The sequence below is a fragment of the Malurus melanocephalus genome, unplaced genomic scaffold (assembly GCF_030028575.1).
Source record: "Malurus melanocephalus ecotype Western Australia unplaced genomic scaffold, MMel_1.1 scaffold_225, whole genome shotgun sequence".
Classification (NCBI taxonomy): Eukaryota; Metazoa; Chordata; class Aves; order Passeriformes; family Maluridae; genus Malurus; species Malurus melanocephalus.
This window is the reverse complement of record NW_026623457.1, coordinates 844,746-916,834: the sequence shown is the minus strand read 5'-3', so window position 1 is coordinate 916,834 and position 72,089 is coordinate 844,746. Positions and strand designations below refer to the sequence as shown.

The 72,089-nt window shown below is 38.6% G+C and overlaps 1 long non-coding RNA gene across 1 annotated transcript; it reads right to left on the bottom strand.

Annotated features, from left to right (window-relative positions):
- Window positions 1-42,523: 42,523 nt before the first annotated feature.
- Window positions 42,524-69,485, bottom strand: LOC130578397 (uncharacterized). The gene is made up of 3 exons (XR_008965882.1): window positions 69,389-69,485; window positions 46,945-47,027; window positions 42,524-43,218 (listed from the first exon to the last, which is right to left on the bottom strand). It is a non-coding gene; the product is annotated as an uncharacterized LOC130578397 (long non-coding RNA).
- Window positions 69,486-72,089: the final 2,604 nt, after the last annotated feature.

The following is a 72,089-nucleotide window of genomic DNA, read 5'->3' as shown; positions in this document are numbered from 1 at the left end:
AATAAACAAAGCCAGAAAGAAATCTGAAACAGGATTTACATTGACACCCATGAGCTTTGGCAGAGAAAGAGGTCCTTTGGCCTTCCTAGAGCTGAAATCCAGAGCACTGAGGCAAACTCCTCAGCTTCTTACACAGTTTTCAAGAGAAATAAGGTACATCTGAGAAGTCTTCAAAATAATCTGCCCTTTCTCCAAGGGAAATTCCCAAGGCTGAACAGGGAATTGCCTGTAACACTTTACCAGGAACACTTCATGAGCAGAGTAATCTCCTAAATAAAGCCCATTTCAGATGCCTACACCTCTCTCGAATTCATTAAAGCAAAGAGCCTGTGACCTTTCCTAAAAGAAGCTGAATAGAAATGGCTTCTTTTTTTTTTTTTTTTTTTTTTTTTTTTTTTCTCTCTCAGGGCAGCCCAGTGCTGATGCACAAGAAAGGCAGTGATATCAAGATAACACAGATTGACCTCGTCTCCCATCATGCAACACAGAACATGGCTATTTCCAATCCCTCTTTCACCTGAAGTTATGCCTCTATGTTCCTCTAGCATTTTAAACTAATCCTCTGAGCAGGGAACCTTCCTAAAGCTGGCCTGGCTCAACCTTCTGGGCTGCTACTGCAGATGATATGCAGTATGCTCAGCTAGTTAGAAGCATGGTGGGTGTTTTCTAAGGGAGGATGGAGGGCCCAGCGACGCTGTTGTCTGAGCCAAAATCTACCTCTTGAACCTATTGAGAGCACTCAGAAGGTGCATAGCCTAGGTTTTGTCTCCATGTCCTCTGCCTCCCTAAATATCAGCTTAAAACATTCTCTAAGAGAGAAACGCTTCTGAATTTTTTTGCACAAGCGCGAAGAGAAATATTTAAAACTTGGTTTAAATATTTGGTGTATTTTCAGTCTAATCCAATTTGGTATGTCTATAGCCAGGCTTCAATGGAGAAATTGATAAATCTGCTGTCTGAACTATGATGAATTTAAATGTGATCAATATGCCTTGTCTCAAACCTGAGGTACATCTGGGCATGGGCTCAAGAGAGTTATGGATGCCCAGCCAAAGGCAAGTGGGTGTCCATGATTTCCAGTCTCTTTTAGGAATTTGTAGCAACTGAAGAGGGGACTCAAGATCAATGTTTTAGATGCTTGTGTTAGACCTACACATGATTTTATGCACCCCAGCCTTTACTGAGTTTGCTCTTAGTTGCTCCTTTTTAATTCTCTTTATTTGTCAGAATCAAGGCAAATGTRGGTGAGCAACTTCCCCAAACCAAAYTATTCAGACTRCMAACTCCATGAGTCAGTTGAAAACAAGCAAGAATCATTGGATTTAAGTTTTTTATTTAAGGATTTAGGTCTAAGGAACTTGAYCAACAAATCTAAAATTCAGAAGAAGCTCCCTATCCCTGTCGCAATATCCCGCTATCCTGCCAATGCCACTGCTCACATTGGCACAAGGGAGAAAGATGATCATTCCAGTGAACCATTTGTGGGAACTTGAGCTATTAGGGCAGTTTTACTACTTAATTTCCAAGACCAGACACTGAAATTAAAGCAGAAACAGAAAACCCCCTATCCTTTCTCATGTGATTCCCAYGAGAAAGGAATTGGTCCCCCATGGTCATCCTTGCATGTATTGCACATGACAATAGCAATGCACACAAATTAAGTAGATGCTTGGTATTTCCTCTTTCAGGAAATTAATTTTTCATAAGTTATTATAAAGTATTTTATGGAATGCAATCTCAAATATCTTCCTCGTAGTGCCCCAGCCCTTGCCACTTTCTTTCGCCTGAGCACTTTGCTCTTAGCCCATGAATAATGAAACTGAGCAATTACGTACAAGCAATGCCTCCTGCTGCAAAGCCCAGACACTAATCCAGTGGGGCTTTTCTCTCTTACTTTTGAAAGTCTGGGCACCCCTGAAGGGAAGAAGGTGATATTTGCCCTTAGTAATCTGGGTAAAAGGCACAGTGGACATTTCACAGCGCTCCAGTTGCTCACTTCGTTTAACCTTGTAAAAATTTTATAGTATTCTAACCCCCTGAATTTCAATTGTTTTTACCCACTGCTATTTTAGTTACTAGTGAGGAAATGTCAGCATTTATTTATGGTACCRCAACACTATATGGTTCCTTCATGAGCTGTATAATTCTGGTACTTTTCACCTCATTTAAAAACTTGTTTCAAAGAGACCTTGGATAAATTTTGCAGCGCTGCAGTTGTGAACACAGAGGTGAATCTGACACAGCTTCAGCAGATGCTTTTACTACTGTTCATTAACTTTAACTCTGCTGCCATCAGAATTATATAAGGAACATAAAGGAAATTAAAAAAAATGACTCATGCAATTTGATTTCTGCTGTGTCATTTGCCACTGTTTTGCTCTTGGTACCTCAACAGGCTGGCAATCAGACTATTGAGGTCACAGAACAGAAATGAATGGCAAGGGTTCAAAGTTGAAAATGCAATTATCTCTTCCATTTCAAAAAAGAATTGCAAAAGCAGCGTCACTGAGGCTGTAACAGAAAGTTCATTTCATCTTTTATTTTGCTTTAACTAGACAAAGATGTTCTGCCTCACTTTTCCCTGTTTCTTCCCCCTTCCCACCCTCTTTCTTTTCTCATATTCTTTTCAACTTTGTGGTGAGGATTAGAAACATTTATTTTAGGAGAAGGATATATTTCATGTGTTCAGTTTGAAAATAATTAGTTAAAAACATTTTGTGTTCATGCCAAAGAGGGTACTTGATTTTTCGAATGTTATCTTCCTTTGGTTTTCTGGATACTTCCTTAATCTAAAGCCATAGTCAAACTTTCTGTTTTTCTATATATATGAGCTCAAACATGGGAAAATCAACAATTAAGAAAAAGCTTTCTTTTTCCCCCCCTTACTGCTGCAATTTATGAGCTTGGGATTTCCCACCTGCATTTTCCTCACATCTATTGAGTGACAAACTGAAGCTTGTAGTTGCTTTTCTAAGGGATCTTTCAGTGGAAGAAGCCTACAATAGTTCAGGATGATCCAAATAAGCAAATAATACAAGACATAAGAGGAAGGAGGTTTTTTTTGCATGTTTACAAAAAATACAATTCAGAAAAAAACCCATTTTTAACATTTAAATATACTTCATTATTGTCTTTACATTGATTTTTTTTCCTCCCCTAAGTCATTTTTGCCCGTTTGTTTTCGAGTGAATCTATTTCTAATGCATTTACATTTCTACCACATCTCTCTCCAACATTCATTAGTTATTAAATTGCTTTTCCCAGATCAAGCAGGTGCTAATTGCACTTGTTATGAAAGACCTAATCCAACTCWATTAAAAAAACTATCATGCCACCATAAATTCACTGAACTTAGTGAGATACTTTCTTATTTACTCCAGTGAAATTGCAAGAGCAAAAAGCCATATGGCCTCTTCGGGACCAGGTTCACTAAGGAATGTGAGTGCTACAGGTCAAATGTTACAAAACATAAATCTTAGGCAAAATATTCAGTTGGAATCCATGTGTAAGGGCATAAACTGTCTATATGAGCACACTGCTTGAGAAGAGTGATTGGGAAAAGAAAAAGTTACTGGATTGGAAGCTGTTTCAATAGCAAACACGAAGCACAAAAGTATCTATCTGAAACCTCAGCTTTTATTTGAAGCTCAAACTCCTCAATTAAATTAGGATGCGGGACCTCATGGCCTCTCTTGGAAAAAAAATCACTTYGAAATAATCTCAAACGTCTTTAAATGCAGGCATTAGAGGAGAATTCTTTGCATAATAGACCTTTTTGCAACAGCCCAGTAGTTAGGGTATGAGTCTCATGAAGATTTTGCTCAGTTCCTTCCTCCACTAGAAAATTAAAATAAAAATTCACMTACCAGAAAAATGAGGGAACCACAGATCAATAGCTGATTTTTCAATAAAGAATATTAAGCACATTATTGAAATTGTAAACACATATTTCAGCATATACTGTAAAGAGTTCACATTTAGAACAATTATCTTTAGCAATCTTATTGACAGCAAGAAAATTTGTTGCGAATTTTGAACATCAAATGATGTGCCTCACCTCTCAGGATATAATTAACATCTATGGAATTAACATTATTTACAGAATTGCACAATTTTATCAGTTGGAAAAGACCCACAATGATCGAGTCATAGTGCTTATGTAAAAATTTGCACCTTTCCAATTACTGTTATCTCCTGCAAACTCAGTGCCATTGAATTTCAAAATTTTATGTTCATTTAAACCATCAGCCATCACCTTGGTTTTAACTGTACTGCTGTCTGTGTGGCAGAATAGAGACATATCAAATAAATCACCTATCTTTCCTTTCAATCATTGCTCTCTGGTTCTTAGGGGACACACAGATGGAAAATGAACAAGTAAAAGGAAAGAAGGAGAAATAAAAAATTCAGGTCTGTTAACACTCATAAATCCCCAGGCTTTTCTACAGATTAAAGGCTCAAGCTAAGGGGATAAAGTTAATCTTAAATTTAAGACAAGTCACTTTTCTTTTTCACATCACAGTATTTTTTATACCAAGAAATAAACATTCTCTCATTTGTTCTAAAAATTTTCTAAGTTGAGTGATTTTTGCAGAGCATTTATCTAAAAACTCTTAAAGCTATGCTTGTAGTCAAACTCCTAGCAGAAATTTTATAATAGGTAGAGATAGATACACAGGTAAATAAATTAAAAGAAACAAGCATTTAACAGTGTTGCCCAAACTTCAGCAAAGGCAGATGTGAAGTAATTGCAATGTAGATTGCACGGTCCATCAAGATTCTGATAGCTGAAGAAAAGTTAATAAACAGAGAAAGCTAGTTATAACCTTGAAATCATTTGATAWAAAAATCTTAAATGAATCAAAATATTAATAACTGAGTTAATTTGGGACATGAAAAATGTTTCGAAGAGCATTTAATTTATTGATACAGGTTTCCTTTGTTTCATTKGTGTGGCTTTTAAAGTTATCTTACCCATAATGCAATGCATTTTACTCATATTTAAATTTACCTCATCTAAAATGGTTTTAAATTGGATATTAGTTTAAACTATATCAAAGTTTTGCACCACCATACAGATCTAATTTTACGTTAAAATTGCATTTCCCAAAAGCCTGAGAGTGTTAAATTCTGAGATATTAGTGTGAGCGTGTCTGCAGCCTTTTCACACGAGGGAATTTCAGGAAAAATTCCCAGCTGTGTTAGCATTGGTTCAGCTGTGTCAGCAGGARTTTGATGATTTGATCATCTTTCTACTTTTGATACAGAACTAAACTATGTGAATCCAGTTTCATTATTTTTTTTTCCAGTTCAAAAACTAAATACCTTTATTAACAAATATTCATATGCCCTCTTAAAATTACCTGAAACTCTTGAATATGTTCTCAGATAACTCAGATATCTTCCTAAGGAAATTTTGTCATTTTCTTCACAATACTTGAATGAAGCAATTTTTATGACTTCACATTTTGTCAYTAAGTTCCATCTTCCCCTATGATGTCTTATGATTTCTTTTTCAAATAAGTGTTTCATCATAGAAGCTCTTGGCAAGAGAGAATTATCGCACATAATGAAATTGCAGAAATATGTACAATTTCCCAAGAACACTAGACTGTATTCAGGGGTTGGAACCAGGTGATCTTTATGGTCCCTTTCAATCCAAATCATTTTATGATTCTATGATATTTGAAGTGCAAGTATTTAGAAGAGGAGATTTATGACTTTCTGAAACTCTTTTCTCCATAAAAGAATAAAAATGTGGAAATCACTTTACTGAAACCAGTTTTGATGGCTAATTTTTAGCTTCTCTGAAAGTCCCTACTCTGTATCCTAGCACAAGTTAAATGGTGATATATGAACTGGACATTTTCATAATTTTCTCRTATGTCCAAGGCCAGTGACAAAAACTGCTCTGAAAAAAACTTTACAGTAKTAAATAATAGAGTTTAACAGCTGCTTTCTCTTTTTAACCAAGCCTTAMTGTATAGCTTTACAGAAAGAAAACAAGAAAGAGCTACACTCTGAAATAATATTTCCCAAATTACTGAATGGACCAAGTGAAAGAGTCAAGAAATGTGGTCAAGGAGTTCAGGCACTGGAAGTGGAAAGGCTCTGTTCTGCTGTTGCTCTGCCATCACTTGAAGCCAAGAAATCTTGACATGGGTCCATTTTATTCATTGATGGAAATATCTTCATTCAGCATTGCGTGATGTGAATTTCAGCAAAACAACTGCTGCTGGTGGGAGCATTCTGAAGATCCTGCTCTGTGCAATGAGAAGACAGGAGCCTGGGAGCAGCCAGAAGCCTCTGCCTGTGTGCCCCGTTTCACTCAGTCTGGTGTTTGTCCCCTGRCTGTGAATGCACACAGGGGCCTTGATTGACAGCATAGAACAAATCTAAATTAAAGAACAAGTAAGCAAGCTGTGTCACAGTTCAAGGAAATTTTCAGAAGAGGTCTTTAATTCCCAGGCTGTGCTGGTTGTCATTGACTGCAATGGAACACTGCAGAAAGGACAGACAATCCTAAATGGTGTGGATGCAGTTTCATCAAATTATGACAACTCCATGCTGAGAGTCCCTGGTTATTTTCTTGCACCGAGGATCGCTGTAAAAGATGTCTGAGGATTAATCTTTTTCTCTCTTTTCTTCCATGTTTCTTTTCGTGTAGAGCATCATGTATCCAGACCAAACCCCATCAGTTAGAGGAGACAACTAGATGAAAGAACAGCATGTTAACAGGATATTCAAAGCAAAAATGGTGCCTGTTGCTTTTTCTGGTAGCATTCTCTGCAGCTTTGAGTAAATTGCTTCTTATGCAAYTCATTCCTTTCTGTCTTTTCCAAACATTTGCTCAAATAAATGTTTTTTCTAAGTGTGAGTAGTTCCCTGAATTGCAACCAAACCACCGGAAGTTAAACATGTTTGCTGGAATGGGGGCGGTTTTGGATTTTCACCTGATTGTGAAATGCATGTATTACTGTTTATTTCTATGTGCAGTCARTAGACTTTGCTATATTCTGAAAAAAGAAAAGTTAATAAACCAATAAAGAAAACCATGTCTAAGACTGTTCAACAAAGTTGCAAGTTTTTATGACCACCCCACTCCATGCCAGCAGAGTGACTTTGGTAGGGTTTTTTTATCTCTAATGGCATATCCAGGCTCCTGCCAAAGATATTACATGCCAGATGAGTTGCTGCCAGCTTATAAACTTTAAAGGGCTTGTTATTCAGAGGAATAAAAGAGTTTGCTCCCAGGCTATGTTTTGTGATTTTATTAACAGATTCATTGCTACCTTACAGAGCAGCTTCATCAGTCAAAGAGCACYTTCAGCGCCATCCAAGCATCAGAGATGGATCCAAATGTCCCTGATTACGTAAGGCTCCCATTTTAACCTCAGATGGCATTGGACAACCTTAGCATTCTCTTTTGGGTCCAACAAAAAATGCTAGGGTTTCACTTGAAGATGACACCGTTGTGAGCACAATGCAATTTTCTGTGACTATGTGAATTAGAATTTAATCAGAGATACAATATAATGCAGAAAGACAATATGTTGYTTGGACTCAGATCAGCTCAGGAAAYCTTYTCAAAACAGGCACCCTACTTGAAACACATGTTTATATTCTCTCCTTACTAGAGATATCTTTATGAACCAAGACAGTAAAACACTCAGAAAAGCATTAACATTCATTGAATGTGAGACATARAAAGTCTGCTTCAAAATGGGTAGAGCAGTTCTGCAAAGAGTATCCTATAAAATACATGAGGTCAAAATGCAGTGCATTTAGTGTCAGCAACAAATTATTTTCAGGAAAGCAAAAATTTTGGAAAAAAAAAGTAAATTTTTTTTTTAGTTCTGCATTTTAGTTAACTTACAGGAAAAAAAAAAAGTCATGACCATTTTAAGTTTATATAAATCATTCTTAAGAACAGTTCTGAAAGGAAAAATGAGAAGTTTGATCTACAAATTGACCTGGTCAAGTATGTTTATTGTTTTCTAATGCATTTTTCGGCATGTGTCTTTTGGCAAAACACACATGAATTTATATAGTCATTTGGTTTCATGTTATCTTCATTTCTAAGTGAAAAAAGTTTCAACTACTTCATTYAGAAATATCAGTACATATAATCAATAAAAAATTATTTCATCAGGTTTTCATGAAGCAGTCTTTAAAGAAGTATATTTAGAGGGTATTAATTGAAGTCTTATTAATGTATCTGCTTTAAGTGATGTTTTTACCTATATWTTTTTTTGGACAACTTTTCTCTAACCCTTCTTCTTAGGGCTATTGTAAATATTCTTTCAGAAAGTAAACACTATTCTTTGGTGTATTCTTTATTTATGTGTGTAAAGGTTCCATCAACGGTGTTATTTTAGCAGTCRAAAAAATAGATGGGAGATGCTGCTYTGATACYACTCCCCTGTGGGATCTGGAGCAAATCACTCTGCAATGCTGCTTTTCTGCTTACAATGTTAAATCTTTGAAAAGAAATTGTCTTTCACGTTGCATTTGTATACTGCCTCTTGGCTGAGACCTCCAGATGCTCCTGTAATACAAAGATTAAATAGCAGCACTATCTGTTAAACAAGGAATACTGCAAGCATGCTGATGAGGCATCCATTTGGGGTGGGATATTAAATAAGTTTCCCTGGGTCATGTGATTTGTTATTTCCAGGGAAATCATGGGCAGTGCAAGAGCCTCGTGTCTGGCAGAGGGGTGCTCTTGCAGGGTCTCTGCTGGGGCAATTCACTCTTGCTGTGTCTGACCAGGCATTAAACAAAGCAGCCCSAAAGATCATGGCACTGCTCAGTCAAGGAGGAAATTGTCAGGATTTAACAGCCATCTGAGAAGGACACAGGAGGGCTTGGGACTCCACCGCTCTACAGATGAAAACCTGGATGAGAAATACAGAGAAAACATCATCATGGTGATGCCTTTTCTCTGCTCCTAGAATTATGAGCCAGATATCATTAAGGGGATAAAAAAGGGTTTACCTCTTTTARTAAGGATCCTTAGGTTCACAATTCATCAAGGTGGAAAATGCCAAAGATGCACACACTGCATGTGACACGTATACAATTTTTATAGACTTTGCAAATCAGCATATCTAACAAAGATTCCYTAATAAGAAGCTTAATAGATGAAGTAATGTCCCTCAATTCTGSCAGCTTCTAGAGTCTCCCCCCTCAGATGAGGCTTGAGCCCTGTTTACCTCTTGAAGAGCTGGTTTCAACCTTGGTTTCTATGGAGAACCAAGATAGCTTAGGGGCTTCAGGCCCTCAGCTGGGAGGCTTTCAGAATGTTTAGTCTTTCTGCCTAGAAAAACACTGGAACTAAGTTACAATAATAGGCTACAAAAGCTACAGATATGTGTGCTAAGAATATAGAGAATATGTAAAACATATATAAAAAAAATGCAAAAAATCACCACAGTGTCAATGGGCTGCCCCTGTGCTAACAAATCAGTCTCAGGAAGCATTCCTGGGCACTAGAAAACACTCACATGTACCAACTGAGCAGCCCTGGCTGTGCACCTGTCCAGGGCCAGCAGTCTCCCAAATGATCCCCAACAACGATTCATTAGACCAGGAGCCATTCMTGGCTCAGGAGCCATTCCCAGTTAACCATTTGCCTCCTGGAAAACACCCAGTTCTAGAGGGCTAGGGAGGTACGTATACAGACATATGGCACRTCCTGCCAGCCATGCTCTGAGGCARTGATTTGCCCTGGGTATGTTAAATTTCTCATACCTCCACTAACACTTGCCAAGCCTCTGAGCTCCGTCTTGCATTTAGGGCACTTTGAAGGTCACACCATGTTTGACTGCAAGATTTCCTTTTTCCACCATGCTGGTCAGAGGGTTGGTACTCTGTTTGTCTCCAGTTTRCCTTCCCTGGCTGTCAGRGACATATCATRACCAGAAAGGAGCTATGTGATCYCCAGGACAYAGCCAGCCACCCTGTGAATCGCACRCCCTGGCACACAATGGTCAGTGGAGCTGGCCTTCACTGTAAAATGCTCCTCTAACAGAGTCCTTGTGTGTGCTCTGACCGCTGCCATCCTCAGGCAGTTGCTTGGCAACAACAGCATCTTTGATATTCACTTTCCAGGCGTTAGGTAATAAACTCACCAATGAGGACAAAGCTGCCTAATTTGCTCTGCTGTTTGCAGCAGAGGGTAAAGTGAATCTGTGGTATCTTAGTTTTATGTCTAAACAACTGCCTGAAGACATTCTTCTGTTACAAATTTAATTCTTCTGTTTCAACTGACAGGTCCTTTACCCCTTGTTGTCTCCCTCATGTTTGGGAATAGAGAGACAGAACACCTGAGGAGCTGCTGTTTCTCTCTGTGCATCAGCATAGCAAACAGTGCATTATCTGGAATCAGAGCCTGCATGCCTGGCTGTCCTGCAGGATGCAAACTGCAGCCATCACGGGCTGGACACAGATGAGCAGTACAAACCAAACTGTGCGAGACAATCAGAAACTGTCACATCTCCTGACTGGGGTGATGATACTGGGGRAAAAGGTGAAATGCTGAGATTTGACAGGTATCTCCATCTAATGAGCAAAACAAGGGTCCAGGCTGGCATACCCTCCCTTCCTCCTTTCTCATGGAAAACTGTGTTTTTGCAGTGAGAGTGGAGGAAATTAATGTAACCTATTATTAGCTCATCAGAAATAAGTCATTTAGCCCGAATTACACTCTGGGCTCCCTAATGAGTCACTGGATAAGATGGATGGTTGTCCCTTAGAGAGGAGGAGTCTGCCTATCCTTCTGACTGCATAGAGGGTCTAAATGAGGACTTGAGACTGGACACCTAACCTTAAATAATTAATGTCACTTGAGTTGAATCATACTCAGATATCTATAGATAATATACCATCTTTGGCTGGGCCAAGCAAACCTTTCCYGAGAAAATTCAGAGGAGAAAAAATATTAGTTAGATAGCTGTAACATTCACAGCTTTCACACAGATGAGCAATCTGTTCCCTGTTTCTGATTTTATAATTCCTCTATAAACAGACATCTGGAATTCTGGGGAAGAATGCATTTGAATGGGGTAAAATGGATCAATGTTAACTAACAGAAGAGCTGTTCTACCAGATCAAATTAAACGTTTATCCCTGTTTTCTCCTTCAACAGGGTTCAAGAGCTGAAGCCTAGGAAAAAGATGTAGCAGTAGGATTCAGTTTTAATACTTGGCAGACAGAAATTTGAGGACTTGTTTGGTTAGAGGCTGTATCARCATGTTTTTGCTTAGTAATCCCATAGGACCTTTTCTTCCAGGGTAAATTTTCTTCATAAGAAAACCAAGTAGGTTTTGTCAAAAAAGCCAGTAGGGATTTCCCCATTTTGAATGCAAYGCAAAGGAATGAGAGAATGAGTGGCCATGGAATCTTATAAAAAAGGTGGTGAACTCCTACCAGGAATTGTGTCCAAACTGAAGGGTGGAGCTAAGGTGAGTGACACTCTGCTGGGTCTCCATGCCTTAGTGTAACAGGGTTTCATTTCATAGTCTGAGTTCGTTAAGAGAAAACTATTCCTCCCTGTTACACAATTCTAAGAAAATATTTAAGGTTGCAGGTTGCTCTGTAAATGTCAGATATTGCTTTTGCTAACATCAACATATCATTGAGACAGCTGTTTGATATTCAAACTAATCACAAGGAAAACATACTGCCTGGGATTTCACTCAGTGTGCTTAGCAGGGATTCCCCATCGCATAAATGAGAGTATGAACGCGGGCATGAAAAGCTGAGGTGATGAAAAGAAAGATATCACCTTCAAATTCTGATGCTGGGGCACGTGTTGCTAGCACAGCATTTCTCTCCTGACATTGAAGGAGTACATTTCAAGTCCTGAGAGGTGCTAAGCAAGAAAGTTGCAGTTATTTCTGACTGAAGAGTACTTCAGAGTTCTGAGATTGTTGATGCTCTCTCCTCACAACTCAGAGCAGAAAGAAAATTTGCCCCGCCCAATGCAGTGCTTATCCAGACTGACTTGAAAAAGAACCAAGTTTCACAAATAGCCCCAAAAGGGAAGGACTGAGCATCATCCTTGTACCAGATGAAGGGAAATGTCAAACCCTGTCAGTGCTCTGCTTTTGAGGATGGACAGCAACCTCTGTCTGTGCAGTCCAACAGAAATTAGGTGTCCTTTAAATCTGTTATGCATAGAAATGAACAACGTTGTCAGCAGCTACATCCTACCTTTCAAGTATTCTACCACTTTTGGAAACCAAGAACCAGATTTGACAGTGGATTTCACACCATAGTTTATAATTACTTGCCAAACACTCACAGTTGCACTCAAATTTGTCTACCCCAAAACCTGCCCTGGTGAAGCTATGGGTTCATATGGGTGCAATGAGACCCACTGAGATGGCCAGACCCACAAGATTTGAGGCCAGGCTGGAAATGAAGACAAGAACAGAATCATTCAAGATCTCAGAGGGAGGGACAGAAATACCAAACTAGATGAAAGGCAGTGACAGAAATTTTGTGCCTTAATCGATGAGGAAGAGACACCATTGTAAGGTTTGCTGTTTGAATGGAGGGGAGTGGCTAAATTTACTCACGGCAGAGTTGTTTTCTATTGCTGTGTCTACAATTGCCATGCTTGCCTTTTATTTCAAATTTTCTCTCCACTTTTTTTGCAATAACACCATGAATGACATTTTTTCCACAATGAGATCARTAACAGATGATACTAGGTGACACAAGCCATAACCACCCTTAGAAAGCCACAAACAAGTGAAAATCTAGTTTAATTTACATTATACCCTTTGATAACTTATGGACTTTGTTATTTTATTGATAAAAGGACAAAACACAACATAATATAGCATGTGACAGAAGAAAGAGAAGCCCATACTGTAAAGCCAGTTTTTGAAGGCAGCGGTGCAATCTGCATTCTAAATGCAATACTGTGGCTCTTTATGTTGGGTTTGAGAGGAGACCAGGGCTGCAAAGATGATTGTATGGTCCCCCTTTCACTGGTGCTTCCATGTGGCACAAGTTGCTGTCCAGTTTTCACTATAATAAGAAAAATTTTTTTCTTAACAAGTTCTCCAGCTCTGCCACCTTCTCTCATGGGAAGGTGAGTCACTTTAAGGGCTGGCAAAGGTGTTTGACTTTTAGAAGTTGCTGGGCATGTCTCCTTGAAGTCACACTCTCCTGACATTCTCCCCTCGGCCAACCAAACCCATACACCACTTACACCTGTTGGTGTCCTTTCAAMTTTTGGTTTCATACAAGGAGCCAAGTGTCACAGTTGCTCTGTAGTCCCTCCATCACCCTCGGTTCTTCCTGAGTTAATAAACAGGGGGCGGAGTGCATTGCTGAACTGTCCATTGCAGTAGGACTGTGGGGTCAAAGTGTGGGCATTTGCTGTGCTGCTCTTTTGGGGTAYTGTCATTTTTTTTCCCATTCTGTTTCCATACTCCAGGAAGTGCTATTTTCCATTCCCACACACTGTGCCTTGCTGTTTGATATCATGAATTGAAATTATTATTTGAGGCTGGATACCATCAAGGATTTCATACTCACACTGTCCCAGGATTTCTGTAGCCATCAGAATGTGCCATAGACCTCATATGCTCTCTCAAATATATCTAAAAATGCACTTATCATGCAGAAAATCATTAWTACATGAGTTCAAGCAGAGTGTGAAACATGGAACGATGATGATTAGATAATGACTCCATTATCTGTACAAATGCAATGCTGCTACAGTAGTTCATCATAAAATAACAAATCTGACACCCGCAGCTGAGATTTTCAAAACTGTCTAGGGGCCTGAGATWCATAGTCACCATTAATGTTAATGAGTCTGTGTCCCTCCATCACTTAAAAAATTTCAACCTATTYTTTGAGAGAAAATAATACTCTAAGTACAAGATAATTTCAAGTCTGAAGGTCACAGGAATCACAAGGGATTTGTGTTGGCCTTTACCACAGTAAAATATCAAGCACAGATGCTTTCATGGGAAACTTATTCCACCTCAGATGAAAAATTAAATCAGTATCCTSAAAATTGATTATGTTAGGAACTGTGGAAAAAAATAACTTATTCAAAGTTTCATTACAGAATTTTCATTTACTTTTCTAAGTTGTTTTTTATTTTCACAGAGAAGCTTCTTTCTACATTATTTTTTAGCATGACAATCTCAGAATGGATTGATGGATACTATTGTTGATGTGGGATAAGAAGATGTAGGAGATTAGATATTTTCCTCTGGAAATTTTTTACATTAATTAGCTAGCACAGATAGAAAGGTTTTCTTTTCTCAATTAAGATGTCACCTACTTCCAGTGCAATCAAATAATAGAGGTTTCTTTTTGAGATAAAAATTAATCTAAACATGCAACAGAAATGAATAAATGTAACTTTTAAAAAACAAAATTAAAAAATTAAAAAATAGAAAAAACCCAATTTTTTCCTTAACTGATTTTTTTTCCCCAAATGGAATTATTTAATTTAAAAAAAAGAGGTTTGGAACAACTGTTTATTTGCAGACAAAACATTTCCTGAGGTGGGCTTGGAACTGGTGATATCACTTAATATTGAAATAAAATACAAAATTAAAACATGGCATAAATATATATTAAAATATTACATAAATGAAAGTGAACTGTTTTCTTATTTTACATGTTTACAGATCTTTCATATATATTCACGCATGCCTTGTTTAAAAAGAATTTAAATACAGTATATAATGATTTAGATATAGTGTGATATCCGATTGGAATGGCTGCTGTGTATTCAGTTCTCCTCCTCTATTAAAGACTTGCAAACAGAGGTGCAATTTTGTGTCATTCACTACCAAAGAAATCTCTCCATATTCTAATGATGGGAAATTCTTTTACTGTAGACGTGTTACAGGTGAGCAGATCCACTGAATAACAGGAAACACAAAAAGTACACAAAAGAAAACAGATTATTTTCTAGGTATGCTGAGGTGGTATTTTTGAATGTCAAATTTTGCAAAGCCACTGCATGTGTAGAAAGGCATGTTTAACTTCATGACTCCTGCTCCTATTCTTTATTTTGTTAATTGGATGACTTGGTAGATTCAAGTAAATTAAATATTTGATGAAGGATGGGCCATTGACAATGTTCCTCTGCCTTCAGAAAAATAATAGTGATGAGCAGCAGATGAAGATTAAGTTCACAGGTGCCAAAGAAAAAAACTAAAATACAAAATATTTTGTCATCTTTGCAACTTCCTTTGGGGGCCTAGAGCACACTTGTATGCACAAACAGCAAAATGTTCCTTGATGATAGTCTGCCTCACAGTTCATTTGCCTGAAAATCTCTTGGCAGCCATCTGGATCAGGTTTAAATAAAATGTAATACTAAGCCCCTAATCTGACAGTGATAAGCTGGTGACAATGATTATTCATGAGTTTTTAGGGAGAGTGGACCTTGAGAGGCAGATGTGAGTCCTTTCTTTCAGACCCAATTTCAGTGCTTTGAATATATTGGAACCACTTCAGAACATAATGTTTGTTTTATATAAAGAAAAAAAAAAAAAAAAGCTACTTTAATTAGCTTGACATCTAATTGTTTCCTAATTGTCAGAAGTTGCCCTCATGAAAAAGAAAGCAACTCATTTCACGAATCTTGCTGCATATACACCCTCATACACACAAAAGTATTGCTGTTTTTAACTTGATGATCCAAAGGTTAAGGAATTGGCTTGGCCTTTTATCAGAGAGCCACTGTTCTGAATTAGAGGGATACCATTTTATTGTTTTATTGAGATAGAAAACTTTGGGGGGAGTGTTTCAAAACCACTTAACTTTGACTGAATATTGCTYTCATGAAATAGTCCTAAAGGATCAGCCAATGTAGAAAGCTCTTTAATCATCCAGGGCCTAATTCAAAGTCTTTAAGTTGAACAGACTTAAGTTCAACCTTTTAAGTTGAAACAGGCAATTTTCCATTGACTTCCCTGCAGTTTGGCTCAACCTTTAAATTTGGTCAAGTTAAGATGGGAATTTGGGGAATGTTTTTTATAGGAAGCTTCAATTTCAGGAAAGCTAAGGAACCCTCCAAGTAAAGTTTTGTATTTTAATGTGTGCCTTTCTCTCTGTGTGCAAAGCTCAGTAATGTAAAGAGGCGTAAGTTGGAATCCATCCAGATGAAGAGAACGCTTTCACCATCAGMAAATTTTCAGATAACACCAAGTGTTTAGTGGGATCTCCTGAAGGGTAGGAAGGTTCTGCACAGCCATGCCACAGGCTGGGGCAGAGTGGTTGGAAAGCTGCCCAGTAGAAAATGATCTGGGGGTGCTGATCGACAGCTGAACACGAGCCAGCTGTGCCCAGGTGACCAAAAAGGCCAATGACACCTGGACTGTATCAGTCATGGTGTGGCCAGCAGGACCAGGGCAGTGATTGTACCCCTGTACTGGGCACTGGTGAGGTCACACCTCAAATCCTGTGTTCAGTTTTGGGCCCCTCATTGCAATAAAGACATTGAGGGGCTGGTGTGAGTCCAGAGAAGGGCAGTGGAGCTGGGGAAGGCTCTGGAACACAAGTCCCRTGAGAGGCAGTTGAGGGAGGTGTGGGTGTTTAGTCTGGAGAAAAGGAGGCTCACAGGRGACCTCACTGCTCTCTACAGCACCCTGGAAGGTTTTAGGCAGTGGGGTGTGCTGGTTTCTACTCCCAAAGAACAAACAAGAGCTTCAGAGAAGTTYTGATTGGATGTTAGAAAAAATGTCTTCACTGAAAGGGTGGACCAGCACTAGAATAGGCTTCCCAGGGAAGTGGTGGATTCACCACCCCTGGAGGTATTTGAATGATGCGCAGGTGTGGCACACAGGGACCAGGTTTAGGGATGGATGTAGCAGCGATGGGTTAACAGCTAGACTTTGCCATCTTTAAGGTCCTTTCCAATATMAATTATTCTACAMTTCTTTTAGAAGCTCATGCTTGATGTAGCAACACACTTGCTTTTCTGCCTGCCATGAATGGACRACTTCATTTGCTTCTAAAAACTGAGAGGAATGGAAACTCCAGCCCAAGAGTAGYTGTTGCATTTACATACTTATCTGCTTTACCCCATTGCATTGTATTGCACAAACTATTCCTCACAGCACAACCTGCATGACGAACAGTTAGGCCCCTCATGGATAATTCAAGGGCTCAGTTCATGGAAGCAATTTGAAGCAAACAAGGAGAAAGGACATTCATATTGGTGAGARAACTCCTCATAGGAAAAACCATCTTCTCAGAGTAGAGGCCATGCAGATCATTATCTAAGCATTGGCACTGGTAATAATAATTTATTTATTTGTAGTACAGTGGCATCGAGCTTCTCCAGCTAAGAGTGGGAGCCTGCAGAAAGAAACTTATCGTCCCAAGATCTGGACCAAGAAATCCCAAGCCTAAACCCATATAAGCTGCAAAGGTAAGAATAAGCTGGCTGYCATTTAATTGGGCTAGTACAGCCTCTGAGAGACACAAAATGACTCATTTCCATCTGCTGCCCCACCCATAGTCCTGCACTGCTTTTCATTTTATGCTGACCTTTTCTTCAMTCTCTTAAACTTCCTTTCTCCCTTCCTTCTGCATTTCTTTGCACACAAGGGTGACAGGCAAGAACTAAGCTAAAAGTTCAGAGTTGTTGAACATACATCCAAAGTTATTCTCTCAACTGTTTGCAGATGTGAGAATAAGGGGTTACAGAGTCACAGGAACTAAAAGCTCTCCTGAGATCCAGGAAAATATAGGAGAATGGCTGGATCCAGGCTGGATATTTTCCTTGGTCAGAGGAAATAATTGTCACACCATGGGGCTAGAATTACCCATTGGAACTAACGAGAGACAACAACCCTTTTGGCTCCCCTACCAAGTACACACATAATGGAGAACTGCTCCTTCCTCTCTATCACCACAGGATGTGGCTTGAGATATTCAGTTTTAATCTTACTCTGATGCATGAGGTTGGTACAAATTCTGCCCTCAGCCCTCTTGAGTATTAACAACACTAATGAAATTACTCTGGGGCTGTCATTTTTCATCTTGATATTCTTATGTTGCTGATCTGCATTGCAGCAATTTTCTTTGCTCCCAAGGACTCAAACTTTGCTTTGTAGTTATAAGACTATTCAGGAATGACCTGAAGGCTCAGTCAAACCAGAATCAGCAGGGGACTGACCTTTAACTCTCTGGGAAAAGGAGAAGCCGAAATTAATCTTCAAACCAAGTTTCCTTTAACACAGAGGATCAGTGGAGAAATTATTTGTGGTTGCTAAGGGAGCTCAGTTAAGTCTAACCAGAGCTCTCTTCTGAGCACATCCTTGGCATAGCTAGCCATGACCTTGGAAATCAGCTGGAGAGATCTTCAGCTGGAACCAGGGCTCACAGAAAGCTGATTTCAAGACTATTGACAGACGCACAAGACCACAGTAATCCATTCAACCACTATAAAACAAGACTGACAAAAAATACTCAAGAATTTCACTCAAGTGAAATTCTAGATGGGTCATGGAGACTTTCCTACTCCTACATGACATCTTCCAGTTTTATAAGCCTCCCCTTTCCAAGACTGTGAGAGTGATGAGAGAGGTGCGCTGTTCCCATTATCTGGACAAAGAAGCAGTACTTGCTGTCCCTGGCATTAGAATGKAACTTTTGACTTCAGTATTACTTCAGTCACGTATCCTCATTCTCAGATCTACTCCTGATTTTACCAGGATCTATGGTGCAGGCAGCCCTAGGAAAGCCAGTAGCTGAGGCAGAATTTGCCCATTAGGCCTCAAMATTGTTGTAGCACTCTTTATTTGCAGCGCATAAATTGCAGAATAAAAAGTATGGGATGYTCCAGAATGGGATGACAGTGAGAATAGGCTACAGTGCAATGTAAAAAGAAAAAAGTACAAAATCATCAGAGACTAAGGGAAAAATTACAAGTAAATCYATTACAGGAGGTTATGCGCCTGAGCACTGGAGCTTTTCCAGAATTGTTATGCAAATAATTAGAAAAATTCCCCAAAGCAGAGASAAACTTCTCAGTAAAGAGGTGACTTTCTGCAGTACACTCCAGAGTGCACACAGTCCTGAAATTGTTTAGCTCTAAGCACATTGTATGTCCTGCTGTGCTTCATGCCAGAGCAAATCTACCTGCCTTAATGCTGAAGAGAGTATTTCTCTCTCTTCCAGAAATACATATCCACCATTTGGCACCAATACACTCTGCCTTGATTTTATTGCAAGTCCTCTACACAGGAGTTTTTGGTTCTGCCCAGACCCACATCTCATGAACACGTCTGAAGACTGAAATAGCTGCAGTAGTAGCAGCCCTACAGACACCCTGGGGCAYTCACGGTCAAAAGACAGCGGAAATCATACAATGGCCAAGTAGATCTTTCTGCAGGTAATTAAGCAACTCTGAGATCTTCTTTTCAGATGGATCCACAGTTAGAAACAAATGCTTTAAAGCTAGTTCTGTAGGATGGAAATTTATTAACTAATTTTGCCCTGTTTCCAACAAAGTGCAAGGAGCGTGGTGGTAGAAGGCAGCTGCCACTGCAGGGACAGCCAGCTCAGGTAGTGACTGGGAATGTGATGACAGAACTCAAAAGGCTGGTGCAGATAGAAGCAATTGTGTCGTTGGGCTGTCCTTAAAACTACAGATAATTACTGATCCTTGTTCCATAGTAATGGATACATAGAATGGATTTGCTTGCAGCCTTTTGATTCTTTTGAACCAGATCCTAATGGCTGTGGTGATGGGCCTGCACTCTCTGAGAAGGATCCTGATTTGTACAAGAATTCTTGGGAAAAAAAAAAAAAAAAGAACATGTAATTTTCCTGTCCTGTCTCTACTTCTACTCTGGCACACTTCCAAGGATCACTTGGAACCAATGGAGCTGGCTATGATTCAAGAGCCCATACACACACACACAAACAAAAAACGGATTACACAGCAGAGCAACAAGACCAAAGACCATTTGAAATGGATTGCTCACTCAAAAGGAGCTGCTACTTGGAAGGGACATGGCTGTACTAGTTAATCAGTACTGTCAAAATAGATGTCTTTATCACACCCTGTTATTTATTTTGCACCAAGAAAGCAACGCTACCTGGTGAAGTTTGGGAAGAAAGCACAACACTGCAAATTGCTTTTCTAGAAGTGAAGAGAGCAGATTTATAGAGGAGATTGCTCCAAAAATGTACCRCTATATAGCATTGGGAGTGAAGGAAAAACAAAATATATGTGTAATATTGCTGACTACACTGCTGACAGGACAATTGTTCTGGAGGAAATAATTTTTACAGAGCAACTGAAAAAAAAGCTTCCAACCCTCTCCTGAGATCAGATGGGTTAGAATACAAGATCTTTAACATATAAATATGAAGGAAACTTTCCTCTAGTGRCAAAGTAAAAAACAGAGAAAAACCTTTGTTTAAAAATTAAATAATGCACCTCCAGTATTGAGCCTCAGGTCATCTGCATGACAGTGCATCTGCAGCTGCAGGTCTTCCAAAAGAGCAGTCTGGGGACCTGAGGTTCATTTCTGTGGCAGAAATAGGTGTTTGAACTTGGTCTTCTTTACTGGGTTGTGAAACACAAAGGAGTAGATCAGACCTGAGCTGGGAATGGTTGTTCCTATGCTTAAACTCCATCAATGTGCTACAAGCATTACTAGGGAGTAATTCTTGGGTTTGGATTCCTGGTCCCAGAAAACTTACATGAAATACTTGTCTATACAAATGCAGAAGTATAATCYCTATCCATCCCTATAGTTTTCATATTTATGGTATGAATGTCCTCAATATTTCTCATCCTCTGCTAGTTGTTCATTATGAGGTTCCAGATTCAGTAACTCGGCAGCCAGATTTTCAACCAATTAAATATCTAGGGTTGAGCACATGTATTTTTTTCCTGCAAAATTTGCTTCTTGGTAAAAAACTGCTTTCTCAGAATGAAAGAAATATTGCTAAATGTAATGTTAACAGATACGACAAGCAACTAGGGATTAATTTTCTTTTTCCACTGTCTAATTTTAATATTTATCTTTTAAAAATGCTGAAACATAAAAAGTCATTGCTTTCTCATTTAGATATGAACTTTTCTTAAAAATGTCYGTGGCTTAGCCCCAGCTGACAACTCAGCCCCACACAGCTGCTCACTTGGGGTAAGAGAATCGAAAGAGTGAAAAGGAGAAAACTCATGGGTTGAAATAAAGAAAGTTTAACATGGAAAGGAAAAGCCACACACACACATGCTAAACAAAACAAGGAGCTCATTCACCTCTTGCCACAGACAGGCAGGTGTTCAGCAATCCTCAGGAAGGCAGGGCTCCATCATTCCCTATGGAGAAAAGCACCATCACCCCAAGCATGCCTCACTTCCTCCTTCTCCAGCTTTATATGCTCAGCACAAAGCCATATGATCTGGAATATCTCTGTGGTCAGCTKGGTCAGCTGTCCTGGCTGTGTCCCCTCCTGGCTCCTTGTGCACCCCCAGCCTCCTCACTGGTSACTCTGTGTAGGTGCTGCTCTGCAATAGCTGAAACATCCCTGAGTTATCAGCACTGTTTCCAGATCAAATCCAAAACATACTCCAAATACTATTAAGAAAATCAACTCTATCCCAGCCTAAACCATCGTAAATATACATATTAATTCATTCCCACCCCCCTGCCCCTCTTCCTCCCATTTTCAGTTTTGCAAACACACTAAGACAGAAAATTATTATATATATATATATATGTTTCAATGAGGACATCAACTAGCTATGCACTATCTCCCCTGTGATTCAAAAGGGGATTTTGTATTTCTCTTTGCTGTGTTTTGAAAACTGAAGTAGTCTTGGTAATACCAGAACAAATACTCTGTTCTCATATTATAATGAAAATAAGCAGAAGGTCTTTATTCAGTATAAGCTTCAGTTTCAATAAAAGCAAAAGAAGCAGAAAATTACTCAGATAATTGTTTGCATTTCACCTTTCTTCTGCCTTTCAACAAGGACCATGACCTTGAACATGTGCCACCTGCATATCAGAGAATAGCTCAAGGAATATGTGTCACCTAGAGATATTCTTGTATTGTGGAGTGAGAACAAAAAACCAAGGTTAAACACTCAAATATTAACAGAATAAGCTGNAGAAGCAGCCAAGAAGAAAAACATTTGTGAAACAAAAATTGAAAACACCCTTTTAATTTCTCATAAAGAGGACACAATCAACTTCTCAATTAGAAGCATGATTTAATTCCTGACATAACTGAAATTTGGTTGGAGTGCTGTATTTCAAAAAGTTCTTTATAGGTGGAAATAAAGCCCACAGTTTAAATGGTCTCAAAATCAGTTTAATGCATTCATTATTTTGAACAATTCTGTAATGTATTAACTCTTGCCTTTGGTTTCTAAACTCACAAAGCTGTGGTTTGTCTGGAGTTCACACTGGATCACAGGTGAAAACTGCAGACAGCCACAGCAGTGGGAGAAGGCAGTGGCAGCACAGGATGGAAAGCAACCATGAGACTCCTGATTCCAGGTCTTCCAAACATTTCACTGCCCTCCAGCATCTGCATGGGTTCACAATGGATCCCATCAAAGCTTGCTGAGGAATTTGGGTGCTTTGGGCAAGGACATCTGGCCTGAGTGCGTTTTTGTGGGAAAGGCAATGAGAAAACATAAAAGTTGTCAGATAAGAAAACCTTATATGTCTTGAAAAGAGAATCCTACAGTTCTTCCAAAAAAAAAGGTTTTGGGAAAGAAATTGAGAAGGTGCTATTTGAAAGAGATTTACTGCTTTTAGCTGGAAAACAGCCTCTGGGTTGTTTGAATCTTTATKTTCTCGGGAGGGAGCTTTTTTCTAAATTTCTGACCATGGGAAATACTATAAGCTTCACYTTTTTTGTAGCCTGTTCTTTCTCCTATAGCTTATTCCCTCTCTCCTTGCTGCCTCTCTCCCAGAACTATTTTGTCTGTGTCCCACCTGTTCCCCAAGACTTCTCCTCGAGCACACAGACTCTGCTCATCCTTCCTGGGGGAACCTGGGGAACATCCTTCCTGCAGCCTCTCATGGCAATGCTCCCAGCTGACATCTTGGCCCCTTTCAAATGGGGTTAAAAAAACCAGCATCAATTTCCCATGAAAGCCAGAGAGGGAGGGATCACCAGAAATTTTCTAGATCCAGTGATTTTCCTTAGTTKTAAATTACTTTCTTTGAGACACGAGAGACTTTCCTTTCCCCTATGAAAGAGACTTTCCTTTCCTCCACGAAAATAAATTTGATATCTAAAGAAAATCTGGTGCTTATATTTTTTCTTTCAAAATGGTTTGTCATTTAGAAAATTTTGAACAAACTTATTTTTAAACTAAAAATAACCCAAACAAACAAACAAACAAACAAAAAACCCCAAACATTTAAGCAATGCATTTTACAAGTAATCTGGCCAAAGAAATTTAATTCACCTCTAAAAATATTTCCTTTGCACATTAAACCCAAAATAATTTTTTCTTTACTTTCAGAATACCAGCAACACAAAAGATTCGCTATTGACACAGCTGTTTTCCTGACACATATGCCCCAGTCTCAGGGCTACGTTTCTTATTCCTGGCTGGGCTTCCCAAGAACATTCCAGTAGTTAATAGCAGTAACATGGGTCAATTCAGGTTTGAGGTAGGTAGGTGGTRTTTAGTGGATTTTTGCCCACTGTTATTCAGAATGAATAGATTCCATTTTATTATTTTATCAGTTTTTCAAAACTGAGACAACCTCCCATGCTACWGTCTGTTTTTTGATTTAGATGTAAGGTTCAAGTCTAAAAAAAAAAGGAACTAAGGCATATATTAATACAAGTTTTCTCCTTTAGAAGGTTTTTTTCACTTCTTTACCATTCTCATTATTTCTATTTTTTTAACATTCTTGCAGAAGTCTTTTTTGTGGCCTAGCCTACCTTACTGGCATTTCACATTCTTATTTTTGGTTGTCTACTCCATCAAGTGTTTGGGCTGCTCTAAACTTTGTCCATAAACTATGGCTACTGTGCTTGGGGTTAAGATACTTCACATTAAGTTTCCCAGTTTTGGAATTTACTTCTGCTGAGGCTGTGGGGTTTCACTAGGGTTTAATTTTAAATGAAAAATAGAGGCCAAATGTTTTCTTTAGAATTTAATCAATTTCATACCAAAAAGTTCTTCCACTTTACACCTTCATAATTCATATGAAATTTATAGCTTTTTTTTTTTTGCACCTTCCCATTTTAAGTTCTCTGAACACTAAGCTTATACTCCAGTAATTCTCACCTTTGACTTATCTTCTCTCACTTTATTTCATCATTTCCTTTTTATTCATCCACTAGACATAATTCTCTAACACTATTTTCCTTTTCTGTTTTACTGAATGATTTTCCTAGTTTGAACTCCTGTAAAAGCTTCCAAAGCATCCCCCGTCCCTCACCATCTCTGGATCCTCTGTGGAGTTTTCTTGGCTCATTTTTCCTACGTTTCTGCTCATCTTCATGCTGATATGCTTTTCAATATATTTTCTCATTTTTTTTTCTCCAAGTCCTCTATGTTGTTGTGTAGAACGCTTCACTCTTAATACCTCCAGATGCATGTCTACTGACATCATCCTCCCTTCCTCCAAAGCCCAGAACTACTCTGGGCTATTTTGAGTAACCTCAGCAATGAGATTCTTGCCCGCCTTTGCTCACTCTAGTGTGACACTCGTCATCTTAGTCTTTTCTTTCCCAAAACTATTTCACTGAGTTTGTAGATATGATCAGGACAGTGGGTTCCAAAGTACTGAAAAGGCATTTTTGATCATATCTACAGCTTAGCTTTAAGGTATCCTTCCTGTCTGCCATCAAAAGTCCTTGAGGGGACCATGCTTAGCAGATGGATCACTGCTCCCAGTCAGAGTTACACTCCCCACGCTCAGCCAGGCAGAGCACTGAGGTTCCCACCAGAGAATTGTTACATACTGGGTGGAACATGGGCCATTAAATAGTCTGAGAGCTCAAACAAAAGTAACAAAGTTATAAAGCAGCTTAACTRTTAATTAATCATTGCTAACTATAATTTTTTTACAAGGTAACCAGAAAACAGAAGAATTTGCTGTATCACCCAAAAAAWGGAGAAAGAAAAAAAAATGTCACCACATTATATCTTCCATCTGTTCAGACATTGAAGGAGATCTTCACACGACATTTAGAACAAATATGTTATTTGTTTGTCCAGAATAGACGGTGGAATTCTGCAGCCCATTCCTCAAGTGCATCTTGCTGAGAGTGCCTGAGTTGTAGGATACCGCTGTGAAGGTGACCTCATTGTGAAAGCTGAATCCAAATGAATACAAAAAGTATTTGTTTATTGAAATATGTTGTAGCAGTTTTCAAAAAGTGACCTAGGGAGAAYTACAGCAGTGGAAAAAAGATCTATTTTAGTTACTGCTCAGCTTGGTATATTATGCATCAACCTAGGGCTTCTTTTGCCAAGGCTCTTAAATTGTTTTAAAGAAAAACCGAGTGAATTGAATAATATATATTACCTTTACTGAACCATATTTTTTCCTCTCAGTTATATCAGGATAAATTCAGAGTAAATCCAGTGAAGTCAATAGTTTTATAATAGCATAAAAGCRAACAAATTGAGCTCTGAAGTTTTTCATGTTTTATTTGCCAAGTGTTTTCATGTTATGCTGGCAAATGGACAGTGACAGGATGTACAGGTTTTGGGAGCCCTTTGGCAGGCACCAAAGAAGCCCTATAATACCCCATGACAATGCAGCCATTTCCAAGAGCTACCAGATCYGCACTTCTGAGCCAGAAGCAGAGCAGTTACTTGCTAAACTGTAAAGAAAAATGCATCCTGAATGCTTCCTTGAGGTGGCACTTGAGATTCTCTTTCACTAAACCCTAAATATGAAGAACATTAAACATAAAACACAAACAACTGTAATCTACTCTTCCTCCGTCCTTCAAACTTGGGCTCAAATTTTTGCACACTTCCAGAGTACCCAGGATCATGGTTCCTTTATTCAGTCAGAACAAATCATCTCCTTTTGGAGATAATCTTTCAACCTTGCATTTAATTACTGACATTATTTATTAACAACTTATGTTTGCTGAAAGAATATGTAGTAATTTATATGTGAGAGGAGCATTTATGAAGAAAGTGCCACTTTCTTCTAAGACAGCTGCAGGAGGTGTAAACAGCCACTTTTAATCAAAACTATCACCTGGAGGATTTGGTTTCACCTCTTCTCCTTTTAGCAYCCTAAATGACTCAGGCACAGGGATGTTCACTTTTCTTTTTGATCCATGCAAAAGAACAAGAGAACCAGACAGGAAATAAATATGAGTGTAATGGAGACCAAACTGTTGTAATTGGTACAGAGAGGGGAGGGCTGAGTCTGAGTTTCACCTCGAAGCACTCAAACAGCTGTAACATCTACAAATGCTATATTTGCAGGTTTCCTCCAACATCCACRTTGTAATAACCTTGTTTTTCCCTGACTTTTGTGATTTCATATGACACACACCCCCCAGCTGGATGAGATGCAGTTCATTGCAAGCTACATATGGCCAAGTTGCTGCCCAAGGAATCCTGCCAGCTGGTTACTCACAAAATGAAAATTGTGGTCCAACAAGGCAGACTAGGAGGAAGAGTCGTAAAGCAGCTCTCATAGCACAAAAACAGACTTCCTCAGCTGTCTTCAAGGCTCATTTCCTCTGCCACTCTTGATTGAAGTTGGTCAACAAAGCTAAGAAACCATTGGATGGAATATCAGCAATTTGCTTACTTATAGTTATATAAAACCTCACACCACCTAAATGCTGAGCCACYTGTATTCAGCAAGACTTTTTCTGTTGAGACAATAAAGCACAATGATCTCCATCATGTCAAATAAAGTTTCCAGTTCCATTGTCCATCATCTGTTTTGTACACCTTGGACATGCTCCTTCCTYGCTTAGCACTCCATCTCTTTCCCCATTGAATGCTGGCAAAGTCTAAAAGGAAGGAGATTGTTACCATTAACTCTTGTTAGCATATCTGGGCATCAGCCTATCACCTCCTGTTAGTGTAGTGAAACACAGAATAAAGCAGCATTTCTGTAAAAGACATTGGGAGCAAAATTGGACAGAAGAGTGTCAGACTGCAGTTTTTCCACTCTTTCACGCAAAATGTGAAATAACATGTTAACTGCCTTCTGGCCATACAGTAAGCTTCCATTAAAATAATTACCATATGGCTCTTTTGGGGACATGGTAACTTTCCTGTTATTTCACAATCCTTTCAGATGAACAGTTTCACAATGGACCCTATAGGACCTTGAAAGGATTTTATCAGGTTACTGGGCTAGGGCTTTAATAGAGATTCTGAGGAAAAAGCAGGTGGAAATAACAGCTCACAGAGTGGCTCTGCAGAGTGATTACTGGGCTATATTCTCCGTTCAAATGGGAAAAGGAAATCCCTTGAAATAAAAAGTCTGGCTGCTGCTGATTAGCTGACAAGAATGAAATTGAACACTATGCACATAAAACTCTATATGTGCAACCAACAGATCCATCATGTCAGCAATTCATTTTCTTATGGTAGCATGGGCTTGGAGAGAAATCCATTAAGGCCCAAATAAATTAGTAGCATAGAAGAGAAGTATCCCCTGCCTTGCCTGGTTTTCTATACACATGGCTTACAAGTCTAGTTCGGTGATGTTATTTTTTTATATTTATCCCTTTCTCATTCATTAACTTTACTGCATTATACAGTCAGGGACCCTTTTTTTTTTTTTCTGTTATCAGCAAATAGCTTTCATCAGTTTCTCTAGCTGTGGAATAACATAGTAAGAATATTCTGTATACCTATAGATACCTTTAAATCTTTGGGTTGTTCCAGTTGTACCTGGAGCTTATAACAATGACTAAGGGAAGGAAAGATTGAGGGTGAAGTCTAATTAACAGTCATTGAAAACATCATTATATCAGTAATTCTTTTTTTGCAACAGCTTATATCATCTCTATTTTTCTCTCCAGTTTTTCCCCTTGCAGAGTGGGTGAAATGCATTGTCTGTTGGAGGACTCCAGTTGTGGTGGTGACGGTACGTTAGGTGGCAAGTCCCATGAAGCATGCTAATATGCGCTAATCTTTTAATGATGATGAATATTTGACTCTTTGTAATGGGGGTATTTTTTTTAAAGAAGCTTTCCACAAAAAAAAAAAAACATCATCACAATGGTTGTCACAAGGAAGCTTCCCTCCCCTTTGAAAGAACTGACTGTAGTGGAAAAGATAATTACTTAGTTCCTTTATCTCTGAATTATTTGTAATAAAACCTGAAATCGCACCACAAGGTCTTTCATGAGGATGTCATAAATTAAGATGCATCGATGTATTTGGTGCATCTGTTCAGCTCTGCGCTCCTTTGTCTTCTGCAAATAGCGCAGCAGCTTCAATACCCAGCAGACAGCATTTACGCAAATGATGTCGTGGTCTGTATCATTAATATTCAGCGATTGTCTGTCATAGACACCTTACTGTACATCTGTTATGCAAATTTATGTTAATTTTTGCTCACTGACAGCTGCCTTGGTTCCCTCCCTAAAATGATCTTTTCCATTTTGAAGTTTGCAATCTGTTCCCAAAAATGTTAATCTAACAATTAACTGAAATTGCTAAACAGAAATTTTACATGTTATGTCCAAAATAGAAACCAGTRTTTTTAAATAGATGGTGAATCTTCTCTTCACATCATTTGTTTTATATGTGATTCAGAGAAGGATAAACATTGATCTTTGCACAGTCTGTGTTGGGATAAGTGACAATCTCCCTATACAGTAATAGGTTTTGCAGGAAATGATGCCATCGTCTTTTCACATAGGCTATCAGCATAAAACTGACTTTCCCATTAAAAGCTGTTCTTTGTGAAATTGTTTTCTACTTAGACTGTTAGAAATGGGAAGGTCACTCTTTATTAACACATTATTAATTTAAACCTTTTATTTTTAATAATGTAGTCATATTTCAAATAAAGGAAGCAAGCATTTAAAAAACATTTCACACCAGTTTCATCATGTTAATGTAATATATCAGGGGAAAGTGAGATATGATCTTGTAAGTTAGGCTCAGACTTCTGGGGAAAACACTTGGTACCCCGTGTGCCCACAACATTTCTGCTTCCACAGACAGGAGCCAGCCAAGTTACACTAGATATCCCACATGGAATCAGTGAACATCTGGACAACTGTTGTACAGGGAGGGTTTAAGTCTGCTTGACATTAGGGGGATGCACAAGAAAAGCTGAGGCATAGAATAGTCTCCACCTTAAACCAAACGCAAGCAGATTGCAGGCACAGTCTCTCCAAGTTCTCAGATTTCCCTTTGATATGGAACAAGAGACATATTGACAAGAGCCAGGGAGAACTGTGGTCATGCAAACACCTGCAAGAGATGCCAGAAATGCAAGGGTAGCTGGGGTGAAGTGGAAAGGGAAAGGTTACAACCACAGGTGAATCTGTTAGAAAAGGGAATTAAATCAGAGCTGGCGCATTGCCCTCATTRGGAAAGGAACCCCACTTGTCCATACACTGAGGACAACAGCCTTAAAGCAGAAGCTGCTAAACAGCATTGCTGGACAGTGTAACAGGGTCATGATGTAAGAGATCTTTCAGAAACCTATGGCCAAATCAGAATTTGACAGAACAACCCAGAACCTGACAACAAATCTTAGAGAAAGACAGGCTGAAAGAATTTGAGTTTAGATATTAGGAACGGCATTACAGTGCGCCACAGATTCAATATCAGTYTTCACCATAGAAAATACAGCCAAGATACCTATCCAAGCTCTAGCCTTATCAGGAAATAAAAAGCACACTATGTCAGGCTGATCTGTCAAAATAAGAAGAGTAGGAAAATTAAACTGATAAATTAAAGAGCAGCATGTCACCTGACTGATGGCAGCCCTCCAGGAGATCTCTTACAAGCGTAGCTGCTGTTTCTAACAAAGAATACAGAATAGCTCATTAAAAAAACACAGAATGGCAGGGTAGCAAACATTGCTCTTTCCTTCCAAAAAGGGAAACCAGGGAATTCTCAGAGTTACAGACTATGAATCCTCAGAAAAGTTTTTAAAACAATAATTAAGACAAAAGTAGAAAATCACCAAAATAAGAATGCTAGGAGGCCAAGCTGACAGCTCCTACTAAGGAAAATTGTTCTTCTCTAGTCTATTGCAATGCATCAGTATTGCTAAACAATGGATGATGAAGACCATTTAATAAAAAAGTTGACTTGAAAGACAATGTATTTAATTGAAAAAGTATTTCCCCAGGAACCAATTAGGAAAACAAAGTAATCTTGAAAGAAAACTGAATACTCTGTTGTAGTTCAGAAAGTGATCGACAAAACCGCAGTAGACAGAAATATGTAACTTACTCCCAAATTAGAAACTTATAGTGAAAAATTGCTGAGCTGTTTTGGAAACTGCAGTTAATAAGATTGTTTGGAAAAGAACTAAACAGACATATCAGTATTTGCCAATGACAACACTTTGTCCAGATGTCCAGACAAAGAAAGTGCTTGACAGACTAAAGAAGGTCTTTAAAATAAATCACAAGGCAGCACTTAAAAACCAAATTTGGTGTCAAGTACAAGATAAATTTAGGGACATGGGAGACCTGACTAGATTTCAAAACATTACCTGAAGCATCAGGTTCTACCATTTACTATTACAGGCTTTCACATCATACAACTCTCCATTAAAGGTGTAACAAATTTCCAGATTTTCTTTCTAATCAGAATTGTCATACACATTTTTCAATAAACAGTCTTCTCAGAACAAAGTTTGAATTATTTCAACACTTGAATGCATGACAGAGGCTACAGCTAAATGCAGTAAGAATTTATTTTCACATTAACTGAGATTGTTGGGGATGAGCCATTTTGCAGCCATTTCTTTTTTTTTTTTCTTTTTTTTTTTTTTTTGGCACTAAGAGAGAATGGAAGGACGCCTCTTGTGTAATCTCCATACTGTCTCCTGTGCATGCATTCCAGCACTTCAGCCTTCATACACAGTTTGCCTAATTAATTACAATACCCTGTAACACTTTTCTATGGAAGTTTTGAGGTTTTTAATTACAGGAATGTGGCAGGGGACACAGGAGAGCATACCAAAAGTTGTCTGTCAGCATCACCTGTAATGTTAGACTAGTGAGATGACAGTAGGAGAGTGGTGAAAGCACAAAGCTCGTAAGAGCAGTGAACCAGCCCAAGGTTACTGCATCCACCTGGCACCCCAGCAAGCWTATCTCTGCCTGCTGGATTCTATTCATCAATCCCAAAGCTCAGGGCTCTGCTGCTGCACTGTTAGCTTAGTTTTGAAGTTATTTCAAACCTCCAAAGTCCAGAAAGGTTGTTCTTGAATTGAGGTCCACAGAAAGATATAGTATGCATTGTTTGAAATAATTCCATCATAGTAGCTGGAAGAACAAGATGCCAAAGAGCAGATACAGCATAACTGATCTCAGAGTTTAAATCAGATACCTCTTTCGTGACTGTGGTCTTCAAAACTGATTTTTCCTCTTGAGGATACTAAGATTACATTATGCTTTTTTAATCATTAATATTTTTTAAATACAGCAACATGTCAAGTATCAGAATAATTTGTAAGAGAAAAGAATGTGATGAACTGCTCTATTTAATGTCCTTAAAACCTTGACAGTATTTTTGTACCATGTGAACCTGAAGTTGCTGACTATAATCTCAGCAGGAGCTCAGGGACTATGCCAGGAATTTCCACATATAGAAATGAGYTAAGACAAAGACAACTTTGCCATTTTGATTTTCTCTTTCTTCCCATTTTTGGAATGGAAACTAATGTTTCAATGTTTTCTGATTAAAAACAAAAAATCAGAAAAGTTATGATAGTCAGGTTAGGGTATTTGGTTTCCAGAACACAAACAGTGTATCCTAGTTCTCAAGTTTCTGAACTTCTTTAGCATATAGCCAAAATTACTTTAATCAGAAATAGCCCCTTTAGATAAAATTAGAAACAAATCAAAACATTGTTCCAAAATTGGTGAAGCATTTTAATTTCATTTTAAATGCTTCAAATGAAATGTTTTAATTTCATTTTTTCATGTTTCCAAATTGTGTCTCAGTAGAGACAGATTGAAAAGTTCTTGATGAACGGTATTTCATTTGAAGTGGTAGAAGAGAATTTCAGAGCCACCTTTGACAGAAGTGTCCTGAATAGCTCTTTCCTCTTGTCTGAGATGATGTGCAAGAAATAAAATTTCAGCTGCCCATAACCAAAACTCTGAATCTGACTGAACAGCAACAAGTCACACCCTACACCCACCCAGCCCTTTGCAAATGCTTTGTATAGAAATGCCAACCAAAGAGAGAATGACCCAACAGCACAGTCRCTTTCCAGGCCCTACACTTTAGAGAAATGTGGCAAAATCCTACCCAAAAAGTGCAGAGATGAGCTGCAGTCCTTGGAAAAACATTAATGGTATGGTGGCTGTTTACAGCTTGCCTTTTCTGTGGCTGGTGGGCTGCAGCTCACCCGTGTCCCCGGTGTGCCACGCCGCTGACCCAGCAGTGTCATCCTGCTGTCAGCCTGTCCCATCCTGCTGTCAGGCTCTCCATCCTGCTGCCATTGCACAGAAACTTCTGGAGATGGTATCTGCGGCCACAAGGACAAAAGGGTTCTGTTTGTTTTGGGAATGCTGCTGAACCAGACAGAACCACTGTTATTTTCRCTTTAACTGTTCTTTATCTTGACATCTACCTCCACAAGACAGAATACACGCCGAGAAGACAGACTTAATTAGATTTCTTATTTCTGGCAGCCACTATAGTAATAATAATAATAATAATATTCTTGTCTCCCTACTCAAATAGGTCACAGAAAATAAGATTGGAGGGATCTGAAAAGATCAGAAGTTTTCTGAAATATTCACAAAAGCAGAGCTGAGATCCACCTCTGAAGAGTTGTATTCTTTATGTGACTTTCATCAGTCATTTTATTGACCAGTGTAGAAAAAAACAAGTTAATGCATGGGAGAAAACCCCGACYAAGCACACACGAAATCTTCTCCAACACCACTTCTCTGACTGATGCTAATTAGTAATAGGAYCATGGGGTTATAATAGGTAATTTCATGGATCTATCACCTCACTGATTAATAACAATCAAGSAACTCAGCTAAATAGTAGGACTCATTAGGAGAGGAGTAGGGAACGAGAGCGGTGTATACACAATCTTGTTGAATAAATCCATGGTCTGCCGACGTCTCAGGTATTACATTTTATACTTGCTCCCAGTTCTTAAAAAGCAGAAAAAACAACCAACCCAAGAAACACTCCAAGGAGAATATAATGAAAAACCACTTCTATGTGAGGAATATCTAAATGTACTAAGAGCCTTCAGCCTGTASAATAAAAAACTGTGTGGAGTCATTACTGGTGTGGGGTTTGGGAAGTGACTCTTTATTCTTTATTCCACTCCAATATTCAGGAACAAAGAGAAGTTGAACTTAATACAAAGGAGGTAGATCTTCATGCCTACTGAAGTAGGATACTGAATTTGTGGAGCCCTCAGAGAAGCCATATCTGGCTCAGAAAGCCTCTAAGCTGGTAACTCCTGGAAACTGTGGATAGGGAGAGCAAGATCCATCCTACTGTTCTCTGGGCCAGACATTTCTCTCAGGTGCAAACACAAAAAGTCAGGCAAGAGAAAGTTGAGAGGCTCAGACATTTGTATCYGATAAATAAAAGATGTCCATGCTATCCACAAGAGAAATGAACTAGTGTGCAAATTGGCAAAAAATAAAAATCCAAACACACAATATTTTGACCCTTCAGCCCTCAAGAGACGTCAAAACATTTCTAAAACAATCAGGCAAACTTCCATTCAGAAACAGGACTATTTGTTCCCTGTATGACAACACAACTCTTCATTTCACCCTGCTCAGCAAGCCCCAGCACTAAATGAGCCCCCAGAGTGCCTTCACTCTCACTTTAATAGGCTGCAGAAGTGTTCTGGAGCCAACCAAGGCTGACAAGCATCATCCCAAAGAAAGCCTTTGGCTCCCCTTCCCAACTGTTTGAACTCCCACTTGCAGATGAAAAACCTTTAGTCTACACTATCATCATATAAGCCATTTCACCTGAGAAAATCTCCCACCAGCTCTGGTGCTGTTAGGAACTCCTCTCAACTCTTGCAGTGCCTCTGCTTCCTACATCATTCTAGTAATTTTCAAAAACAAGTGTTGATCAGAATGTGATCAGCTGAAGGAAAATCGAACTGTCATGTTTCAAAAGAGATTTAGCAACTCAGTAGCTAGAGTCAATACAAAAAAAAATGTATGGAGATTTTTCATAAATGGTGATCCAAGAGATTTTTGATCACTAGGTTGCATTAACATTTTCCTTTCAGTCCACTGACTCTAAATCAATTAAATAATTGCCTATTCTTTGAATTTAGATAAAACTTTCATGAGTCTAAAAAGTGTCAGTGACATGTAAACAAACTGCTGCTACTTATATTTCATTGCTTTGTTCCTTTAAAAATGTCGTAGTAATAAAGAAGAACATAAACAAGATAAAATTTGAATAATTAATTAATTATCATGTAGGGACAACTTAAATTCATGAGTGTGTATATGCTGGCATTTCCTAAGGTCTTACTGAGGACGACATTGTACCAGAAGAAATATCAAGGGAAAAATGATGCAAAATGACTTCATAGTCAAGATCAAGTTAAAAATATCTGCTGAAGATATATAACAAATGCTGAACCTTCTGTGGCTGCAACTTCAAATAGTTGTGATGATTCATGGAAAAGGATACCTTTATAATCAGAATAATGCTGCTTTAGAAGGCMTTTTTTATTTTTTTTTTAAATATATATATGTATGTATGGACTTAAAACAGTATCTCCCTAGACTCTTTGGAAAAACTTTCATTAATCTGCACAGAATAAAAAGCCAAGATCATGGCTGAAGAGGAATAAATGACATTTTGATCTATGCAAAAAGAGGATATACAAAACACAAATTGAGATAATTCAACTATGCAGCAATGTATGTAAATTTAGAATTTTGCCCAGAAATTTTCATTAAATTGAAGTCCTTCTCAAATGCCAGATATTATTTGGCAATAAGTGGGAGTGCCAATGAAAAGAACAAATAAACCTGGATAAACTTTTAAGATTAATTACTCAAGCAGGTGTGTAGGTTAGAGAAAATCACAAAGTAATTCCCCCCTGAGGAAAGGCATATATTCACCTCATTACCTGCCTGGGTTTCTATATACATATCTCTCTGGTCTTTGTTTTCCATTAATGCTAGTAAATGARATTATTTGTAATCAGGCAAAGAAAAAACATGAATTTAAGCAAAAAGAATACCTTAGAAAAGCCACTTTGTTGTATTTGAAGCTCACTTGGGGATTTATACCAAGATGTGGATCCTAGAACCTGTGCTCAGAGCTTAGAAAAGGGAATTCTTTGGCAATCTGTACCTTCATGAGGCTCACAGCACTGCCAAGTCATGTGCACATTCCTCAAGCACTGCAGTTTTCATAAAATTCACCAAACCTACAGATGAAGGTAAAATGACTGAATACAAGGTTTATGTAGATGCGTTGTACATTTCCATCACATCATATTTACACTGAAAAGGTCACAAGCTGAGCTTTGTAAAACACAGCAGATCCAGTGTGAATCATCATACTGTTGGCTAATCATTTTTACATATGAATAAACTGAGCTTCCCTCCACTGTGTTTTAATTCAAGCCTTGGGATAACATCAGGTGGCACCCTGTCTGCTGGGACAAAATCAGCTGTAAGGAAGATGGGTATAGACATTTATTCCCAGGACCTTTTGGCTAAGCCATCATTCCCCAAGGAACAAATAAGCACTTTCTCAAGTTTATCTGCAATCTATCATTCTGAAAATGTTAATCTATTAATGTTTAATCTATTTGATAATTCTGCAAATTTTAAGCCTTAGTTCTTAATGGTTGTGTTAGTTGCAATCCCCCATGCAGACTGGTCCAGGAAATCCCACAGCAACTCATAATGAATGGGATTACTGAAAAGACATTCTTGAGAGGTTTTTTTTTTCCCTCATCCATTTGCACTGCTAATTAATATGAATTTTCTATGTTTCCCTAGCACTCATTACTGTTATGCCCAAACACCTGGATACAGACAATACATTTTAATGTGGCTGGCTGTTGCAAAGTCTCTCTGTAAAATCAGTTATATTGGGCAGCCTCTACCACATGATTCAGTTTTTATTATTATTTTATTGCTCAATATCAGAATTTCTTTATTCTCTGCAACTGACTTCTTTCTTTGGTTTGCAGCTGACTCAAATGAAACACCTGCAACCATTATGGATAACTATTGGAAAGCAAATTTGAAGTCAAAAGTCCCACAGAGTCAGAATGTAGTGAAAATTCTTCAGAGGACTACAATAAATATCACTTTTGCACAAGCCTTGCGATTCTGTGTTGGCTAAACCTGCAAGGTAAAATCATAGTGCACATGATCCTCTGGCTATGGCATGAGGACATTTACAAGCTGGAGTCAATTCTGCAGAGATATCCAACAGAYGAGCCATTCAAAGAAACCTGTGTTTTCCATGAGGAGACATTCTACTGTCAACTCTATTTACTGTCACTGTAACATTAYCCATCATGCCTTGGAAAGTGTCAGACATAAAAATAAAGTGGAAATCTATAAAACTGGTTTTGAGTCMGTAAAAAATGTCAATTTCGTGGCAGTCTTTATTAATCCTATTAACTGCAGTACTTYGGAATCCACAGGATTTCATAAGACTCATAATGCACGTAGTGCTCAGGAAAAGAAAAAAGATACGGGAATCCCACGTACACATACACAGAGAAACTTAAAGAATCAGCTCCRTGGCTGACACCCAGTTATGTCAGTAGTGTCAAAGGTGAGATGATTGAGAAGGTTTTGCAGTCTTATTAAGCTGGTTATCTTCTCTGTCATACCACCATGGGAAATTTTAGTGATGCAGTTTAGAGACGTAGCTTCATCTCTAACCTTGACTAAGCAATATCCTCTCCCTCACCTATGGGCCGAGCTGTCAAGTTGCATGAACTGTGTCCACCTCTGTGTATCATGTCACACCTCTCTTCTTAGAGAAAGAGGGGATCTAATCCAGCTAATAAAACATAGTTAAAAGAGCATTGTATTAAGTGTGTGAAACACCTTTTGAAATACTTTTCCTGCTGCCGGGATCACTGCTATCATTTTGGAGTCACATTCAGATTTGGGTCACATTCAGATTTACAAAGTTTTCCTAAATAATTTTGTTACATGCATAAATGGCCCAGAGGGTGTAAAATTAAATGTTTTACAATTAGAAATTCTGCAAGAAAAGAGAAAAAAGATGCTTTTTCTTCAGTAATGTACTTTGCTYGAAGCATGTTGTAAAAGACTTACAGATCATATTTATCTCATATACTGTTAAGATCACTGAAGGACTCTGCAGTAGCAAACTATGAAAAGGAACAACTGCTCAGCAGTGACCACCAAAGCCCACCACCCACAAAAAATGCCTGCAGGATTTGGAAATTTGGACTGTGAGAAACTGAAATCTTAATGGCTAATGAATCAAAATAATCAGCCTTTCCATAAGGCCAGGCTTGCACACTCTCCCCCCACTCACTGAGGGGAATGAGGACACATTTTGGGTGCGTGGTGGAGAAGCCTCTGGTCCACATAATCCACTCCTGGAAGTTACAAGTTGGGTTTTGAGCCAAATAAGAAGCAAACCCTGCAGAGGCAGGATGGTGCTTTCCATAATGCCAATTATCCTCCCTTAAACAACTGGCTCAGCTGTAAAACTCTTCCTCTCACTCCCCCCATCCCAGCAGGTCAAATTCACACAGGACAYTCACATTCACAGATAGGCTTGAGGGTATTCAGCCCTCCTGATGGGACATAACTGGCTCAACTACGCTGATGTGTCATGTCTTAGAAGGTGTCATAAACCATCAAAAACCCCCAAAGCTCCCCCAGACTCATTTCTGGGGCCTTCCACCCGAGGCCTGTGCAAGATCCACYRTGTTGCAAAAGGAAGTGTAAAACTCTCCCCTCGAGGGGAGGTGCTTGCTCCCATGTTTTGCAGGACCCCAAGAAGCCAGAATGAAGAGGGCACACTCAATGCTGTCTGGATCCTTGCAGTGGTGACTCTCTTTCTACATGATCTGTCTCTTTCTCACTCTCTTTTCCCCCCTCTCTCCCCTCTTTCCTGTTTCTTCCTCTCTCTGTCTCACATTACTGTTAAATAAAATCAATACTATTGACTTCAGCATATGGTCTCATTTGCACCTTAATTCAGGTAGAAGTACCTCTAGTAATCAGATCTTAACAAGTACAATAAACTAAAAGTCTGACTGTGAACCTTTTCTTTCCTTTGGGGAACATTTTTTCACATAAGTAATCTCATTTGTTTACACTGGGACACTACACATTCCAAAGGCAAGTGTCAGAAGAGAGTAGTCCAGCTGGAGCTGTGCATGAGATGACAGGCTGTGAACTGTAGTTTATTAATTAATTTTGGCAATGTGACCCAATAAGTGCAAAATAATAGTAATGTGAAATATGATACGTAAAATGTGACTAACAGCACTTATTCTGTGAATCTAATCTCAGGGAAAGCAACAACGAGGGATGCTCAGCATCCCAGGACATGCATGGTTAACCTCAGCTAACCAGGTCAATATTCCTGTGTTCTCTCTCATGTCGATGGGGAAGGATAAACACATTCAGACCATTATTCTAGAGCAAAATTCCAATTTTTCCTATTTTTATGTACTCCTAAGGACTTTTTGTGTCTTCCTCTCACTGCATACGTTACAGGAGGACACTTAAACTTAGAAAAGCACCTCTTGTAAGTACATATCACAGAGCTGTCGCTAAAAGTAAATTCTAGTATATAAATTAATCTACATTGTAGAAGAATCTACATGTTGAATATCAAGATAAAATATATAGGTTGACATCAATAATACAAAGAGGATGCAAATGACGCACATATTCAGTGGCCCTTTTTTTTTATAAATAGCAAACAAATGCAGAAATCAATAGCCACTACTCTGGAAAGTTCAAAAATAATTGTATCAGCACAGGGAAGAAGGCCAAGGGTCCAGGCATGAGGTTGTCACAAGTTGCCCAAGGCTCTCTGGGGCTGGTGCTGCACTGCCCTGGGAGTCAGCCCAGTCGATTCTGGGGGAAGGGGAGGGCGATGGGGAGCCTGAGGCCCACGAAAGGTACTCAGTGACTCCTGTTTTTTGACATAGCCAAAGTGTCAACTGTGTAGACCAATTACATGAGGCTCTTTGCCCTAAGGAGCAGAGGAAGAACGGTGGCTGACTTTATGTTATACTATAAAAGCAGCCTTTCTTGAAAAGATTGCAGCATGGCTGCATAATGTGATATCAATTCCCAYCCCTGTGCCCATTTCCGTGTTTGTCTTCACAGGCAATGCAGACTTCTGTTTCAACATTGCTGTGTACAGGTTCACAACCAACATGAAATAAAAAAAATAAAAAAAAAAAACCTCACCTCAGTCCTGCCCTTGACACAGGCACGTTTAGTTAGTACAGTAACTGAATTATTCCCTCATACGCAATATATCCTAATAATAGCATACTGCTCTGACTAACAAACAGGTTTATTTTATTGCCATGATTTCTGGCTTTCTCAGGGTCTTTAAAAATAYGAATTAAAACATTTCATTCCAAGAGTGGTCAAAAAATATTACTACTTCAATGCAATATTGCAAGTAGTAAAYAATTTCACATATGAAAATTAATCTCTCTGCTTGCTTAGATAAACACATATTGCAAACTAAAATCACAAATGTGATAGGAAAATCTCTRTCTCTAAATGATAGCTCTGCCTGCCCTCAACTCATAACAGAGATACTGGTACAAGGAAATCTTCTGGTTTCATGCAAATATCAGTAAAAATGACATTGCAGGGGTGCAGGACATCARCAGAGAGAGGAGAGAAAATCTCTATTACCATCCTCCCAATAGGCAGTCCTGTGTGAACCTCATACAGCTCAGCTAGGCTAAGTGCAAGATGCTGTACCTGGGTCAGGGCAAGCTGAAGCGTAAGATTGGGATGGGAAGAGAATGAATTGAAGGAAGCTCTGAGATTTGGGGTAGGTCTGGGTGGATGAGGGGTTGGAYATGACTCAGCAATGTGCACTCATGTCCTGGAAAGCCAGCTGTACCCTGGGCTGCATGAAAGGAGACTGACCAGCAGGTTGAGGGAGAYGATTCTGCCCCTCTACTCCACTCKGGGGTGTTGCGTCCAGCTCTGGAGTCTTCAGTACAGGATGTACACTGACCTGCTGGAATGAGCCCCAAGGAGGGCCATGAAGATAATCACTGGAACACCTCTCCAATGAGGACAGGCTGAGAGACCCTAGGGTGCACAGTCTGGGGAAGAGAAGGCTTCAGGGAGACCTTATAGCACTTTCCAGTACCTAAAGGGAGACTTGCAGAGAACTGGAGAGGGAATTTATACAAGGGTATGCAGCGATAGGACAAGGAGGAGTGGCTTTAAATTGACAGATGGTAGGTTTGTATTAGATACTGGATATCAAGAAAAAAAATCTTTACTGTGAGGATGATGAGACACCAGAACAGAGAAATTTTGGTACTCCTTCCCTGCAAGTGTGCAATGCCAGACTGGATGGAGCATTGAGCARCCTTTTCTAGTGAAAGATGTCCATGGAAGGGTGTTGGAACCAGATGGTCTTTAAGGCTCCTTCCAACCCAAAGCTGTGTTTCGATGATTCTGTTACATGGGATATGCAGCATTGATTCTGGGCATACTGACTTCATTTGGATGCTTGCTCGGTACCAGCTTCAGAGAAAAATACAACTCCAATCTGGCATCAGCTTCATTGTCCTGATGGAATGGGACTTTCTCTGAGGAAGCAGAGATTGTCTGGGCAAGGACTTCCTTGAAGCTTAGTCTGAGACAGCTGAGAYACATGAAGTCTCTAAGGTCTACAGAAAACGTCAACACATTCATCTTCAAGTGCAAGGCGTAAATCTTTCCATCTGCCTTCTCTAACAGGAACACAAAATAACATGCACAATTAAAGAAAGAGGAGAAAAAAGACTCACATACTTTCCAGCCCACGTATATATAACTGAATTTCTAGGATGGTCYGACTGTAATGGTGGTAGAAACTAAGTAAAGACAGAGAGCTGCAGTTCAGGGTTGGGTCCATGGCCACACAACTGGCACCCTTGGACACCTTCACAGGTGGCTCGAGATACCTCCTGCCCTGAGAAGCCTTTATGCAGTGGGCAGACCACCGTCCCTGAGCCAGGACAGAGCCATAAGTCAAGCCCCAAAAATGATGCTTTTGGATTAAAAAAACAGTCGTCTTGAGGCTTATGATAATTTTATCACATTCTAAAAACCCTAACAATTATTTTCCTAGTTTCCACTGCATCATCATTGACTTGGATGATAGGACTGACTGCWGGGGCAAATGAAGGTAACAAATCAATCCTAGGAACAGCATATATACTGTAYTCCTGGCAGCCACCTCTTAGAATAGGATTTGCACTAAGTGAGCTCATACAGCTCCAAACAGAAGATAAATCCATGCAAACAAAAAACCAAAGCCAAAGCCAAACCACAGCCCCACATATACACACCCCTTATCCCAACTTGCAGTTCTTTAATCAACATGCGAAGGAATGTAGGGTCCTTCACGGTAAATAAACCAATGACACCTTGTAGCTTTCAGGGWAGCCAATAAGGAGAGGGACACTGGCAGTGTCAAAGTCCCCCCTCCCGAGTCACCAGATCTCTGTCCTGCAGCACATTCTTGGCTTTGCTGCTCTGGTGCACAGATATGATCCCAGAATTCTCCTACACGCTTGAGAAGGAGGATTGATAAAATTGCATACTCTGCAATGTAAATAGAGGTAATCATTTTTTGTTAAGTTGAAACTTACCATCAGGAAAGGAAATAAAAGTGCAATAAAAGAAAGCAAAACAAGCTATCACAGAAAGTATTTCACTGCCATGGACAGTTGAGCTTAAGGCAATGCATGCTTTCACTGGTTTGGTATGTTCTGAAGGAGGAAGAAGTTTACAAGCTTGTCCTGCTCACCATGTGACCCAGTGGAGGATGCTCCACCCTGCCTCGCAGCAATGAAGAGCTGCCCTGCCAAGCTTCGTGCTCAGATTTCCTCACCAGCTCCTCCAGGACTGAGAGCACATCACAGCTTCCCCATTTCTCTCCTCTGTAGGCTGTCAGTGTTTTGGAGCTTGGTTTCTTTTTACCCCCTCCTTTTTCTCTGTATTCCAAATAACTTCTCATTCTTTCTTAGGGGATATATAAAACCAGTTTTAATGGTTTATTCCTCAAGCATAAGGGACTACCAGATAAAATAATGCAAACTAAGGAACATAGGCCAAGTATCTGTCCCAATACTCAAAGTGAGTTTCACCATAGACTGCTAAGGGACTTGGACTTGGCCCTATTTCTGCAGATATGGAAAACATTAGTGAAGCTTTAGAACATGCCTGGGGCTCCATCCTAACCTCTGCTGAGCAGCTATAGGAAAAATGTAGRAAACATAAATTTCTCCTCTGCTTGTGAGCCAGGGCAGGAGTCTTGTCCAAGGAACCATCTGTGACAGCACATTTAAAGGCACTGTGCATTTTCCAAGTTATCACAAGATGTGAATGCAGCCCCCAGCAGCAAATAGGGAAAGGTGGGCTCCTCATGGAGCAGCACAGCACACCCCATAGAGGTTTGCTGCCAGGGCACGCAGTCCTGGTGGAAGCTCACAGTATTTCCAAGGCACAGGAAACATTATTAGGCTGTGCTCATTCTCGTCTCTTGTACAAGCGAAGCATTTGAGCTTGTACTTCATAATTAATAGCGGTGATTTATTCTCTCATTACCATCACAGAAGCTTAATCAAGAGAAAGGTCATAAAGAAAGTCCAAACTTCTACACATTGTAAAAGTCTGGCTTGAGCATGAKCATTCTGATACACATTAGAAGAGCTTCTTTTCTCCATCTTCTGAGCAGAAATAGGCTGTTAAAGGAGAGAGTCTAATGAACTTCATCTTCACTTTGCCTTCTCTCACAAAGACTGGGATATGTCAAATCAAGTCACCAAAGCAGAGTCCAGGATCATGATTTTCATTTTTCTGAAAAATAGAACAGATGGAAGGCCAAATAACCACATTTATTCCTTTTTTTCTGATTTTCTATCATGAGTGTGTAAGAGGTTAAACATGATCTTCCTTCTGTTGTTAACTGGTTCAATTTTAAAGAGTTTGATATGACATTCTCATAATATTGTGTGTGAGACTGAAAACTCAGCTAAGCAATAGGACAAAAATCCACTGCAGAGTGTRCACGTAACTGCAACAACTGTAAGAGTTAAAAGAAGATGAGAATTACAACAGTGTAATGCAATTTTGCTATGGGAGGGAGGTTAAAATCTCTCCATATGGTTTGGTCTTATTTTAGAGCATGATGCATATAGACATTGTAATTTCATACACAAGTGAAAAGGGTGATTTCTGCATAACAATATGTCACTTCCTTCCATCCCAGGCTATTCTGTATTCTGACCATTGTGGCATGACCTTTCTGGTGCTGAAAGCAAGAAGCTCCCTGATAGCACGTGTGAAGGGTTTAGCTGTGTTTGGTGTTCAGTATAAAGATCCAGGCATGTCATTTTGCCATGGCAAATTTAGAGTGAAAGAATGGATTAGTCATGGCAAAAATGCTAAGTATAGATGAAACTCAGCAGAAGAAACAAGCTTGTTTTCCAGTGGCTCTGTGAGGCTCATGTCATTCTGTTTCTCAGAGAGAGTTTTGCTGATGATTAGTTTTCTTTGTATTTTGCTTTTAAACAYGAGGCTAGGTAAGTGTTTGATGGATGAAGCAATGCTGAATTTGAAGGTGAGTAAAGACCACCATAAGATTAGTGTCGTTCTGTAAAGATAAAACACACTTWTTATTCACATCCATGGTATCTCAAAATTCTAGCCAGGGAGCAGAATGTTTTGTAATGGATCACAAAGACCCTCAAAAGCTTAGAAATGAGGTTTGAGGTGAGAAAGAGCACATGGCTTCAAGAAGATAGTCACAGGAGTATGAAAAAGCAGTATCATGGACCCTGCTCCTCACAAAAATTTCCAGCAGACAAGCAGTCTACTCTTCAAAAACATTGCATGGTACAGAAAGGGAAAWACAGAAGGAATATTTTAAAGGAGAACAACGAAGCAAAAAATTGTGAATGCTTCTAGTTCAAAGCAATAATGAGCCAGAAATAACTCCAGATAAATGCAGACCACAATGATTTGCAGCATGGTACCTGTGACCTGACATGGCCTGAGACCTGAGCAGCCACAATTACCTTCAGCTGATATAAGRGGGAAGTTCTATTCAACTTCTTGGATAAAGGTCAAGACTCTCCAAGGCAAGCAAATTCACTGGAACCAGTGAAACCATCAAATTTAGTGTTGTTAATAGGGGCAAGGCTCCCACTTTCCTGTTGTGAAGTTTACTTTCTATTTGGGTATTCCATGCACAAAATACCCTTCATGAAAATCATGGAGTTACACTGTTTGATTTTGCTYTGGGAGATTAGAGCAAAATGCTAAATGTGAAATTTCTACTCTCAATACTTTACTTGTCTTCTTTTGGGTTTGGATGTTTTTCTAAAGAGAACTCTGATTTTTAGGTTGAGATTTTAAACACACAGAAGTCTGGAAATTCTAAGCTGCTGTTACCACAGCAACTGAAATTACATMCACCAATTAAAGACTGTAACAACCACAGGGAGAAATACCAATTCTTATGTCAGGAGTCCTCATTCTAACTAATAAGAATATTTTCTTGAGTTTTTGTATGTTTATGTGAATAGAAACAAATATGCAAGTAATGGTACTTCTCCAAACCAAAACTTTTCCAATTAAATTACCATATCAACTTTTTATTGTAGATATTTTTTCCTTTGCTTTCTACATTACCCTTGATTTTGGACTTTACAGATAATAGCAATTTTCCCCCAAAACTGGAAATCTAAACATAGGAAAATATTTTATATGGAATATTAAACAATGAGATAATTTAGATTCTAATTACTTGTGGTTTATTTGTGCACATCTTACTGAAGAACTTGTGTAACACTGAAACTTTGGAAACTTTGGCTCTTCCTTAGACCAAACTCATATATAAGAACTGACGCCGGGTTGATTAATTTGTTTCATAGTGGTTGTCATCAGTTTATCATCCTGTGCATAGAACTGGTAGACAGTTATGATTTTAAAAAATTACTCCTATATCTCAAAAATTGGAATACAATTTTTTTGACAAAGAAACAAGAGCAGGACTTGTCTCACTAAATCAGCCTCTGGAAGAGCATGTCCTTCTCCGTTAACCATAAGAGGAACTGGCTGACACACTGGGACATAATTTTTACCAATTAAATTTAGGTGAGATTAATTCCTTTTTATAAGAATGATGCTCTACTTATTTTTTTGCCATTGGAAGCAAAGTCTGCTTGAAAGTGACCTCTGAGACTGGCCTCTCCTTGCAGCCCCAGGAGAGCTGATGGGCTTTAAACAAAGTTGAAGCACCAGGACATTATGACAACCCACAAGTGAGCATTTGAAGTTCCYATTACCTGTTCTATAAAATGTRAAGGGAAAAAWAGGTTTAMTTTTCAGGACCTTTAAGCTAATTAATATGGTGMCTCTTGTGAGGCACCACAGAAGGTGTGTGCTGGTGAGAAGGATCACCTAGCTCACTTCAAGCAGTGTGATATCCCCCCACAGCGCCTTGCAGAGTACAGCAGCGTGTGCTCCTTCATTTTCTGTGTATGGAGACACTGCCTGCAAGAGGGGGGACAGGCCACAACTGAGCTGTTAAAGCTGCTGAGTACTGCAGGCTTTGCCTTAATAGATTTGAGCTTTCCACTGTCATAACTGAAGGAGAAAAATGGGTTTTTAAATGGGGATCAGTGATAAATAATAAATGTTAACATTTCAAAGCAAATTATTAATCAGTCAGAGGAGGCAATGTCTCTAGGTTTCAAACACAAAGWATTAATAGATTTCAAAGCCAGGAATGTATTTCTGAAAATGATAGGGTTTGGCATCCACCAGTATTTCATTCAATTTGTCCTTTCAAAGTGTTTTTTCTTTCTGTAACATGAACTGATACAAGAAATCAAAACCTTGTAAAATAACTGCAGTTATGTAAAATTTGCTAATGTTCAGCCACTGCTTCCCRAATTTATGGTTCATCACATCTACTCAGTTTCTAGTAACATGTTTATTTATACTCCTTGGGGAAACACTTGTGCCTCCTGATCAAATAAATCCAATAAAATCAATTTCACGTGCAAATCACAGAAACCATGGAAGCTATTTCACTTCCAAACCGTTTGAACCCTTAAGGTGCCATGCAACATGATGCCAGTCTGCACTTTGAAGTATTGCTCATGAGATTTCCAAGAAGTTGGTGATCCTCTGGGTGGATATTCAGCACTATCTAATGGCTGGCAGTGTTACCTGTTGCTGATGGGAAACATCATTTGCTCTTCAATCTTTTTTTTGTGGTTATCCTGGAGCAAAAGAAAATCATACAAACAAAACCACACACAGACAGTAGATAAGCAAACACATACAGGCTGTAAGATAACTCACACCCTGTGTTTAAACTGTGCCCATCTTTTATCTCTCCCACCACCTATGCTTTTTCATCCACACAGATGCACACCTGAGGAGAGCAGTCATCACACTTATCTTCATTCATCTAAACATTGTCTAGTCTAAACTGATTATCTGGGTTCCCTCCAGAGTTTGTGCAGGGAGAAAAAGGAAGTGGCAGGCACATCCAGATAACAATTTACTCACCTGCATTAAAGAGTCAGGATGAGATGAATCAGCTTTAGAAATGCTCCTCTCTCTCCTTTGCCTGCAGATGGAACATAGACAACCTGGAGAAGATAACTGATAAAGTTAGGTATGGTGATTCACACTTCGCTGGTAGGTAACTGCTTTTGCAGATGGTGTTACCTTTGTTGGGATTTATCATGCTAGAAGCAAATCTTTCACTAAGACAAGTGAGCAGAGCAGTTGGAATCTAATCTGAGCTCAGACTGCACCTTTTTGTTAGTGAGAAAGCGTTAGGAAATCATCTTCAAGTTTTCATGCACCAACATGTTTTCTGCTTCAGGTTAGAACTGGAAGTGGTGAAATAGCACAACACAATCAGCCTTGGCTCTGCTTCAAAGCAGCTCCCAGGGTCTTTTTCCCAGGCTGAAAAAGTAAAGGATGTTGAATAGTTCAGTCAAATTTTGAGCAACAGTCCACACTTTGAGGTTCAGCAAATGGAGCAGAGCACTTGTGAGATTCTTCATGGTCAAAGATGGCCTAAACACTGTTTGGAGCTGCAGAGTAGTACAGCGAAGAGCAGACCAGCTACAGTGCAAGAYAAGGCACATAGAGAACACAAGCCTCAGTGCATTAACTCTGTGTAATTCATGGACTTAGTCATTATTTACTACAGCTCTAAAGAGGCTACCAACAGCCCCCTCAGGAATTAGCACTCGCTCTGCACTCGTAGCAGTAACATTCATCCAGTTAAAGCCCAATATACCTCTCAGAGAAGATGAAGCAGTGTTATGGAGATGGAGAGTTGTTTAATATGTGGCCCCACGCTCCACACTATTCAAACACTTTCTGGAGAGAGGACTGCTCCTTTCTGCCTGCAGTTCCAGCCAGTGCTCAGTACTGGGGAGCTGAACACATTGCAGCAGCAGCACACAGRTATAAAGGTCAAAATCTCCACTATCCTTGAGTGCCCACTCTAMGGTAGCTATCACCTGATATTTTCAGAAGACACAGCACTATGCAGAATTTGCCATATAAAAGAAACAAATTTTGTCAATTTAACTCATGACAGTAAATCCACAGGACTTTTTCAAAAAGCAGACCTTGAATGCTTTATCCTAGCTGAAATTTTAAAAAATGGGGATTTTTTTAAAAATTTTTTAATTCATGAGCTGCTGTAAGAGGCTTGGTTTAAATGTTTTGCTTAGCATGAAAAGATARCATTATGGAATAGAGAGAGATTTCTTTGTATCATTAGATAAATGACTTCATTACAAATCTTTCCTTTTACTGCAGCTGATGCTTTTTTTTTCCTTCCATTTCTGCAAAGGTCCTATGAAAAATACTTCATTAGACAAACCTTTTTTTTTTTTTTTTAGATTACACTCCTTAGACTATCCACTCCTTAGACTATCCACTATTTTAAACGTGAAGCTGAAGAACAGTTCAAGACCTTACCTATAATATTTTGAAATTCTGCTTTGCAAATTTTCATGAAAATAGAGTCCTGTGGTTGTTTGGAGATTTTTTTTCTTATATGTCTCCTGTTCCAGACAGAGAAGACACTCTCAAATGTGACTATCTAGCTTTTCAAAACTTTTCATTGTCCCTTTCTTCTTTCACGCTTCAAAATCCTTCAATAATTCATGTTGTCTTTCTCCTTGATTCAATGCCATCTAAAMTCTACCTCTTTGGGTTCAAAACAATCCCTCTTCATTTAAGAGCAAAAGTAAAGTTTCTCAAGACAATTGGTTCAAGAATCACAGTTCTGCAATTTAATATCAGGTCTCCCTTTAAATTAATTGTCATTGTACCATTTGGGTTAAGAGTTTCAGAGGCKGAGCCATACAATTCACACTGTCCAATTACCTTAAGCGGTATTRAATAAAATCCTGAAATTTTGTAAAACTGAGCGAAATTTCAAGGTTCAACTTAAAGATGAAAAGGCTCCCTTGTCCCAGTCTGATGTGAGGGCTCTTGGGCTGATGATCATCTAAATTTGTAGATGAAGAGGACTGTAGGCTGCTTAATGAGAAGTGGGGTGTCCATGGCATACTCTGGTCACCTTTATACTAACAAAGCTGACTTATGCCCTGATGGGTATCACTGCTACCAGTGACCAGTTGGAAGAAAAGGTGGAAATTGATTTCCAGCTTCAGTTCTGTTTTCTAAAGAAAAGATATTTCTAGCCTCTTGCTTTGTGATTAAGCCTTCGACGTGCAAGCTGCTAGAAAAACTGATGTAACCAGATTGTCAGGATGGAAAGAAACAAGCAGCTGGGATCCCCATCTGCTGCGGTAAGAAGCTAAACTAAAAATCCTCCCAACATACTCATTTGAGGTAAAATGAGTCAATAAAAATGTATTTTTATCCATAGAAGARCCCTAAAAATTCTCTACTTTTCCTCTGCTTYCCYTTTCCCTACCCCTTTAYAACACACTAAAAGWRCTATTATCCAATAAGGACAAGCTTTTTAACCAAATCCATGGTCTGCTCTATGAGCAAAATCCAGATCACGTAATTGATGTTTAATGTCAAGGGCATAATTTGCCTCATTGTCATCAGTAATACTGAAGAAATGTGTCAATTGTGGTGTTTCCTCTGGCCTGTCAACAGTTCCCTCAATTGCCACTCCAGGATGATGGAGTCCTTGGTGTCAATGAAGCAGTATTAGGGCATTCAGGGCAGCCTCTTTCTCTCAAATGCTAGTCAGAAAAACAAATAAATGGCAACACACACTTCCACTGACTGTGRCTGCAAAACTGAGAAACAGGGAATTTAGTTTTAAACCATAATTTGAAATATAATAGAAGATTGATTCAGAGAGGAGATATCATTTCATTTTAGGATAGAAAAAGAACAAAGACCAGGAAGAAATTGAGAGTTTAAATATGTGTCATTAAAAACAAAAAAAAAGTCTTGACATATCAATAAATTTAATATCAATAAATTTAAAACCTTCCTGGCTTTCTTATTTAAATTTCTTTCTTTTTTAACATAAATAATATATTTAGGTTATATTCCTTTTTATTATATTTTTTATTTGATTCCTTCTATGTTATTTTTATGATTTTTCCTAATTAAAATATTTTATTCTGTAAGTATAAACTACTACTGATTTTCTACTTCTTGATCTTGTTTTTATGTTCTTTCTTTCTTCTGTAATCATTGCATTTTTTTTATATTTGAAAGTTCAGCACAAATAAGGGAGCAATGCCTGAGATTTTCTTTTTCTAATGGAAGCTTAGAAAGGAGGATATTTAACTTAAAATTAGTTATGAATATTAAGATATTAACCAGAATTATAATTTGGTTACTYCATATGCCTATATAAGATTACACCAAAATGCTTATGACAGGGGGAAAAACAATTTTCTTCAGGTAAGTCACTTTCTAATGGGAAGCATTATTATTTTAACACAAAAAGCATTTTAATTGAAGCAATTATAATATACAAAGACCTTCACCATGCTCCTTAGGTCTCAAAACAGAATTTCTATTTGTTTGATAAATAGAGAAAAGCCGAGAAAGAATACAAGATAGGAACAAGGGAGGAAAGTARAGAGGGCATCTTCAAGGTACATAAAGCTTTATAAAGCAAACAAAAGAAAACAAAGATGCCTGAGCCACCTTGGTTTGAGGAGTCCTGGATTTAAAGACAGGGTTCTCCCAAACAGCTTCTCTTATGAGAAGAGAAAAAAAAAATTAAAAAAAATAAAAAATAAAAAATAAAAAAATAAAATAATAAAAAAAAGTAGTTATCCACACATATCCTATCAGTGTACTAGATGTTATCACCAACTCACATCAGATACAAATGATGTCTGTAAGATTATGGCATTATTTTTAACTTCATAAGCATCAGACTAACATGGTTCCATGGAGGATGCACTGATACTGAAACTATTATTTCAGTATAGTTCAAAGTATTGATATATTTCTGCTCTTTCATGCATTCCTCATAATGTTCTTCCCGAAGGGGTGCCATTTCCCCTCTCTTACCCTTTATGCAACAACTTCAGCTAAACACCTTGCTCAGATACTTTCTACTTGAAGGAAAGTTTAAGGGCCAGCACTTTGCATGTATTCATCAGTCCTGACCCAACATCAGGAGAATTCCCAGGGTACAGGCTTAGCAGGGCACAGAGGGTGCATTGCCAGGCACCAAAAGCCACGAGCTCTGCCCTAGGGTTGGATGTGCTGGGGGAGTGGGAGCCATCAGCAGTGAGCCCGTGTCTCCACTCCAGCACTGTTTTTGGTGCCACACAGCCCACCAGCCCCTTGACAAAATCATAGCCAATGAGCACATCTTGAAGGACAAACTGACAAAAAAATAAAAATTAAAAAAAAAAAAAAAAAACCCAACAAGGCTGCACTACACCATGGCTTATTTGTTCTGGCAAAAGTAAGTTTAAGGGGTATAAATAGCAAGCAGAATTCTGCTCTCTAGCATTGAAGGCAAACTGAGGGGTTTGTTGGTTTTTTTTTTATTTTATTTTTTTTTTATTTTTTAAAGCTCCCTTCTGATTTGGTGCATGAATTATCACCTCTAATAGCTGATAATTAAACCACTTCAGCAAAGCTGTGAAATAGAGAGGACGAGCAATAAAATCACAATCTCACCTGGCAATTATTTTGAAATGATGCTCCAAATAAGCAGATAAATAAATCTGTGTACGTCACAGGCAATTCTCTGCAGGCTGACAATTCCATAAATAAACACACACACAGATGCACATATCCATAACCATATCTATGTGTATAACCTTCAGTGAAATATGGAATAAGTCTTTAAATTAATTCCACAACCAAGGAGTATATGATAAAACYAGAGGCTTACTGAATAACCTCTCTTGAACACTCTGTGACTGGTTCAAGAACAAGATTCATAAAGCCAGATAAAAAAAAGCTAATAAGCAGATATTTTTCATTTATSAAATCTGAAAATCTATCTGGTGATCCTGCTTATTGTTCTGTTTTGGAAGTAAAACAAACTGTTCTAGGGACAAGTATTGATTTCACCATTAAAAGAAAACTATCCATTCATAAATATTAACTGATGATATTATCTCTTTCTATGACTGCCTTATTATAGGCAACAAAATATAATACACAACCAGGRAAACAATAAATAGCTTTAGCAGCTACAAAATCTGCTCATCCCACACATCTCTTAAATGAAAAACTGGAAGGACATTTTTGGGAAGCTATCCCACTGCAGAATTAAGTAAAAGCACCCTATAAAAGACTCTGAAGTGCCACAGACAAACTTCAACAGACAGAGAAATGACAGTATAAAGTATTTCAGTTCTTTTGATCTGATGAAAAATGTCCTCTGTGTTTCTTATCTTCTAAAAAAGAAGTTTTATGCTCTAGAGTGGAAGGATAAAACAAAAAAAAAAAGCACCTCATACAGCAGTGTGAGAGCCTTTGTGTCCATTAGGCAGCTTAACATTTAGAATCTTGTAATAAAATTTTGGGTAAAAGATTTCCCTGTGCTCCTCCTTGTTTAGAAACCTGCAGGTTTGGCATTAGAGTCCCTTCAGGGAATGAAGTAAAACACTGGAAAGTTATTGATGGTTGACYGTGCAGTTGGTAAGTTTGTAATCAGGTCCAAGGACCTCTTTCAGTATCTTCACCTTCTTCTTGAAATTATGAAATTTGTTGTATACTTATGTTTCTAAAACCTGCTGACTTTCAAAAACAGTTGTGAGTTTTTCTATTTTAAGGTGCACCCGAAATGTTTCCATCTCTTCTTTAGAGGCAAGACAGATAAAAATTTTGTTCATTTTTCATTTACACAAAGATGGCCTCTTCCTATAGCCACGTAACACAGGAACTGCAAGAAAAGCTGCAAGAAAAGCACCAAGTGTGATAACATGCAAAACGAGACAATGAAAGTCTCATGCACATTAGAGTCACATGCACATTAGAGCCACATGCAGGATAAAATTAAGAGGAAAGATCTCTGTTCTTAAAAACCCAATATTCACAKTGCAGAAACATTTGAAAACACTCTCTAAAAACTTTATCATCAATGTTGAAAAAAACAGTTTCTACAGAACAGTGAAGAAAAGAYAGAATCTATCCTGTGTAAAAGCTCAGTCCCAACTGGATGATGCCATTTGTAGAGGAAGACCATTAGCAGTAGAAGGAAACATAGATCTGCTTTACCCCATATGAGAATGCTCCTTCTTCTTGATACAGTGTTACATATTTTTTTCCCTTGAAATACTTGAGATAATTTGGTTTTGTTACTTTTAGGTGTATAAAATTGCCCCAACTCAAATTGTAGTGAGGAGTAAAATTGAGAAAAGAGACAAAAAACAACAGGAAGGGAAACATGCATGAACAGACTGAGAGATGAATTAGGGTTATATTGGTTTCATAGATTTCTCTGGAGTTATTCTGAATTTGTCCAGCCAGAAGAGTGTGAAGGCCAACAATTCATAGCTATTACTTCATTCAGAAATGTCAGTGCAGAAAGGAGCAATGGCAGGAGAATTTTTTTCCCCAGTGAATACATACATGTCATTAGAATTGAACTCTTTATTTTGGAATCAGTACAGTCACTAAAATCWAATAGAACCCCAAATGCTTTAGATAATGCCATCATCACTTATGACAGTCATGTTTCATGCARTAGCTATCATTATAGTGTAGGCAAGCAATGACTTTGTTTTTGTAGTACCAAAACCTCCCACTCCATAATCTACATCAGAATCAAGGAGATAGAAGTTTTCAAAATTTCTCCAGAGCTGACAAGGAGAGAACAGCAGCRAGAATAGCAAACAAGGAACATTTCMGTTTTGAAAAGCTCCTGYAAAGTTTGATTTGTTATGAAACACACGTTTCAGATAAGTCTCAGTGCATCAGGAAGGTTTTTGACTTGAAATATCATATTCCTAGAGAATTTGGATATATTTACAGTTTTAAAACCAAAGTCGCAATTCAAGCAGCTGCTTGTTCTTGTGAAGAATGATGGAAATAAAAGTTGTACAGTTGCACAGCTTCTGAGGAATTTTTTGTCTATGAGTGGAGGTTATGCCTAGAAGGTAGGCTGCAGCATGTCTTCACTTCTACAACCTTGGTACAAGAAACATTATATGAAATTCACTCTGGTGTCATCTTTKAGTTGCTTTCTGACAGGCAGTCTATCGTTATTTAATTCACTTCCCTCTTTTTTGAATGCTGAATCCATTTCACAAATTACTGGATTTTATACCCATATTATTATTTTATATTTCATGATACTATCTCATAAAATAGAAACTCAGGATTTAAAATAAAAGAGGAGGAAGAATAAAAAAAAAAAGGAAAAATAACAGCATGAAAAAATGTTCAAACAGGTCTTCTGTCCTYGTCTCAGAAGACTAAGCATGCACAATGATGAAAGAGTTACAATATAAAATAAGGTACATTAAARGAATCCCTGAAGCAATTTATGCCAAGACTTCAGATAAGCCATGCTAATAAAAAAATTAACTGCACTGGCAAATTAGACAGAGATTGATGGGTTTTACAGATGGAGCAGTAAAAAGTGAGGTGGGTAGTGAGATGGCAAAGTCAGTCCTAAGTGGATTGTGAGAAGTTACAGCTACATCTCACAATATCAACCATCCAAGTGGTTAAACATTAGATTAAATTCAGTGCTGCTAAGTTCAGTGCATGTGAGAAAAACAATTTTAACTGGATGTATACTTCAAGAGCTTCTAAATTACCTAATAAGCCTCAGGAAAGAGATTTTAGACTCGTTGTGAATGCTCTTGGAAAATGTCAGCTCAGTGCCTACTGATAGTTACAAGAGCAAAAAGCATCATCTGAATTGTCAGAATAAGAATAAAGAGCAAAGCAGAACTGAAATTACTATGTCACTGTAGAAATCAATGGCACACTCATTTCTTGGATTCTATGTGCATTTTCGGTCCCACTATTACAAAAAATTATAGAGCAGAGATAGAAAAGTACAGAATAGGGCAATAAAAATCAGATTATTGAATGGCTTTTTTGGGAGGAAAAGAGGCTAAATAAAGTATGGCTCTTCAAGCAATGAGTAAGGGAAAATGTAATAGAGGTCTATAAAATCAGGTTTTGCCAGGCAGAAGTTGCAGAGGCAACACATTGACAACAGGTCATACAAAATGTTATTAGACAGTAGGCTTAAATGTAACAAAGGGAAGTACTTTTTCAAACAACACATAAATTGTGAAACTCATGGCCATAGGAAGTTCTGAAGCTGAAAATATAAATTGGTAAGGGATTAGACTGGCTTTTAAATGTAGCAGTATGAGTGTGAGCTCCAAGGACTAAGAAGACTGCTGGGAAGCTGGAAGGCAAGGCTGGGGAGAATCACTTCTAGTATGCCTTTTAAGGCTGGAATATTCAGAGGGTGATATTTTCCTTTCTGGTGTATGCACAATAGAAAGCATCATGATGCAATTTTATTTCTCTTTCTGAAAAGAATGAATATTAGAATATTCTTGTTCCCTTTAAGTCAGAAAACTAAGTATCTGCTTTTTTAGTACTGTTGCAGACTGAAACTGTCTTACATTACTTCCTCTTGCAGAACAGAGATAGAGTGAAAGGTCCTTTTGGTTCTTAAATTCTTGCTATAATCAATGAAACAAGACCCAAAGAATCACAGTTTGCAAGTTTTTTTTTTAACAAACATTGAAAGGAAAGTAACATTTGCAGTGCATTGAAGTACAACTTTCTGAAAGCGCCATGTAAGAGTTTTCTTTCTTGTCATGACAGCTTCACTGGTTTTTTATGGCTCACAGAAACTTTGTATCAGCCACAGAAAATGCATCTGAATTCCATAACTCAAAATGTTCTGGTATTATACACAGCTAAATCTAAACTCAAGTGCTAGAGGAAAGGTCAGCAAGGTATGGTATCTTCCTTAATGGTATCATCAGGTAGTTTTACGTGAAGGACCTTGTAATATCTTGGTTTTGTCTGACATAAAGTTGCATAGCTAGAAATACCTTCAGAAACAGTGTGAGAAAAACATTTTCTTAGCTTTCTTTTACCAAAAGAACAACAACTTTCTTATGATTTATGTTTCTATTTCTGGAAGTTTATGGTACTGCCTAGGCTGTTCATAACATCAAGTAAGTAACAGTTCCTCTGCCATTTCTTTAGTCTTTTCAATATACTGGTCTTAGTGGAGACCCTAATGGATCCTAAGAGTACTTGTGCAATAAATATGTCCTGCTAGCTATCTGCTGCAGGTTGAATTTCCCTGCTCTAAGATCTTATTGCACTTTTTCAAGTCCAGAAGCTATAAAGTCTGGACACCAACCCAGCTGAGTGTGGTGCATGCAGTAAGTCTGGAGAACTCATTAGGCAAAGCTTGCAGTGAARCCATTGGAACTGACTGCAAAAGCATTTATTTCTGGGCTGTGGCTTGAATCCAGGCTCTTTAATAACAGCCAAGGCTGTTGCATTCATAGGTCTACATGTAAATAAATGGTGTTAACTTTGGAAAATGTGTGTGAAGTGCTGTTATATTTACAAGCTCTCTTTAAATTTTAATTTTTTAAAAAAATATATAAGGAATTATATGTTTTTCTGTTGTTTTGTTACCTTCTTTATTCAGCTTGCAGAGGTGGAGGTACTGAGAAAATGATAGCAAAGTTGAAAATGAGAGTCTGGAGAAATGATGGGTTAGTTGCAGATTTCCTCCACAGCTGCATAACGAGAGCTGARTGGGGAGCACTCCCTTCTGTGTTCAGTGCCCTGTTAGTCTTTTGTTCCTGCTGTCCCTCTGAAACCTCATGGGATGATCCATACCTCCACCTATGGTGTGCACAGTCTCACCTGAGCAAAGCTGCATGGTTAAAGCAGAGAAACAAACGTTTCTGGGGCACAGTCACAGACATTTTAGTTGTTTGCTTGAGGTTAAGATTACACTCTAAAAGCAACTATTTATTTCTACCTACTTTAAAAGGAGTCTGGATGACTTGCTCTAATAGCCATCTGTGGTGTAGTGCCCACAGTTATGTGAGCTGAATCCCCCAAATTTCTCTTGCTTGCTTTCCTGCCAAGGCTATACCCACCAAATCTCTACTTCAGTTTCCTTTATCCATGTGATCTTCCCCGAGTGAAAATTAAGTGTATCAACTCTTTTTTTTTTTTTTTTTTTTTTTTTTTTTCTGTGGGTCTTGTTCCTGAGACAAAAAACTCAGTAGCTATGCCCCTGCTTTCACTCTCAGCTCTGCAAGCAATAGCCCATAATCTTCACCTGCTAGTCTGAACTCAGTTACATTAGGTTTGATGCCAGTTGCATTGGTTTCCTCACATGTTTTCCAGGTGGCTGCCTGTGTCCATAAAACAAGAGAAAACAGCATGCCCTGTAATCACTCCCATTCCCCTAGGGGGCTAGTTAGACAGGGTCTGCTTTTTACCTTCCTTAGAGCATAATTCTTCTGTCCTCAGTCATGGGCACAGTCCCAGTAGTGTCCAGGAGAATTACTCTCTTCAGTTAATACTGCTGAAACCCTGTTTCACKTCTCTTTAATCATGCTAATCTTCATCTTTTATTCACTAACTGATAACAATAGAACTGTAAGCTCTGCCTTACCTTCATCTAAATCTTAGGCAATAATATGCAATCCATTTAGAAATTCTAGAGAAGATGGAAGGTTTAAGTCTTTGTTTCTGATGCCATAGGTGAGTTAATCAGCTGGTTGTTCACAAATCAGTAAAGAAAAATCTGATAGGCAAAGCAATTTTTCTTTTTTTCCCCCTGTTAGCATATTATTTTTCTGTGTTGGAAGTAATTTCATGTCCTGATTTGTGTAATACTGTAAAAAAAAACCCTGAACTCCAGACATCACAGTGTTTCACTGGGTGGCAGAAACAAAAAGGCTGATTTTTAAACTGCTTCTATGGCCATTCTGATGGTCTGTCAGGAAGCCAATACTATTCAACACCTATATGACTGATTATACCTCAATCCCTCACCAGACAACCAAACAGATGTCCCCACCAAGGATGCCCAGTGGCTGCTGAATAACATTTCTGCTGCACTGACGTGGCCTCAATCAGGGCGAAAGGGGATTTTCTCRGGGAGGTAATTACTTCTTACTGATATGAAATCTGGATGCTGAAAACAGTGAGACTCCTGAGCAGCGGCTTAGAGGGAACAAATTAAAAAAGAATAGAGGCATCCAACCTTACCCACAAATAGTGAATATGAGACTAGCAACAAATATTTTTCAGAACTAGGCTGAACTCTTTCAGCAAATACCTTCTCAGAGTGTCAGGAATGACAAATATTGTATTCTTGACTGCACTAACACATTATTCAGTCAACATAACACATTCAAGTGAAGAAATACTCTTTGCTTTCAACTGATCTGTAGAAATGCTATCAAGACTCAGGCATGGCATTCCAATATATTTCCATTACATTTTGCATAAGCCATTTCTAAGGAGAAAAAAACCTTGTGAAATATGAAATTTACACTAAAAACAATGAGTAAGTTGAAGGTTTCATGACTTATTGCAGTATTAGAACAGTAATCTGTGTGTTTTCCTGCCTCCTTGAAATGCTCTGTGATAAACATGCTGAGTTACTGTTAATGATAGTGATATGTAGTCCATTCACACAAGAAGAAATATATTTCAGATATACATCTATCACAGCCTTAGTAAGCTCTGGAAATAAAAAGACATTCTTACAGCTATGTAGCCAGGTTTCTTGCTAGAGACAAGAGTAGCATTTTAACTACTGAGTCTCTACTTTATTTCACCCTATTGCAACTTCACAGCCTCTCTTTCTTTGTGTAGCCTAGCATGGATTTTTGTTTGCTGGGGAAGTTTTCCTGTGTTTTTAGCCTCTCAGTAAGCTCAGTATGGTCAACAGTTAAATGTGTAAGGTTTGTTTATTTAGTACTTCGGCTACATCCCAAGTAGCTCTTAAAATGTAAGTTTTACTACTTCATCTATACTCTAAACAACAATTATTATTTACAAGGATTTGGGCTAGAGCTGTTTAATGTGAATGCCTAAAACATCACGCATAAATCCATACTGAACACCCTCCTCCTTCCCCTGCCCCCCAAGAGACTGATTCAGAGAAAGAAAACTTCCTCTGAAGACAAATGTTGCAATCAAATCTTGTCCACAGGAACAAGCGTACAAATTCCCTTCAACTACACCAGAGTTACCTCATCTTGCACCAAATATCTGTGAGAGAACATGAATAGGGGACTTSAAGCTTTAGAAATTCCCAATTCCTGCACCATGCTTTGTGAAACAACAGATTTTTTAACAAATACTTCTTGCATTGCAATGCTTGAAGATAAAACAGTCCCTCAAGGTACAGGATGTATCTGCAGAGCACTCGGYAGAGTTTTATATTATTGAAGAAACCTGTCTAACACATGGGGGCCGCTCTGCTTTGGGCCCCTCTGTTGCCTGAACGTACTTTGGGCTCCCCTGCGAGGCAGAGCGCTCAGTCTGAGCCAGGGGGRCAGGAGCTGCTGGCCAAGCAAGGAGAAGGACCCCCAGTGCACCCAGACACAGACTGCTGTACCCTGGGCTGCACTCTCTGAAACTACAAAATCAACTTGCTGTGGTCATGCAGCATCGCTGCCTTTCACCAYGGGGAGGTTAGGCTGTAGGTTGCTCTTTCCCTCCAGCTGCTCCCACGTTGTGGTGATCAATTCTGTAGGTGATCTCTGCCTACTTAATTTTATACTCCAAACACAGCAACCACAGCATTTTGCCTGCCTCTGTGTCAGGAAAGTAAGTGATAAGGGAGTCCTTGAAAACTAGGCTCTGAATAGGACCAGACAGCCTTTTARGAAAACTCTGTACCTGAAAAAATCTGAAGGACCAAGAAACTGAGAGATGGGAAAAGCAGGCCCAAAGAAGGGTGTACAAAGGCCTGGTTTGCTTTAGCATTGGCTTAAACTGGTTTTGCACCAGGCCCAAATTGTACAAAATTGTTCGATGACTCAGATACTTACACAAAGGCAGCTGAGAGGACCTAAAGAGACTACATGCAGAAGATATCGCCAAATTCCACACATACAGCAATGTGCAAAGTTAAGAGGCCAAATGTTTCCTCAGGAAAAAAAAAAAGAAAATCTGTAGAAAATATGTTGCTTAAATCTGGCCYGCCTTACAAGTTAAACATGAATAGTTTGTTAGACTAACACAGAGGAAACCTACAGCTGTTCAATTGCAGATCTCTGGGCTCATCTGCCCTGCTTAGGAACAAGACAGTGTTGAGACAGAGGCCAAGGACTGGTGTTTCAGCTAACACTGAGAGGCTGTGTGCTTTCCTGTTATCTCCATTGTGATCCCTGTGTTACAGAGAGGAGCATCTGCCAGCTCAGACTGCACATCCAGGCACACAACACAGCAACTGAACTATGGTGTGACAACGGGGAAGGCCAAGTCTCATTTTGCCTTCCTGTTGTAGGCCCAAAGGGATGTGCCATTACTTTTTCCATTTTTTCTGAAGGGTTTCACAGCTCCTCCTSAAATCCCTTAGGAGCATGGCCTGACATCCTCTTCTGCAGTTCCAACAGTGGGGTCACACATGTCACCCTCAGACGTGTGTCACTATGGGGTCAGCTTCAAATGTTGAGGTGTTGGGAAAGGAAGGCCTACACATATTTGGCATTGTGGGTGTCCACAACTCCATCAGCTTGTAGGTGTGCAGCRGTCATTGTAGGCTTGGACATTTTACCAATGTATCTTGTCACCAGAGKTTATTTGGCACTACCTGTGGGTGCCCTGTACCTGCATGCTTCAGTATGTGCATATACACTTACAGGAAATACCTGCTTCCATAAAGATCTACAGCAGATTATTGCAGGGAATGCCATTATGATAGCTGTGAATCAGTGAGGCAGAGTTTTTACTGCCTCTGCTACAAACCTGGTAATGGAACATGCTGTCTTTGTGGACACCAGTGTAGCAAGGGTGTTGAAAAGTTAATAATGAACTYTTAGTCTTTATCTGCTAATAAAGAAATTATAACTTGACAGGAGTAGTCTTTAACCATGAYTTGTATTTAGAAACTTCATCTGCAGCAGTCCTTTTCACTCTGCGAGCAGAACTGTTTTWKSTTTTACGCAACACTGTTTAAGACCTKTAAGGGAGATGCTTAGGCCAACACRGCCATTTTTAAAACTYGKRKGGATAAAAAARTTTCAGGCTGTGAACTGGKYTAAAGTACTTTGCACCTTGGCAAGAATCTTATGCAGCCTTCTAGATCTATTGGCARAACTCCCTTTRGAGTTTAACCTCAAATCCCTGGTGTAAAAAGYCTGAAAAGGACACACTGACTTTCTGACAGTCCTGAATTCAAAGAAACACACAGASACACCACTTATACATTGTCTAAATTCCACATGGGACCTCTGCACCCAGCACAGGACCCAGGGTATGACAAGGAGAGTAGTTCAGTAAAGGATCTTTTTCTGTATTGCAGTATAACTGTGCATCTTAATACATGTTCTTGAAGAAGTAAACTGGTGCTCTTTCAGACTAAGTAATTTTTTGTTGTAGATTAAGGAAAACAATTATCAGAAAGCACAAAGTCTTTGTGAGAGATCATGGTTGTTTGGCAAGGAAGACCCAAAATCTTCAGCAGTAACAGCACTGTTACCCCTGCACACAGCAATACACYAATATATCCTCTGAAAATTGCAGTTGCCCAGCTGAGAGAGCTAAACCCTCACATAATGCTATCTGCTTTGACTTAAATCCCAGTTTGGACAGATTCCAGTGAAGAACATAAAAATGATGGCTGAGTGATTTCCATTCTTTACATTCTTCTGAAAAAAAAATTTCTTCTGCTCTTTTCCAAAAAATAAAACCAATCATTCAAAGCAAGTATTTTCAGAGAGAGAAGAATACGGATGCCAACATAAAAGATGCTGGTAAAATGTCATCTGACTAAACCTAAGTCTCTGCTCAAGAATATTCATTTAAATTGAAACAGGTGGTGGGAAGTGCATTAGGATGAAGACACGGGAAGTTTAAAATGTCCTGATCTTTTTGAAAAGACAAGGATATGTAGAAAGAACAAGACAGTCAAGGGATTTTAAAGAGTTAAAGAACATTTTCAGTACAAATCAGGATGACAACGACTGTGAAAACTTTGCATTGCTTGAGTTTTAGGCCAAGCAGTTAAAATGCAACCTGATGAAGCAAAGAGGCTTTCTGCTGCTTATTACTACTCTTTATTATTTGCTCAGTGTTGACAGAGCATTCTCGACTGTTCATGGCACAAAGACAGCCCCTGYCCTACTGAGTAGAGGGGGCTTGTAAGAGTTACATCTATAATGTGTACTTGATACTCATACACTGTTATTAACTCCATTCTTATTTGTTTTGCATACAATGAAGCATTATTAGGAGGGCTTTGAAAGAGAAGTTGTGGCTATTTTGGCCAACTTTGAATGGGGATTTGGCTTCCTGCATGTTTTCCATGCATATATTGTCTATCCATGTCTAGTCTTCTTTCCCCATTAATTTAATTTCATTTTGATTGTTCTTTCCTTCAGAGGCTTTTTTTTAAATCAAAAGAAAAGCAAAGGACATATTTAAAATTATTTCCATGTCATCACAGAGAAACCAGAAAAATGTCCTCAGTCCCCACTTATTTATGTGTTCTGTTTTTAAAAAGGTAGTCTAAAAGAGCTGCTGAAACTTCCCAGCTCCTTTTTTTTTTCATGGAGCCACTGTTTAATTTACAGTAAGTCAAGAGGCAGGAGGGATGATAGAGTTAAGCTCATGCTGTTGAGAACAATTATCCTGGCACAGAGACATATGTAGCCCCAGAAGGTTGAACAGACCACCATAGCTTAAAGGCACTAAGATAAAAGGGTACGTGCTGCGTGGGCCCAGAGGGAGCAAGGCCACAGCCTGCAAACAGAGCCCACTTGGCTTCATTTGATTTTTTGATTTGTGCCTTTCTTGCTCTGCCTCCTTTCTCCCCCTTTTTTTTTTTTTTTTTTTTTTTTTTTTTTTTTTTTTTTTTTTTTTTTTTTNAATTTTGATTTATTTAATAAGATCCTGGTGCATTCAATGGAAAGAAAAAGAGAATGGTAGCTGGGACAATGATAACATCCATGTAATACTTGCTACAGTCAAAAATAGCTGGGCCAAGACTCATGGCAGCCTCACTTTCTAAAAGATTGAAGACACTCCAACAAGATGTACAGTAAAATAGGTGAAGTCAGGGGACATTTMGATTCTGCACCAACTGAATAGCAGCAGCAACTATTCTTTATTTTTCCCCTGTCTCATTAATCATGCTGGTTAATTGTTGGGATAATGATTTCACAAGTTCATGTAGTACACAAAAGGATTATCCTTGGACTGTGCATAGCGCCTGGCATTTACTTCTGCATATGCCAGTATCTCTGCATTAAAATGGGTGGATGTTTTTCATTTTACGTTTTCCTATTGTCTAATTTTACTAGAAAATGAATYGCATGTTTTTGTCGAGGATGGAGATAAATGAAGAGAGAAAACTTAAGATAGCAAGTAATAAAAGAGAGCTCATCTTTTTTCAAAAGGAAAATAGTAAAGGACATAAAGATAGATAAACAGGAAAATATTTTTGTCATTTAAGTGGCATTTTCATACTGCTAAAATTAATTCAATCTTTTTTTAAGGTCTAGGTACTTCCTTTCTATTTTAAAAAGAAAAAACAGTGGAATTTTTAATACTTCTTGTCAGCTAAGTTCAGACTTCTAAAAATAAAGAACTATCAAGACCCGTTTCTGTGTTATCAATCCTCACTGTCCAGAAAACTGTGATACTTATTTGTCACTGAGGCTAAAGGGAAATTGCTTATGAATTCCTGAACCTATCTGAATTTCTTAAGCACTTAATGCTTATTTATTAAAAAAAACTTACACTTTTTTACAAGATGAGAGATCAATTAAATTCTGCGTTATCCTTCTCTCTTTTTTTATTGATACCATTTATTACTATTTTACTCTAGTGCTTTTCCCACTTGAATATAGAATTTAAAATATTTTTTTCTCTGTTGAACTCTGCCAAACCCATTGTAAATATTGTTGAAATATTGATTCCCATCTCCAAACTGAAAGGAAGATACATCAGGTTTGTCTGAACTATTGAGAACATTCAGAACTTGGTCTTCCAGCAAGGTGAGTTTTGAGGCTTTATTTTGTCCAAAGTAATCACCCAGAGGAGGACTGACACTTTGGCAGTGCCAAAGCTTGCCTTTTTAATTCTGAAAACTTACATATTTATTTGAGACATAAAATTACCCATGAAAAGAACAACAGATATAATGTAATTCAGTTTCTTGTATTTGTACATTTTTTTCCTTACAAATGAATGTTAAGCAGATAAACAGTGAGTTGTTGCCACAGTAGTATTTTATGATGTCAAATATGTACAACTTGCTCTTCCCTCTTGATCATTGGAAAAGTAGCTCAGCAGTAATCCTYACAATTTATTGTGCATGCTTTGAGCTGCAGTATGAGAAACTCTTTTGTGGCATTTTCTCAGCCAGGTTTTTGTAACTCCTTATTGTAAAAAAATGGCCCTGTCTGAGGCAAAGCCAACAGTCTCTTGGGTTGAAATCATAGCCACATGTTTTATCAGAGCTAGGAATGGTGGACTGATAAAAAACGCAAGCCAAAGTGACCTGGTTTTGGCCTCTTTTTGTAGTGGAGGCATCAAAGAATCCTGAACTTTCCTCATTGACATAAAAGTCCATTTCACAATGCAATACAGAAGATGAAATTTATTTTGGAAGAGGTCTTAGGATGCCCTGTTTTAAAGTGTTCCCTTCAGATGCAAACCTAGACAGAGCACCTAGAATTACTGCCTCAGTCAGAAAAAGTCTTGTCTGTCTCTTGTACTAACTCCATGTCAACCTTTCCAATCAAAAATATCAAGATGTTAATCTTTTCAAAAGGAGAAATTTATGTTTCATCTCAAATGACAACTTTCACTTTCTCTCCTCACTGTCCCACTGCAACCATCAGATCAGAGAAAATAAGCAGTACCTTGTGATCAGTTGGGAGTGTCATATCACACTGGCACATCTCAATAATAAATATCTCCAACTTCCCTTCATCCCTAAAAGCTGTATGATCTTGAATTACMAATAAGTTTGAAATCAGTGCAACCAGCACATTGGGACTCCATGAGCAGGAATGAAGGTTAAATTCAAAGCCTAAATTATTTATTGCAAGCTATTTGCTTAGTTCTGGCTCTGAAGAACAGTGGAACAAATGGAATTGTTAGATGCAACACGWATTAAGAACAAAGGCTGAAATCCCATTTCTGGTACTCCATGCTTAAATTTCCCCTGTGCTTTAAGAACTGCAGTGTTAGCTTTTCTCTCTCATTAAACTGCCTCTCTTCTATATTGAACCCAACTTGTTCTTTTTTTTCCATTTTCAGTTTACCTAAAAGTCACACATTCTGAAACATTCTATAGGTATGATGAATGAAAACAGAAATGCTCTATGAGGCAGTGTGTATGGTTGTAAAGACTGAACTGTCCAGGGAGGTTATCTCATTGCTACCATGACAATATACCATAGAAGCTATAACTCCCTCAAAAYGTGGAAGATCCATCTGCTTGTCACATTGCAGGAAAATTGCAGTGAGCATGGGCACAATGCTGGAATATGGTGAGCAATATTGGGGCCCCTCACCACCAGCATCCCTGCACCCACACTCACAGTCCATCCCACCCTTTTCCATGCAGTGCCAGCACAGTCTGTTCGGTCAGCAGGGAATTGCTGCTGCTTTCTGAGTGTGGCACCTGCCCAGCCCTGCACCCAACCTCAGAGCTGGGCTATGTGCTCCAGCTAAGCAGGGCCAGCTGARGGTGCAGAAACCTCTCTGCAGGCCCTTGGGAAGCAGGAAACATGYTAGGCTGGCTCAGACCCTTCTTTCTGCTATTTATGAAGCTTTCATGCTCTGTGTTAWTTTTATATACTACCTCAGCATCTCCAGCCAGGGGAGCATAGCACTTTAGTCATTTAGAGCCAAGCTCTGCCCTCRCTTACACCCATGCAACTCATGGCCCTGGGAGACAAATATATCTGCCAACAAAGCATCACTCAAATTCAATTTCTTCAAAAAACAACACCAAAACAAATAGAAGGATTTTGCAGCAAACAAAGTGTGGTCAGTTAAGTAATACTGAACTGAACTTTGAGTGAGTTATGAGATAATTTACTGTGATATCATGCATTATGAACATGGTAGACTACAGAGGCTACAGCAAGCTGGGTGAGTTTTCTAGTTACTTCAAATTCATGAAAATAAACCATGTTTTCCCACTTTTGCATACAAATGGATTCTTTCTTCCTCCAGTACTCTATCAAGGTAGTCATAGTTACAAAGCTAAATTTCTTGTGGAATAGCACATGAGTATTATTACACATCTTGTCAGTTGAGGCATCCGAAATCCTATCCTGAAGAACTTCAGTTGCACCAATAGTTTTAGAGATGAAGCTCTCAGGTGTCCTGCACCACCCTTTCCGACTTTCTACTCAGGAAAACATCCCATTAACCTCAGTGCCTTTTTTTTTTTTTTTTTTTTTAATACATTTACCAAACAATAAAGACTCTAACACTTACAGGACACAATAGGGCAGTTTGAAATCCCACTTACAAATTTATTTTCCCACCCTTTTTAGAATAGACTCCTTTACTAAAGAAAAGCCTCAGATATTAACATTGCTACTTTAGGCTGTGTGTGAGTTTATAACAAAGTCATGGTTTGGCTCATATAAAAGCAATCTTTGGAAATGTCCTTAACTGTATTTTCAGGCCATTCTTACTGAGAAGAAGTGTTGCATATCCAAAGGCTCGAATAAAGCCTCAGAACAATGTTCTTTTAGCTCTTCCCAAGACTAAGWTATTCACATCCATTTTCTAAACATTTGCTGCGGGTTTACTCTGCGGAACAAAGGTGATGAGTAAGGGGGCTGCTCTTCACTGAATGCTACCAGGAACTCTCACCAAACTCCAGACGTATGAAGCCAAATACCTTCTGCCTCAGATTAGCAGATGTGTGCATGGAAAACTGTTTTTTTCAGCTCACTGGTTATTGCTGATCTCTTCAGTGCCGGTTGCATACTGATGTGGCCAAAAAGAAGAGCTGTGTGTTTCCTGCTAGAGTTACTGATGTAAAATCCTGAAAATGCTAAACTGAGATAATTATACTGTTGCTCTGTTGCCATCATCCCCTGTTTATTCACTTATGGTGCAATCTGGCATTGCACTGGCATTCATTCTAAATTATGACAGCCTTTGCTTTCATTTTGGTGTAAAATTCCTAGTCTCAAAGAAATCATTTGTAAATTTGGTAGTTTTTTACAGAAAATGTCTTCTCTGAGTCAGACATTTATTTTCAGGATTTTCAAACACTTCAGAGCTCAGGAATAAATTAACAAGAAATTGAAAAYATTCAGAATTCCCCAGCTGAAATTATTATAATATTTTAACAAGTTTGGAGTGGGTTTTTTTCCCACTATTTGGAGTGTTTGTAGCACAAGTCAAACATATTTATAGAATCATAGAAGCTGTGTTTGTAAGCGACCTCTCTGGGTGTCTCAAGACCATTTTTCTGCTCTGAGCAGGTCTCTTACCAGCCTGAGAGCAGAAAGACGGTGCTCTTGCCCAGCTGAGCCTTGCAAACTTGCACAGATGGAGACTGCATAGTTTTTCTGGGTAATTTGTTCTGGTACAAACTACTGAGTTTGTAGCAGAAGTCAGATATATTTATATTATGATAGAGAAGTGATAACCATTTCCCAGATTTAGATAGAGACACTTAGATAGTTCATGTTTTCAGGAAACTGYAACCAGAAAGAATAAATAAATGATCAACCTCTGCAAATCAGCTGGATAGTGGGGGTCACTTCTAAGTGTAAAACAAAGGTAATCACCACCCTCCCAGCAGTTCTGCTTGTTTTATTTTGATTTAACATCCAGCCTACACCAACCAGCAAAATTTGCAATAGAGATAAATTTTACTCTCACAGAATTGTAATCTCTAATGAAAGTAAGAAACTGGACTGCGTCAGGTTATTTGTAACTGCATTGACATTTCTGCAGTACTTTGACAATAGCAGTATATCTTATTTCAGTGTAATATTCTGCCTTTCCCTTGACTCAATAGTCACTTCTTCTTTTTCTGARTATTTTTTGTGCAGCTACAATAGAAAATTAATTCCAGCATGGAGTTGTCTGTATTTAGTGATGAAAAAAATGCAATTCTCATGTATTTACACWTTCTAAGAATGTGTACATTTATATCCACCTCTGTTTGTGTATATAGTGTATATAAACATTAATCTGTAGATAAAATTGGTAATATAGAGATAGATATAAATAGACATAATTATAATTGTTATGTGGTTTCATACTTGTAAAAGAAAATGCATATTCATTCATAAATGATTATCTAAATATTTAATTATGGAATAATTTACTTATATTTMATTTTAAAATACTCACTTCCAGCAGCCACAGAGTTACTCTTTCTAATTGTTTCCTTTTTTTTGCTCCTCTTCATTCTACTTTTCTTCTTAATTTTCTCAGATCTAAGAGAGCTGTGCATGCCTCCCAAGTGCATTGAGCCAGATTTTGAAATCACCTACAAACTTGTATTAGGTATCCATAGTCATTAGGTGCCTCTGATGGAACTATAATGAGATGGCACCAACTGATGGATTAGACCCTCTACTCAAGATGAAGTGAATGCAGTAATCTTTGAGCTGAAATGTGCCACAAAATAACACTACACTAATGATATTTCAAGATTAAATGCGTCTTTGTGCCCCACTGAGCAAAATATACTGACTCATTAATAACCAACTAGATTGCTACCAAATGCAAGCTACCAATGCAGTTTATATTGCTTATTCAGTATTCATGTTGGTGTAGACAAGCTTTTGAAGAGATTTTAGGTAGTTTATGTTATTTAGGATAGACTTACTCCTTATAACTCAAAAAGCTGAAGGACTCTCCCAACAGAACAGTGTTAACAGCTCTCATGCATTTCTTTAAGACTTCTTGGAGCACGTTCTWCACTGGTGCTAACCTGGAAGATTGGGTTTTTTCCCAGCTCTATAACCAATCCAATTGCTGTCTCAAGAGAGAGCGAGCATGATTTATCTTTCTCGTAGGGTTGTATTTGTCCTTTGTATGAAAATCCCATGACACTGCATTCAGGCAGCCATAAGTTTACACAGTGAATGATGGGAGAAGAAACCACTATGAGGACAGCTGTATTCATTTTTTCATATTATATTTTCATTTCTTTCAAGATCTTTCAGTKAGAAATCTGAAACTTAATGCCACACATAACCTGAATGCAGCTGCATTATCTCTYCACCACATTGTAACACAGAAATTATCCTTATTTCTATGGATATTGCTCAKTACGTCTGTCCTTTTAAGAGATAGGTGTTCTGCTTTACCTTACCTGATCCCTGAATGCTCATTTTGACYCAAGTGCTACAGGCTTCACACTGGCAGAATTCTCTTCTTGCAGAGTTTTTTTCCAAGAGCTTTTGGGTCAGGTTTCATGCTTGTGACTCGTGAATAAACACTCTCAGTTCTTCCGGTAACATTTCACTCAAGGTTAATCATTATACAATATGGAGACACCTGAGAAAAAAGTCTCCCCTGCCTATACACTCTCCAGAATACTTTAAATTCTAAAATCCTTGTATTCTACATCAAACTCCCTAATTACTTAATCAAAACTATAGAACGTGTTTAAAAAACTAGTGCAGAGATTTAGTTTGCAGTAATTAAACCATGGTGAAGCCTTTATAACCCAATACACCTTAAAATATCCTCTTTTCCATCCCTTTTCTTAACTCAAAAATCTTCTCATCTTTCATTTTGCTCATCATATCTTAGTTTCCTTGATGGTACCTGCTACCTCAGCTGGTACTGAATTTACATAACATTTGCTTCTGTCCCCTAAATCTCAGTGCACAGTGCACTCCAGCAYTGGTTTCAGCCTGCCAGCATCACCTGGTCAGCAGGACACTGACAGGCATTTTCAGATCTAACTAGAAACAGGTAAGAAGACTATAAGCTTGAGGCTTGCTTTCTGCTTGTCTCTCTTCCCAACCTGGCAGGAGATGTCTTCCTCAAATCTGAGAACCTCCTGCTCTTGATAACCAGTTCAGGAGAGCCCTGTCTGGGCTTCATACCTGTGGCAGTCATTGACCATGAGGCAAATGAGACCATTTCCAGTTCCTGTGCTCCCTGCTGAGGTTAGTGCAAACCAACACCCCAACACATACTGAGGTAATTACCAATCTACAGGAGCAAAGAATTAATTGAAAATCATAGGCTCTTTCAGACGGTATCAAGCCCACAATTCTCCRGAGGATCCTGAAATAGTAATTACTCGGTGAGCACTTTTCCCTGTGCTCTCACCCCCTGAGGGTGACCTTACTCTACAAAAAATCCATCCTTCTCTTGTGTGCTTTATGCATCTTCCCTGTGGAGTACGTATTTTATGTAATGGGATGATTAATTCTTCATCTCCAYGTCATGGAAAAAAGTTCCGTGAAGAGGCAAAGCAAAAGGATTGGGGTGATGCAGTCAGCCCTGAAAGAGACTTTCATATGGCTTTACTTTGCTTTTGTGCTTTGAGATGTTGTTATTTAAATGGAATTGTTGCTGGAGAATGAGGATAGAGTGTGTTTGTGCATGTTATTTGAAGATAATTGCTTTTCAACTTATGCCCCTCAGTATTTAGTCCCTGATGGGCATTACACAGCAGACTGCACTGTGTATCTGCTCTTCATACCACTTTTACCTGTTAACACAGCAACAGTGTACCTGGCTCTTGTATTAAAAGATATTCACTATTCCTSATAGATGGGAAATTCAGGCCTGAATTTGGTGCCCTTGAACAGATCCTATTCCTGTGTGCCCCCAGCTCACCTTCCACTTTTCCTGAACATTTAGCCAAGAGTTTCATTTATACCCATTCCTACTTACAGTAAGACCTTTGTCTCAGTATGGGAGCATTATCTATAACCTTATCCCATACAATTAAAGKAGCATATAAAATTAGGCATTTAAATTTGCATATTTATAAGTAGCCTGAATGTCAAGATCAATGTSCCTTTCTGTCTTTGAACAGCAGCTAAATTACAGGTTTCATCTTAGTGCAGGAAATGTTGATTCTGTACACAGAACAACAGGTGAACCAACCCAAGTTGTTCTTTCCCTTCATGGCCCCAGAAACCATTCTTTCTTTCACAGTGTTTGAAATACAATAAATTGCTTATCCTGAGTCATTATCTGCTGTAATCAACACACTATTTTTTTTTTAACCATTTTCCAGCCAACAATACATCATTTTTGAATCAGAATGCTCTCAAACCCTAGAATCATTCTGATTTAGGGCTACAAATATTCTGATGAATGTTACTTGCAGAAGGTCCTGCAGATACCCATTCATTGCAAAGACACCAAAGATACTTGCTCTGAACAAGTTTTTCTGCAGATGCTGCCGTAGCTAGACTGTCTCCAATATCTTCTCAAACTTACATTTCCAAATAATAGCTCTCAGCGCAGGGGTGTTTAAAAGATAAAAATACTATTTAAAGTAATGGGGGAAATCCACAGCAGAGCAAAAGCTTTGGTGCAGATCTCCTGATCCCCACTCTAGCCCATTAACCACTACTCCTATTTAAAAAAAACACCAAACCAAAAAGAACAAACAATGAACAGGCAGAGGAGTAAATGCACCATGAATGAATTATCAGTGTCCAGTAAATTCATTGGAAATATGCTGTGCTAACTCAACTAACTTAGCTCATTAAACCCTGGGGTCTGTTCMCTTGTTCTTATWCTAAATTACCTTTTTCTCTACTTTWTTATGATGCAGTTTGGTTGTGGTTTTTTAAATATAATTCTGGTAGAATATTGCTAGGAAGTTGCTAGTGCATTTATAGATGCATTACAGGCAGCAAAGGAGCCACATCTGTTCTATCTCCTTGTCCTCACATCTGGGAAATCTCTACATTCTTCACCTGGCATGACTTCCCTCATGACACAGCTCAGTGCAGATAAACACACAGAAATGGGAGAAAAGTTCTCAGTTTGTCACATCAGCTCAGTGTCAGCATTTCATGCAGCCAGGACCTGCTCTG